General features: G+C 41.9%; 1 protein-coding gene and 1 pseudogene across 2 annotated transcripts; one reads left to right on the plus strand and one right to left on the minus strand.

Moving 5' to 3' along the window:
- Positions 1 to 33,030: 33,030 nt before the first annotated feature.
- Positions 33,031 to 56,615, plus strand: LOC144614354 (integrin beta-3-like). 2 transcript variants are annotated; one of them, XR_013552069.2, is made up of 9 exons: positions 33,031 to 33,117; positions 33,543 to 33,632; positions 34,336 to 34,470; positions 35,937 to 36,366; positions 42,299 to 42,521; positions 43,686 to 43,786; positions 46,206 to 46,325; positions 49,475 to 49,698; positions 52,003 to 52,065. XR_013552069.2 is itself a non-coding variant. In XM_078437616.2 (9 exons), exons 1-9 carry the CDS (start codon positions 33,043 to 33,045, stop codon positions 53,566 to 53,568), a joined length of 1,407 nt encoding a protein of 468 aa, XP_078293742.1. In that variant the 5' UTR covers positions 33,031 to 33,042; the 3' UTR covers positions 53,569 to 56,615. The 2 variants fall into 2 exon arrangements, 1 of the variants encoding a protein (XP_078293742.1); XM_078437616.2 differs by lacking the exon at positions 49,475 to 49,698 and adding an exon at positions 53,503 to 56,615 and having other exon boundaries at positions 52,003 to 52,169.
- On the minus strand, positions 45,255 to 45,409 carry LOC144614429 (U2 spliceosomal RNA; annotated as a pseudogene).
- Positions 56,616 to 72,089: the final 15,474 nt, after the last annotated feature.

The raw sequence follows: 72,089 nt of genomic DNA on the forward strand, positions 1-72,089 counted from the left end.
ATAGGGGCATCTGGTGGTTCAGTCAGTTGAGCGTCTGACTTTGGCTGAGCCTCGTCTTGGGCTCTATGCTGACAGCTCAGAGCCCGGAGCCTGCTTCAGATTCTGTGTCTTCCTCTCTCTCTGCCCCTCCCCCTCTCGTGCTCTGTCTTTCTCTCTCTCTCTCAAAAATAAATAAACATTAAAAGGGTTTTTTTTTTTTTGATTTGAGAAAACCTCAGCAATATAAAATACAGACAAACCAATAAGAAGATGGGGAAAATATATGAAACTATATGAATGAAAATACATTGCACCAAAGAGGATATACAGGTATCAGATAAACACATGAAGAGATGCTTGACGTCATTAGGTATTAAGGAAGTGCAATTTGAAACTGCAGTGAGATATCACTGCATACCTATCAGAATAGCTAAAATAAAAAATAATGACAACACCAAATGTTGATGAGGATGCTAGAGAAACCGGACCACTCATACTTGGTAGTGGGGATGTAGTGATACAATCACTATAGAAAAAGTACCAGTTTCTTACAAAACTAAGCATAGAGCTACCGTAGCAATTACACATTTGAAACTTATGTTCGCACAAAATCTGTACATGAACGTAAGAGCCAAAAACTGGAATCAGCCCAAGTCTCCTTCAACAGGTAAATGACTAAACAAACTTGTGGTACATACATATTATGGAATACTATTATTCATCAGTAAAAGTACACTATCTGATTCATGCAACATCTTGGACAAATTTCCAGATAATTATCCAGAGCTAAAAAAAGCCAACCTCAGAGCTTACATACTGTAAGATCTTTACATATCATTTTTGAAATAACAAAATTTTAGAAATGGAGGACAGATTAGAGCTTGCCTGGATTTAGAGATAGGGGATTGGTGGAGGCAGAAGGAGGTGGATGTGGTTATAATAGGGTCCTTGTGGGACTGGAACTGTTCAGTATCTTGACTGTGGCAGTGCATACATGAACCTACACAGGTAATAAAATTGTCTGGAATTTAATAATACAGAGACATACACATGAGTACAAGTAACACTAACGAAATCTAAATAACATCGGTGGATTGTCTCAATGCCAGTATTCTGTTTTTGGTATTATTCTATGGCTTTGTAAGTCTTATCATTAAGGGAAGCTGGGCAAAAATGTACAAGGCATCTCTCTCTATTTTTTTCTACTAACTTCATATGCATCTACAATTACCCAAATAAAATTTTCAAAAAAAATATTAAATTGGAAATAAAATCTGTTAGTCTATCAGTGTGATAACTGCCCCCCCCCCAATTGCTAATATAAAGGATTTGTCTTCAAAGTGCTTAATAATTTATCTTGTAATCCAAATGGAGGAAATAAATCTTTCTGGGTCTGTTAAAACATCAGGGAATATTGAATGAGAACACATTACCTGAGAAAATCACTGCTGAAACCCAAGTTTAAACATTTTTGAATAGCATGTACCAAACATAAACCCGTTGTCATGGCCTGATAGAAATAAGAAAGTTCTTCAAAGTCTTAGAGCTAAAAAGTAGACCCTGGACAGCAAATGGCTTTTGAATCTTATCCCTTGACTATTGTAGGTTTGATTTTTTATAGAAGGATTAAGTCATAGTTGTACTGTTGACGTTATATTTTTCATATTCAACTTCTTTACACTCATTCTCAAGAAGAGGGTAAAAGTAGAGAATATTGTTAGTACGGAAGTGTTGCTGGAATATTTTCCTCTCCTATTACTTGTGTGTTTCACTGTCTCTTCTTATTATTTGCATTTCTTCTTACAGTATATGGGAGAGCTACAATGAAAAAGTTGTGTAGTGGATTAAACGCTTTTACAGGTCAGTGGGAAGTTATATAAAACCAAGATCTGCAGACTTTATATAGTAGTATAGTTTTAAATCATATTTTTTACCATTCTATTGCTGGTTTGTAAATTGTAGCTTTCAACCTTTTCTAATGAAACATTTGCTCCTAATGTCCCCCAGTTTACCTTTATATATAGTAATTAAAAGCCTATAATTTACTAATAACTTCTGAACTTTCTGGAGTTTTTATACTAATAATACTCACTTCAACATTATTAATAGATTCCCAAGTCAGAGTATATCAAGCAACAGCAAAATAAAGCTTTTTTTTCCCATTCTTGGAACTGGAAAGAATTATGCTGAGTGAAATAAGTCAGAGGAGGACAGATATCATATGTTTTCACTCATATGTGGATCTTGAGAAATTGAACAGAAGATGATGGAGGGAGGGAAGGGAAGAAAATAGTTACAAACAGAGAGAGAGGGAGGCAAACCACAAGAGCCTCTTAAATACAGAGAGCAAACTAAGGGTGGATGGAGGGGTGGGGGAGAGGGGAAAATGGGTGATGGGCATTGAGGAGGGCACTTGTTGGGATGAGCACTGGGTGTTGTATGTAAGCCAATTTGACAATAGATTATATTCATTTAAAAAAGCTTATTTGTTGTCAGTATCAAGAGCAAATAACATATTTCAGAAAAAAAAATTTAAATATATAGTATTCTCTGGTAAGATGTATAAATGAATTGATGTTGATATTTCATTAATCAGACAGTTATTTAGGTAAAATCTATTCTCTTCGACTTTGACTTCTTGTCAGATTAAGAAATCATACTTTTCAGTATTTTTAAGCAAATTTGATATATGACCCTTCTCAATTCTGTATGGATGTATATATCTTATTATATCTTTGAACTTCCTCAAGTTAGGAAGAAACATGCTTAACAGTATTAAATTATTACTTGAAATAATTCTATAAAATTCTTGAATGATCACGTTTCATATTTTCAAAGGAAAAAACATTAATGTGCAACATCTATCAGATTTTGTGAGGAACATGGGTATTGAGCTAACAGATAAAGAACAAAAGAGGCTGCTAAAGAAGCTTCCAGTTGATGGTGAGCCATAAAGATACTTTAGTAGCTTTCTAGAATACTTAGCTTTATGATACCATGGGAGAAGTTTTAAAAGTTCTCTTTTAGGGGCGCCTGGGTGGCTCAGTCGGTTGAGCGTCCAACTCTCGATTTTGGCTCAGGTCATGATCTCACAGTTCGTGAGACTGAGCCCTGCTCCAGGCTCTGTGCTGGCAGCATGGAGCCTGCTTGAGATTCTTTCTCTCTTTCTCCCTAGCTCTCTCCGCCCATCTCCCACTCACTCTCTCTCTCTCTAAATATATAAACTTAATTTTTTTTATTTCTCTTTTAGCATTTAAAAATATATATATATATTTAAAGTAATTAGAAAAGGCAGATTTTAAGTTATATCTATCAATCTATATATCTCTATCTCTCTATATAACCCAGGCCACCAGGGGCAAAATAAATGCTGTCATGCCATGCCCTCTAGCCAATGACAAAACTATAAGAAAAAAAATGAAGGAATGTGATTAGGGGAGAGAATTTTAGAAGAATTGGACAAGAGAAATCAAAGGATAAAGAAACCAGCATAGGGAGACTGTCAAGTGTTCTGTCAGGGGTTTAGAATGGCATAATTGTCACTATTGTATCCCGTCTCATTTTTTTGTTGTTATTAGAGGATGAATAAGAACATATTTACTCAGTAAATGAAAACCCTCCCTGAAATTCTGAAGTATATGTATTATGTTTCTGAGCATCTATATAATGCTTTGTCTGACATAGAGTGTGATTTGCATTGTAGCTTCTGGGAAGATCTATCAAAATAGATTGTTGGATGGTCTGAAGTCTTTCAAAGGTGAGTTAATGAGCAGTTTGAGATTTAACATTTTAATTTATATCATTAGAGCTTTACCCAAGCCATCCTTTTATGAGCTGATTTTTAAATGTAGTTTCTTTATTTTAAAAGAGGTATTTTGTGATGAGTTTTTTTAAATCTTTGTAGGTCCCACATTTTCTTGTATTTTTCATAACTTAATCTTGAAAGTGTAAATTGAATTCTAGGTAGATAAAACAAAACATGAAGAGAATGGTAGGTAGTCTGAAAATTAGTTAAGCAAAGAAAATAAAAATAGTTTCTATTGTTAGAAATATTGGACATTGTTTCCTGATAGAATCCAAACCATAAATTAATGTTCATTATAATTCCCCTAAAAAGAATGTGTTTTTAGTGTGAGATTCAGTTAAGACAAAAAAAAAAAATGTAGGCAAAGGTACCAACTTGTGCCTAGGATTTGTTTTGGTTTTGCTTTCCCTCCTAGTGCTTAGTCCAAAAGAAGAGAAGAACATAAAGAGAATGAAGAAATGACTTAAAAGCTCTGCCACTTGGTACCTATTGAGAGGAGTCACCTGTCAAAAGAAGAGTGCCTCTTCGCACTCCTAGGCCCTCCAGAAGAGTGGGAGCAGGATTATTTTTTAATTTAATGTGGAAGTTGTCCACCATGCTGCCCATTTGATAGCATCTTGCTATGTGTCTTTATCAACTAAATCGTCACCTTAACAATGAGACAATGATAGCCAGATACTTGTCGGCCTCCCTGTAGTTCTCTTTCCCTACCTATCTAGTTTTTCCAGTCTCTAGGCCTCCTGTTTTACAATTTTAATAATAAATTTTCCTTTCCATGCACTCTGAGCCTCAGCTCCTGCTTCAGCTTCAGAACATTTTTAACTAAATTTTTAACATTTTAACTAAAGCCCTCTGTAAACTACCATGCTAGGTAGTTTACAAGATAATTATCTATTCTTTTTAACTAATACAAATAGTTTTCTATCTTAAAATATTCACCAAAAACTCGGTGTTCATAAACTGTTTCACAGTATGGATAAACCAGGCATAAAGTAATTGTCAGGTTCCAGTGGAAAGCAGTACAAGTTTTTTGGCAACTGAGAGTTTTTTTTCAAAATCCTTCTCTACTGCAAATTCAATTAGTTGTCTTTAGCTTAAGTTGCAAAATCCCTTCATAAATTATTTCTTGTCCATAGTTTCATCAAGGTAAAGCTTAAGGCTCTTTAACACAATGTTAAAATAGAGTTTGGTACTCATGTTTCAAAGCAATATTAATAGTACTGAAAAGGATTCTATTTTTCCTTATTCCTAGTTTTTTCATATTAATAGTAAAAACATTTTCAATATAATAGTAACAGAGCACTGATAGATTTCTAGTATTTAATGTTCTTTCATATTTTAATATTTTTTGTCATTCTTTGTGTCTCTTTCCTAAGGAGGGAAGGTTGAAAGAAGTAAGGTCAATACTGTTCTAGAAAACATGGGAATCGTGCTCACAGGAGAGGAGCTTCAAAGTCTAACAGATAACCTACCAGTTAACGGTAAGCACTGTGGTTATTACTCTGTGTTTCTGCAGAGCTTTGCCTGTGAATGTGCATATGAGAATTTTTGAAATTAGGATTATTTGATGCTGAAAGGAAATGTATCTTAGAGTAGAACCCATTCTAAAGTAAAAAGAAATCCTGCCTCATTTTTAAAATGTAAAGTTATCAACATGTTTTCATATAGAAACCAGAGAAGCCAGAATGTTTATCTGAGGAATAGTCAGAATGTAGAATAAAACTTCTACGGATTAAATTTAAGTGATCATACGCTTGCTAACGCTTCATTTCTTAGTTCTTCCGATCTGAACCATTTGCTTTTTTGCTTTATGTGTTCTCCCTGAGTGATTTTATGAACCCCTACTTTTAACCATCTGTTTGAACCATCAGTTATATTCTTTCCAGTCTTCTCCCCAGTCTTCAAACTATTTTATTCTAAATCTTCTGAGACATTTCTATTTAGTCCACCCCAAATAGCTGTTCAAGGATAAAATTCGTAATCTAATATATTCCATATCTTTTTAAACTGATCATCCTTTTTTCTCCTTCACTGACCCTGCCAGAAATCTCTGTCCACTTAATTACTTGCTGCTGCCTATTTAAACTCCTAAATATTTTTAAAATCCATTCCTACTCTTTAGCCCTGTATCACTACCCTTATTTCTATTTCTTTTTATCTCTTCTTAGACTGCTAGATAACTCTCTCTCTCTCTGCCTATAATTTTGTTACTTTTAAATCCACTCTACACACAGTGGGCAGAATGATCCATTTCTATGAAACTAGTTGGGGTTTTTTTCTCCCCATCTTATCTTCCCCTCTTCTACTTTTCTGTACCTTCTTTCAAAACGTTGAAATAACTCAAGGCTCTGATGGGTTCTCTAAGTGATCTTACCTACTTTTTGAGCTCTGAATTCTATCTGTATGGTAATGAATCACTGATAGATATTCCTAACCTAAAACACTCCTTGGATCTCTATTTGGCTTATTTACTACCTATTTGCAATCTCCACTTGGATAGCTCAAATAACTTGTAACTTAACTTGTCTTAGTCTGAGCTCTTGATTTTTCTACTAAAACTCATTCCTTCCCAGTATCATTACAAGGCATCACCACTGGAGTTTGTCTTGTGATGTCTTTGTCTAGCTTTCATATTAAGGTAGCACTAGCCTCATAGAATGAATTGGTGTTTTTTCCCACTTCTGTTTTCTGAAATAATTTATGTAGGACTGATATTATTTCTTTAATTATTTGTAATAATTTACCAAAGAAGCCATCTGGACATAGTCCCTTCTCTCTGAGAAAATTTCCAATGCTTAATTTTCTTGTGTGTTACAACACTACTCAGATTTTCTGTTTCTTTTTTATTCCATTTTGGCAGCTTGTGTCCATTTTGGAATCTATTTCATGTAAGTTGTTTAATTTCTGGCATAAAGTTGTTCACAGTATTCCCTCTTTAGCCTTTAAATTACTGTTAAGTTCAATAGGTTAATCCTTTCTTTCATTACTAATTTTAGTCATCTGTGTCCTCTCTCTTTTTTTCTTGGCTAGTCAATTTTGATGATGTTTTCGAAGACTAAATGTTTGGTTGCATTGAGTTTCTCTGTCATTGTTCTCATATCCACTCTAATCTTCATTATTTTCTTCCTTCTGCTTGTCTTTGGTTTGGCTTGCTCTTACTTCCCTAGATGAAGATAAAGACTTAATTATGGATTTGAGATCTCTCTTCTTCTCTAACATAGTTATTTAAGGCTATAAATTTTACTTTAAGCGCCACCTTCACTGTGTCTCATGTATTTAATTTTTATTCAGATAAAAATACATTCTAATTTCTCTTGTAATTTCTTCTTTGACTCATGGATTACTTTGAAATGTGTTGTTTGATTTCAAAATATTTGAATTTCTCGGATTTCCTTTGGTTGTTCATTTCTAATTTAACTCTGTTGTGGTCAGCGAGCATACTTTGCATGATTTCAGTCCTTTGAATTTTGTTAACACTTGTTTTACGATTTAGCATACAAGACAATCAGACGCTCTTTGGAGTCTCCAAAAACTTCTAACAGCATAAAGGGATTCTGTGACCAAAATATTTGTTTTAGAGCCCTTTTTTTTTTTTTTTTTTTTTGATAATTCTAACACTTGAGTCATCCAAGGATTGGCATGTGTTGATTGCCTTTTCACTTGATAATTGATCTCATTTTCCTAACTTTTTGTATGTTAAATAATTCTGAATTGTATCCTCAACTTTGTCAACTATTTTGTTGTGTAGACTCTGGGTCCTTTTAAAATTCATTGAACAATGCTGGTGGGTTTTGTTTTAGCAGGTAATCAACTCTGAGATTCAGAACACAAATTCCATCTCCCATTTCTCTGGATGGTTCCAGTCTCAGTTCATTCTACAAAGCTTTGTTTTACTGCTGTGGGTCTGTCTGCATGTGCCACTTGGGTTAGTCTGAGACTTGGGCCCTGGTTTAAATCTTAATTCAGTTCTCAAAGCCGTTGCAAGAATGCTTTCTTTGTATCTGTCTCATGCATGCACAACTCAAAAGTGAGCCCAAGACTTTTACAGATTCATACACAGAATTAGGGGATCCCTTTCTCCATTGTTCTCTCCTCTCTGGAATTACGCCATATTTTCCAACCTGAAGGGGCCTCTTTTCCAGGTTTCCCTGGTCAAAGAGATGGAGTTTTTATCAATCTTAGCTTCCTGCTCTGCCTCGCAGTTCTGTGATTGGGGCCCCACCCTCAGGACAAAGACATTAGGGAAAAGAGAAAACAAAAACAGAAGGCTCACTCCCCTTGCCAGTCACTTCTGCAAGTTTTGGTTCTCTTCTACAGTCTAGTGTTGTTGCTTTTTGTGTTTTCTTTAGACTTTTAGTCTAATCATCAGGAAAAATAGATTGTAGAGAGCTGATACGGCCATGGCAGAATCAGAATCAGCCTCATATTTCATTATTTAAAAAATATATATTCTTTAAAATTAAAAAAAAATTAAAAAATATATATATGTAAATAATACTTTCACATTTTAGCATGTGAATCAGGATGCATCTTATAATTGTTACCAATCACATAGTAGAGTTATTACATTCTTGTCATTGAGTCTGCATTTGTGAATTTGGTTTTAGCCTGTCACTGTGGCACGTTACCACTTTAAGTTGTGTATTGTTGGTACCCCATGTGTTGAGTTTAATTGCTGTTTAAAAACTTCTCCAAAAAAATTGCGCTGTCATTAAGAATTGAAGGGAAAGTTGTGTCTACAGGAAAAGCATGGAAACAGTGGCAAAGTATAAATTTATGATTAGTGAAGAAAACATCTCACCATTGGAGGAAAGACCACAATTCTGTTTTTCAAAATTTTATTGCAAAGCTACAACAAAATGCTTTTTGGACCTAAGAAAGAAAGAAACCCACAAGTAGAAAATCTATACTACCTGTTGTTAATGATGCATACACAAAAGAATTGCCTATGATACACCATACAGTGTAAGTGAAGGCAAAAGAAACTGCCAAATCCCTCACAAAGGTAAAATAAAGTTCAAAGCAATGAGGATGGACATCAGACATCAACTTGTCAAAATTTCTTGTTAACTTTAATTGCACCAAAAAGAATGAAATGGGAATAAACTTAACCAAAGAGGGAAAAAAATCTGTGCTCTGAAAACTATAACACATTGGTGAAAGAATTTGAAGATGACACAACAAACAAATAGAAAGATATTCCATGCTTAGGGATTGGAAGAACAAATATTGTTAAAATGTCCATACTATCCAAAGCAACCTACAATTCAGTGCAATTTACCAAAAGCGCGTTCTACAAAACTAGAAAAAATAATCCTAAAATTTGTTTGGAACTGCAAAAGACCCCAAATAGCCAAAGTAATCTTGAGAAAGAAAAACAAAGTTGGAGATATCACAATTCCATATTTCAAGATCTACTTCAAAGCCATACTAATCAAAACAGTATGATGCTGGCATAAAAATAGACACATGGATCAAAGGAACAGAATAGAGAGCCCAGAAATAAACCCGTGATGACATGGTCAATTAATCTATGACAAAAGAGGCAAGAATATACAATAGAGAATAGACAGTTTCTTCAACAAATGGTATTGTTGGACCATTTGTCCGGAAAACTAGACAGCTACATATAAAATAATGAAACTGGACCACTCTTTAATACCACACACAAAAATAAATTCAAAATGTATTAAAAACCTAAATGTGAGACCTGAAACCATAAAAGTCCTAGAAGAGAACACAAGCAGTAATTTCTTTGATATCAGCTGTAGCAACATTTTTCTAGATATGTCTTCTAACACAAGGGAAACAAAAGCAAAAGTAAACTATTGGGACTACCTCAAAATAAAAGCCTTTTTTGCACAGTGGTGGAAACTATCAACAAAACAAAAAGGCAACCTACTGAATGGCAGAAAATATTTGCAAATGATATATCCAATAAGGGGTTAATATCCAAAATATATGAAGAACTTATACAACTCAACACCAAAAAAAAAAATCTGATTTTTAAAATGAGCATAGGATCTGAATAGATACTTTTCCAAAGAAGTCATACAGATGGCCAAAAGACACATGAAAAGATGCTCAGTATCACTATCAGAGAAGTGCAAATAAAAACCACAATGAGATATCAACTCAGACCTGTCAGACTGGCTAAAGTCAAAACAATGAGAATAATAAGTGTTGGTGAGGATAACAATTGTTGGTGAGGATGTAGAGGAAAAGAACTCTTGTGCACTACTGATGGGAATGTAAATTGGTACAGCTACTATGGAAAACAGTATGGAGGTTCCTCAAGAAATTAAAACTAGAAATACCATATAATCCAATAATTCCACTACTGAGTATTTACCCAAAGTAAACAAAAATACTGATTCAAAAAGATAGATGCACTCTATGTTTATTGCAGCATTATTTATAATAGCCACAATATGGAAGCATCCTAAGTGCCTATCAATAGATGAATGGACAAAGAAGACACACACACTGGAATATTACTCAGCCATATTCATCAAGAAAGATGAAATCTTGCCATTTGGGACAACACGGATGGACCTAGAGGGTATTATGCTAAGTGAAGTAAGTCAGAGAAAGACAAATATATCAATTCACTCACACGTAGAATCTAAAAAAAAAGTCAATAAACGAACAAAAAAACAATCAGACCTGTAAATACAGAGAACAAACTGATTGCCGGAGGGGTGGGGATGTGAGTATTAGCAAAATGGATGCAGAGGAGTAGGAGATGCAGGCTTCCAGTAATGGAATGAATAAGTCATGCAATAAAAGACACTGTATAAGGAATATAGTCAATTGTATTGTAATAGTGTTGTATGGTGACAGATGGTAGCTAGACCTGTGGTGCTATGGCATCACGTGTAAAAACCTATCAGATGACTGCGTTGTACACCTAAAACCAATGTAGCCTTATGTGTCAACTACTCTCAAAAAACATTTTTAATTTCTTGTTAGCTTTAAATAAAAAACTCTAGTGGAGCCCTCATCTAAGAAATGCTGTGTCACCAGTGCTGTTGATAGCACACTGGACAATATTTTGGAGACAAAAGCAGACACCAGTGATTCTGAGTTGAAGAGCTGAATGGCAATTTAAAAGAATTAGATTCTAAATATGAAATTATAGTAATTGCAAGTTTATCTCGCATATTTTTATGTTTACATAAGCATGACATTTTAATTTTTTTTAATTTTTAATTTTTTTTAATGTTTCTTATTTATTTTTGAGAGAGAGAGAGAGACTACAAGGAGGGAAGGGGCAGAGAGAGAGGGAGACACAGAATCTGAAGCAGGCTCCAGGCTCTGAGCTGTCAGCATAGAGCCCGAGGTGGGGGGCTTGACCTCACAGACTGCGAGATCATGACCTGAGCCGAAGTCGGATGCTCAACCAACTGAGCCACCCAGGCGCCCCTGCATAAGAGTGATATTTTAAAAATCGGTTTAACTCTAAACATCATTCAATGATATAAAATAAATATTCTAAATTATAAGGAAAAAAAAGCAAGTTAGCCGATTTCCAGGCCTAGATGATTTTCATATTCTTCTTACAGTTTGTAATCTATCTTTTACAATAGGACATATGTATATTTAAAATACTTTGCTTAAAGGCAACAACCTCTTTGACCTCAGCCACAGCAATTTCTTGCTCGACACCTCTCCAAAGGCAAGGAAATTAAAAGCAAAAATGAACTATTGGGACCTCATCAAGTTAAAAAGCTTCTGCACTACAAAGGAAACAATCAACAAAACTAAAAGGCAACCGATGGAACGGAACGGGAGAAGATATTTGCAAATGACACATCGGATAAAGGGCTAGTATCCAAAATCTATAAAGAACTTGCAAACTCCACACCTGAAAAACAAATAATCCAGTGAAGAAATGGGCAGAAGACATGAATAGACACTTTTCCAAAGAAGACATCCAGATGGCCAATGGACACATGAAACGATGCTCAACATCACTCATCATCAGGGAAATACAAATCAAAGCCACACTCACGCTGAGATACCACGTCACACCAAGTGATCAGAGTGGTCAGAGTGGCTAAAATGAACAAATCAGGTGATTATAGATGCTGGCCAGGATGTGAAGAAATGGGAACCCTCTTGCACTGTTGGTGGGAATGCAAACTGGTAGAGCCGCTCTGGAAAACAGTGTGGAGGTTCCTCAGAAAACTAAAAATAGAACTATCCTCTGACCCAGCAATAGCACTGCTAGGAATTTACCCAAGGGATACAGGAGTGCTGATGCATAGGGGCTCATGTACCCCAATATTTATAGCAGCACTTTCAACAATAGCCAAATTATGGAAAGAGCCAAAATGTCCATCAACTGATGAATGGATAGAGCAAATATGGTTTATATATACAATGGAATACTACTTGGCAATGAGAAAGAATAAAATTATGCCATTTGCAGCAACGTGGATGGAACCAGAAGGTATTATGCTAAGTGAAATAAGTAAGTCAGAGAAAGACAGATACATGTTTTTACTCATGTGGATCTTGAGAAACTTAACAGAAGACCATGGGAGATGGGAAGGGGAAAAAAAAGAAATAGTTACAAACAGAGAGGGAGGGAGGCAAACCACAACAGATACTTAAATACAGAGAACAAACTGAGGGTTGATGGAGGGTGGGGGAGAGGGGAAAGAGGGTGATGGGCATTGAGGAGGGCACTTGTTGGGATGAGTATTGAGTGTTGTATGTAAGCCAATTTGATAGTAAATTCTATTAAAATATATATATAAATAAATAAAATACTTGACTCAACAATAATAGATAATAATCTCCTAATTTAACTTGTTATTTATGGAAAAGGAAAATTACTATGTGGTGTATATGGGAAAATTTCAGGCAATTTGATCAGAGTCTTCCATAAAAGTACACTATCTCTGAATTTTATTTACTCAGCATACCAGTTTTTCTAAACTCTGAAGTCCTTGAAAGTAGAAAGTGTACTTTAATTATCTTTGTACCCTTAAGACCTAGCATATTTCAAATATTAGATATGTAATTTGAGGGAAATGGTTCTTCTCTAACAACTTTGCACATCTCCACCTAGGCCACATAAATATATCTTGACCACAATCTTACCAAAGTCTTTCTTGAAAGCGTCACACTTCCTCCTGGAATAAGGAGAAGTAGACAGCCTTGTGAAGAGCTGCCACCAAGCAGTGTCTCCATCTGTTTCCCTATCTACAGGAGACAGTCACAGGTCATTTCTCATTCATCTCCCTAGTTTCAGTTGAACACAACTTTCCGCCTCTCTCCCTTAGGATACAGCTGCAGATTTCTGTATAAGTCTATAAAACTTGCTGCGTACCATTTGAGTGAGCTCCCCAGCAGCAGAACAACTCATCGTATGTCCCACCAGTCCACTGTCCAGCTGGTTCCGTGTTGTACTCTGGGACTAAAGTGTCAGAGATCCAACACCATGCTGATCTTACTTCTTGGGTATAAGTAATAAACTATCTTAATCCATTTGGGCTCATTGTCTCATTACCATCAAAATCTGTGGAAATGTGACGAGCCAACCTAGCAGTTTCAGTGGCAATCTTTGTGATCCTGTTAAATACCATACCTCTTCTTAGGAACTTCTTGACCACTTGTCAGTAACTAATGTATGATGACTAAGTAAATAAAAGTAGTGGAAAATAAGAAAAAAAAAAAAAAGGGAAATTTGCCTATAATGAGATGAATGAAGTTTTTTAACAATTGCTTCAAAAATACACCAGTCATATGTCACTAGCCATTCCATGATTATCATAGTAATTGAAAAGACTTTTTTAAAAAATTATATTGGGAATATATGAAAGATTACTTCATTTTTCCTTTTATTATACAATGATAGGTAGGATTTATGGATATACCATAATTGAGGAGGGTCATAGAACATGGCCAACATCAATAATAGTTTCTTCCAGGTTTATAAAGTAGGGTGAATCTAAACAATTCAGGAGTATAAATTGCCTCTGAGTGGACTCTATCTTCTAGGGCAGGGTCAGCAATGTTTCTATAAAGGGCAAATAATAAATACTTCAGGCTTTGTGGATGATGTCATACTTCTCCATTATGTTGGTGTAGTACAAAAGCAGCTGTAAACAATGTGTAAACAAATCAGTGTGGCTGTGTTCCAATAAAATTTTATTTATGGACACTAAAATTTTAAATTTGTGTAAGTTTTATGTGTCACAAATAATATCCTTTTGGGTTTTACAATCATTTGAAAATGTAAAAATGATTCTTAGCTCATGGGCCATATAAAAATAGGTGGTGAAAAAATAAAAAGATACGTGGCAGTGGGCTGGATTTGGCCAATGGACGATAGTTGGCTCATGTCTGACAGGGAATAGGGCACGTCTTCTATCACAGGATTTCTGAAGAACTGGATTTATAAGTTGAGGATTGACATAGAGCACAACGAAGAGAAGTGGACTTTCACAATATAAGGTTTTCATACTCTGTTTTTCTGAGTCTGCATCATTTTATTATTTTTATCTTTACCTTTTTTTTTATAGATAATGGGAAGGTTGATCTTGATAAATTGATGGATGGAGTGAAAACTCTTACAGGTGAGAAGTTAATATAAATCTAAGAATATACTCAAAATTATATTTCAAAGACTTTTATTTCTTTGCTTATTCTACCATTTTATCCTTCATTTAATAGATCGTTTTTTATCTAATTTCTTAGAGTTAGACTTTTAAATCTCTGCATGTTAGTAATAAAATTTAAATTCTGGGGTGCCTGGGTGGCTCAGTTGGTTAAGCAGACGACTTTTGATTTTGCCTCGGGTCATGGTCTGAGGTTCATGAGATCAAGCACCACATGGGGCTCTGCCCTGAAAACATGGAGCCTGCTTGGGATTTCTGTCCCTCTCTTTATCTCTGCCCCTCCCTCACTCATTCTCTCTCTCTGTCTCTGTCTCTCTTTCTCTTTCAAAATAATAAATAAGAATAAATAATTTCAATTCTGTGTCTTGGTAGCAAATTCTTTTTTTTTAAATTTGACATTAATATATGACACCTCTTCTATGTTGGGGAAAAATATTCTGTATTAAATCAGTGAATAATAGAGTTAGGACGGAGGGGAAGATGGCGGTGTAGGAGGATGCTGGGCTCACCGCGTCCTGCTGATCACTTAGATTCCACCTACACCTGCCTAAATAACCCAGAAAACTGCCAGAAGACTAGCAGAACGGAGTCTCCGAAGCCAAGCGCAGACGAGAGGCCCACAGAAGAGGGTAGGAAGGGCGGAGAGGCGGTGCGTGCTACGGACTGGCGGGAGGGAGTCGGGGCGGAGGGGCAGCCCGCCGGCCACGCGGAGCCCCCCGAGTCTGGCTGGCAGAAGCGGAAGGGCTGGACGGAGTGTGTTCCGACAGCAAGCGGGACTTGACATCTGGAAGGTTATAAGCTAACAGCTCTGCTCGGAGAATGGGAGGGCTGGAGGACAATGGGAGGGAGAGTTGCTGAGCCCCAGGACGACAGAGCTCAGTTTGGCGGGGAAGAAAGGCACTCGCCAGCGCCATCTCCCTCGCCCACCCCCCAGCCAAAATCCCAAAGGGAACCAGTTCCTGCCAGGGAACTTGCTTGCACCACGCAAACACCCAACGCTGTGCTTCTGCGGACCCACACCTCCGGCGGCGCACCTGACTCCCTCCAGCTGCCGCAGGGCCCCTCCCAAAGCGGATCACAGAAGGAGAAGCGAGCTAAGCCTGCCCCTCCCGCCCCCATGCACCTTGCCTATCTACCCCAGCTAATACGCCAGATCCCCAGCACCACAAGCCAGGCAGTGTGCAAGTAGCCCAGACGGGCCACGCCACCCCACAGTGAATCCTGCCCCTAGGAGAGCGAAAGAGAAGGCACACACCAGTCTGACTGTGGCCCCAGCGGTGGGCTGGGGGCAGACATCAGGTCTGACTGCGGCCCGCCTGCCAACGCGAGTTATTCAAGACAGCACAGGGGAAGTGCCCTGCAGTTCCGCACCACTCTAGGAACTATCCAAAATGACCAAATGGAAGAATTCCCCTCAAAAGTATCCCCAGGAAATAACAACAGCTAACGAACTGATCAAAAAGGATTTAAACAATATAACAGAAAGTGAATTTACAATAATAGTCATAAAATTAATCGCTGGGCTTGAAAACACTATAGAGGACAGCAGAGAATCTATTGCTACAGAGATCAAGGGACTAAGGAATAGTCAGGAGGAGCTAAAAAATGCGATAAATGAGCTGCAAAATAAAATGGAAATGACCACGCTTCAGACTGAAGAGGCAGAGGAGAGAATAGGTGAACTAGAAGATAAAATTATGGAAAAAGAAGAAACTGAGAAAAAGATAAAAAAAAATCCAGGAATATGAGGGGAAAATTAGAGAACTAAGTGATGCACTAAAGAGAAATAATCTACACATAATTGGTATTCCAGAGGAGGAAGAGAGAGGGAAAGGTGCTGAAGGTGTACTTGAAGAAATCATAGCTGAGAACTTCCCTGATCTGGGGAAGGAAAAAGGCATAGAAATCCAAGAGGCACAGAGAACTCCCTTCAGACGTAACTTGAATCGATCTTCTGCACGACATATCATAGTGAAACTGGCAAAATACAAGGATAAAGAGAAAATTCTGAAAGCAGCGAGGGATAAACATGCTCTAACATATAGAGGGAGACCTATAAGACTCATGATCGATCTCTCTTCTGAAACTTGGCAGGCCAGAAAGGAATGGCAGGAGATCTTCAATGTGATGAACAGGAAAAAATATGCAGCCGAGAATCCTTTATCCAGCAAGTCTGTCATTTAGAATAGAAGGAGAGATAAAGGTCTTCCCAAACAAACAAAAACTGAAGGAATTTGTCACCACTAAACCAGCCCTACAAGAGATCCTAAGGGGGATCCTGTGAGACAAAGTACCAGAGACATCGCTACAAGCATGAAACCTACAGACATCACAATGACTCTAAACCCGTATCTTTCTATAATAACACTGAATGTAAATGGACTAAATGTGCCAACCAAAAGACATAGGGTATCAGAATGGATAAAAAAACAAGACCCATCTATTTGCTGTCTACAAGAGACTCATTTTAGACCTGAGGACACCTTCAGATTGAGAGTGAGGGGATGGAGAACTATTTATCATGCTACTGGAAGCCAAAAGAAAGCTGGAGTAGCCATACTTATATCAGACAAACTAGACTGTAAATTAAAGGCTGTAACAAGAGATGAAGAAGGGCATGATATAATAATTACAGGGTCTATCCATCAGGAAGAGCTAACAATTATAAATGTCTATGCGCCGCATACAGGAGCCCCCAAATATATAAAACAATTACTCACAAACATAAGCAACCTTATTGATAAGAATGTGGTCATTGCAGGGGACTTTAACACTCCACTCACAGAAATGGATAGATCTTCTAGACACACAGTCAATAAAGAAACAAGGGTCCTGAATGACACATTGGATCAGATGGACTTGACAGATATATTTAGAACTCTGCATCCCAAAGCAACAGAATATACTTTCTTCTCGAGTGCACATGGAACATTCTCCAAGATAGATCACATACTGGGTCACAAAACAGCCCTTCATAAGTATACAAGAATTGAAATCATACCATGCATACTTTCAGACCACAATGCTATGAAGCTTGAAATCAGCCACAGGAAAAAGTCTGGAAAACCTCCAAAAGCATGCAGGTTAAAGAACACCCTACTAAAGATTGCATGGGTCAACCAGGCAATTAGAGAAGAAATTAAAAAATATATGGAAACAAACGAAAATGAAAATACAACAATCCAAACGCTTTGGGATGCAGCGAAGGCAGTCCTGAGAGGAAAATACATTGCAATCCAGGCCTATCTCAAGAAACAAGAAAAATCCCAAATACAAAATCTAACAGCACACCTAAAGGAAATAGAAGCAGAACAGCAAAGACAGCCTAAACCCAGCAGAAGAAGAGAAATAATTAAGATCAGAGCAGACAGTCGGTTAAGCGTCCGACTTCGGCTCAGGTCACGATCTTGCGGTCCGTGAGTTCGAGCCCCGCGTCAGGCTCTGGGCAGATGGCTCAGAGCCTGGAGCCTGTTTCCAATTCTGTGTCTCCCTCTCTCTCTGCCCCTCCCCCGTTCATGCTCTGTCTCTCTCTGTCTCAAAAATAAATAAACGTTAAAAAAAATTAAAAAAAAAAAAGAAAAGAGCAGAAATAAACAATATAGAATCTAAAAAAACTGTAGAGCAGATCAACGAAACCAAGAGTTGGTTTTTTGAAAAAATAAACAAAATTGATAAACCTCTAGCCAGGCTTCTCAAAAAGAAAAGGGAGAGGACCCAAATAGATAAAATCATGAATGAAAATGGAATTATTACAACCAATCCCTCAGAGATACAAGCAATTATCAGGGAATACTATGAAAAATTATATGCCAGCAAACTGGACAACCTGGAAGAAATGGACAAATTCCTAAACACCCACACGCTTCCAAAACTCATTCCCATTGTATACATACCCCATATATACCCTCATATCCCATTGTATATATACCCCACATTTTCTTTATGTATTCCTCCATCAATGGATGCTTAGGTTTTTTCCATGTCTTTGCTATTATAAATTATGCTATAATGGATGTGAAGATGCAGTTATCTCTTCAAGACATAGATTTTGTTTACTTTGGATATATACCCAAGTCATAATTTCTGGATCATATGTAGTTCCATTTTTAATTTTTTGAGGAACCTTCATACTCTTCACGTTGGCTGCACCAATTTACACCTTCACCAGCAGTGCACGAGGCTTCCCTTTCCCCCACATCCTTACCAGTACTTTCTATCTCTTGTCTTTTTGATGATAGCCATTCTAACAGGTGTGGGGTGATACCTCATTGTGGTTTTGATTTACATTTCCCTGATGATTAGTGAGGATGAGCCACCTTTTAATGGACCTGTTGGCCATTTGAATATCTTCTTTGGAAAAATGTCTTTTCAGATATTTCACCCATTTTTAAATTGTGTTATTTGGTTTCTTTGTTATTGAGGTATATGAGTTCCTTATATAGTTTGGATATGAACCTCTTATAAGATATATGGTTTGTAAATATTTTCTTCCATTACATAGGCTGTCTTTTCATTTTGTTGATTCTTTTTTTATTATTATTATTCTCAAGTTAGTTAACATACAGTGTAGTCTTAGCTTCAAGAGTAGAACCCAGAGATTCATCTCTTACATATGACACCTAGTGCTCATCCTGAAAAGTGCCCTCCTCAGTGCCTGTCACCCATTTACCTCCCTTCCAAACCTCATCAACCTCAGTTTGTTCTCTGTATTTAAGGGTCTCTTATGGTTATTTTGCCATGCAGAGAAGCTTTTCAGTTTGATGTAGCCCTACTTATTTGTTTATTTTTTATGTTGTTGCTTGTGCTTTATAGGAGTCACATCCAAAAAATCATTCCCAAGAGCAACATCAAAGAGCTTTTTTCTCCGTTTCCCTTGGGAATTTTATGTATGATTTCAGGCCTTACATTTAATTCTTTAATTCATTTTGAGTTGATTTTTGTGAACAGTTTAAGACAGTGGTCTAATCTCACTCTTTGTCATATAAATATCCAATTTTCCTAACACCATTTAATGAAGACACTCTTTTCTCCATTGAGTATTCTAGGCTTGCTTGAATATTGTTGGCTTCTGTGTCAAATAGAAGTTGGCCATATATGTATGAGTTTGTATCTAAGCCCTTGATTCTCTTTCATTGGTCCAAGTGTGTGGTTTTATGCCAGTGCCATACTGTTTTGATTACTATAGCTTTATAATATGGTTTGAGGTAAAAAATTGTGATCCTCCAGCTTTACCCTTCTTTTGAGGATTGGTTTAGCTTTTGTGGTTCCAAATGAATTTTAGGATTATGTTTTATGTATGTGTAAAAAATGCCATTGGAATCTTAAGAATTACATTGAATCTATAGATGGCATTGCCTTAGTGTGGACATTTTAATGTTAATAATTCTTCTAATCTATAAACACAGGATATCTTTCTATTTGTGTCTCTTCCAAATTTACTCCTAAGTACTTTATAGTTTGTGATGCTGTTGTAAGTGAGATTATTTTCTTCATTTCTTTTTCTGATAATTCATTGTTAGTATATAGAAACACCATTGATGTTTGTATGTTGATTTTGTATCCTGCATCTTTACTGAATTCATTCATTAAATTTAACAAGTTGTTATTTTTTTTTTTTTTGGTTGAGTCTTTAGGATTTTCTATACTTAAAATAATGTCATCTGCAAATAGACACACTTTTACTTCTTTCTTTCTTTCTTTCTTTCTTTCTTTCTTTCTTTCTTTCTTTCTTTCTGATTCTGGTGACTTTTATTTCTTTTCTTGCCTAATTGTTCTAGCTAACACTTCTAGTACTATACTGAATAGGAGTGGTAAGAGTGAGCACTTGTCTTATTTCTGATTATAGAGGAAAAGCTTTCAACCTTTCACTGTTAGAGTATGATGTTAAGTATTGAGTATTGTCATACATGGCCTTTATTATGTTGAGATTCTTTCCTTCTATACCTAAATTAGTGACAGCTTTTATCACGAATGGATGTTGAATTTTGTCATATGCTTTTTCTGCATCAATTGAGATGATCATGTGATTTTTATCTTTCATTCTATTAATGCAGTATGTCACATTTATTGATTTGCACATGTTGAAATACCTTTGCATCCTAGGGATGAATCCCACTTAATCATGCTATATTATCCTTTTAATGTGCTATTGAATTTGTTTGCTAGAATTTTGTTGAGAATTTTTGCATTTATATTCGTCAGGGACATTGGCCTATAGTTTTAATTTTTTTGTAGTATCTTTGTCTGGCTTTGGTATCAGGGTAAATGCTACCTTGTAAATGAGTTTGGCAGTGTTCCCTTCTCTTAAATTTTTTGGGAAGAATTTGAGAAGGATTGGTATTAATTCTTCATTAAATGGTAAAAATTCAGCAATAAAACCATTTGTCCTGGACTTTTGGGGAAGAAGATTTTGATTATTGACTCAATATCCTTACTTGTTTTTGGTCTCTTCAGATTTTCTGTTTCTTCATGATTCAATCTCAGTAGGTTGTATGTTTCTAGGAATAATTTATCCATTTCTTCTAGGTTGTCAGTTTTGGGGTCTCTGCTCAGGCACCATTATAACCAGATCTGTAGGATGGACTATGCAACTTCCCAGGTGTTCTGGTTAGGCTTCTTGGTCAGATAAGGCTGGAAGCTATATTCATCCCTGGTCAGGGCTTTGAATTTCCTTCCCAGCCCAGTCTCTGTATCATAGGCTCCTTTGCTGATAAGGCTTATTGGCTGGGTACCTGAGTCAGGCAGGAGTATCCATCAATATCCCTGGCCAGATAGTGCCACTAGCTCAGTTCTGCAGAGAGGCAGAGCCAATGAGTGGGCTCTTCACTCAGGCACTGCTGTAAGAGGGGCTGTAGGGTAATCTACACAGTCTCTGGGATGCTCTCAATAGGTTTTCTGGTCAGGCAGGACAGAGGACTATCTATACTCAGCAATAGGCAGGAGCCATGAATTTGCTTCCTCATCTGGATGGGGTGATAGAAGAGGCTCCAAGGCCAGAAAGGCTTATTGGCTGGGGACCCAACTCAAGCAGAATGGTTCCCTGGCCAGAGGGACCACCATCTTGGCTCTGCAGATGGGCAAAACCACTGTGTCAGATATCTACTCAGGCACTGCTGCTAGGAGAAACAATCTGCCAAGATCCAAGTGCTGGTTAATGTTTCCCTTCTCCATCTCATTCTGATCTCAAATGGTTAAGACCCACGGATACCTCCCCCCCCAATACCTATGGGACAGGACCCAAGTGGGCCTTCCAGGAAGCAACCCCCAACTCTGGAGGAGCTGGATGTCTACCTTGGGCTCTCTTTTTCCCACCAGAGAAACCATAGCTCTGGGAAGCCCTCTCAGTGCAGCACTATACTAGCCTGGGAGAGGGGCAGTGCAGCCAGAGCATAGCTGATTGTCTTACCCTTCTAATGTGGTCCTTCTCAGTCTCTGTGGTTCAGGGAGATTCATCAGCCTCACAACCATATCCTGGGATTTTCACAATGGTGTCTTGTCTGTGGATACTTGCAAGATGGTCTTTTTGTGAGGGGGACTGAAGTCAGGAAAAACTTATGTCACCGTCTTGATGACATCACTCTCTATATATTTCAATATAAATGTAATTTTGTAATAATAAAATTAATTATAATTTAAAGTTAAAGAAAATTAAAATAAAATGCAAATTGGTCCATATCATTCCTGAACTTATAACCACTCAATGATTCTATATAACCTAGTAGATAAAGGCTAAGCTTCTTAAAATTACTTACAAATCCCTTAATAATCTGAGTCCAACCTACCTCTCTTGTATGAACTTTCCTTTCCCAAATCCATACTTTATTCTTCTGCAGTGCTGAACCGACTATAGTTCTCCATGCACTGCATATGTATATGTTGTATATGTTGTACCCAGGTGTGGTTTTACTTTATATTTCTCAGCCCCTCTTCCATGTAGAAGACTCTTTCTATGCATTCCCCTTTCCTTTAGTTAAAATCTGATATTTTAACTTGTCCAGGCACTACATACTCTATGATGTATACATTTAACAGTCTAGTTTGAATTAGTGGTTCCTATATGAGCTATGGCACTCATGGCTCACAGCAGTACCTGAAGTGCTACCAGAGAGCTGATAAATACCAATGATCCAGAAACACTGGAAAAATAGATCAGCTTAAATCCTTGAAATTCACAGATTTAATATAAGTATGTATAAAATTATGATATTAATGGAATTTATGTGGAATTTTCCATCAACATATATCCTTTGTATATGTTTTTTGGAGCTCATGACATTGATTACATGTCTCAATTGTCCCTTCTCTTCATAGCTAATGGAAAAGTTGATCTGAATAAAGTGATGGATGGCGTGAAAGCTGTCACAGGTGATTGAGAAGTTAATGTAAACATAGGATCCTAATTTTTACAGTACTGTTTTTCTTCATGCCTTAATTGCTAGGCTAATTCTATCATTTTTACCTCCTATTTGTTTAAGGTTTTCATAGCCAGTAGCCCAGAAATTGGAGAATTTTCTGATGTATTCTTCACGAATACGCTTCATTTTCCTTATTTTAAGACAGCCAAAACGTACAATAAAGGGTGAAATGAATCTTTGGAAAAGACCCTGGTAATTACTTAAAGGAGAGGTGATACATTCTTCATGTCAATAGAATTATGAAGATAAGCCATCTGCAGCTTGAAAATTGGCAAAAGAGATCTATAATACCCACTTTGTGTCATTGTCATTTTGAGTATGTTAGTCCAAGCCTCCCAAGAAGCAAAAGCCGGGGCAGGGTTAAACATGCCAGGACATTATTAGGGGAAATGCCTGCGTAAGAGAAAATAAGGAGGATGCCTGAAAGGCTGGGAGGCTGTCAGACTGCAGGGCAAATCTGGCACCAGGTGAAGGAAAGAGGAAGAAATGTTTGGGCGGAAGCATCCTAGATTGTCATGCAGTCTGAGGAGGGCCTGGCAAAAGTGCTTTCAAGAATCCTCTGGTTAGAATCACCATTCTGTATCTTCCAGGAACAGGGCTCCCCTAGTATCTTGGCTGCACTTGTGATTGGCCAGTGCCAATGATACATATGGCATTAGTGCAAAAAAACACAGGTTAATTTCAAAGCAGAAGGTGGGGCCCTTGGTTAATTATGTTCTCCATAGTTGGAACTCCTGTGGATACATTCTCATGACCGCCGTTGAGAGTGCCATCTCTCTCTCTCTTGTTTTTTTATTAAGTATAATTTATTGTCAAATTGGTTTCCATACAACACCCAGTGCTCATCCCAACAGGTGCCCTCCTTGATGCCCATCACCCACTTTCCCCTCTCCCCTACCCCCGATCACCCCTCAGTATTGTTCTCAGTATTTAAGAGTGAGAGTGCCATCTCTTATTAGCCTTTAGAAAGCTGGGGCACCTGGGTGGCTCAATCGGTTAAGCGTCTGACTTCAGCTCAGGTCACGATCTCATGGTCCGTGAGTTCGAGCCCTGCGTCGGGCTCTGGGCTGATGGCTCAGAGCCTGGAGCCTGCTTCTGATTCTGTGTCTCCCTCTCTCTCTGCCCCTCCCCCATTTATGCTCTGTCTCTCTCTGTCTCAAAAATAAATAAACTTATTTTAAAAAAAGGCAATTATGTTTCCATAAATGACATTATCTCCATGTATTTGGGCAGAGCTCAGTGATCATTACTTTCCCCAGCTCATAATCCTATTGTTTTAGCATCATAATTTAGTTTAATTATTTGCAATAATTTGATTGTACTTAAATTCCATGTATGTCATTGTTTTGATCTTTTTGTTAAGGAGAAAATGTTGATGTCAGTAGCGTTAAAGCTGTTCTGGGAAACATGGGGATCGAGCTCAAAGGTAAAGAATGCTTGGAGCTGGTGAAAACTCTTCCTTTTAAGGGTAAGCATTTTAAATATTGATGTATTCAAAGAGTGGTTTTTTTTAAGTTTATTTATTCATATTGAGAAGGTGAGAGCATGTGTGAGTTGGGGAGGAGCAGAGAGAGAGGGAGAGCGAGAGAATCCCAAGCAGGCTCCGCACTGTCAGCACGGAGCTGGACTCGGAGCTTGATCTCACAACCCGTGAGATATGACCTGAGCCAAAACCAAGAGTTGGATGCTTAATTAACTGCGCCACCCAGCTGTCCCCAAAAAGAAGTTTTAGATTTCTGCGTCTGCGAGAAGCTCTAAAATTACCTCCATTTCCTAAGTTCTAGGATATAGAAAATCCATTTCAAAAAAAAAAAAAAATGTTTTTTTAGAAAGTCCACTTATACCTGAAATGAATCCCTAGGTGGTTTTACTTTTAGATTAGGAAGCAGCATTTCCATTATGATGAGTCTTTTTATCAATAGGGAAAAACAAAAAAGGAAAAAACAAAGGTTAAACTGGGATTTGTGAAAGAAGAAAGGATTAATAATTGGAAGTGAATAAAGGCAGGATTGGGAAGAAGAACAGAGGTGTGCATGATGTGCTAAATTTCACCCAATTTTCTCTCAAATTTTATTAAAATAAGAGAAAACTCTCGAAAAGTCATTTTTCCTAATTTCTCTGTGATTTTCCACATTTCTCTGTGACTTAAATTCTGCCTTTTCTTACAGATGATGACAAGATCTTTCAAAACAGGTTGCTAGAAGTTGTGATGTCTCTAAAAGGTACGTGAGCGGCATAATGAGAGTGTAGACCAATATGGGATCCTTGCTTTTATACTGTTTCCAAGGTATTAGTGGTTGCTGCTATACTGATCGTATATACTGATTGCAAATTTATGCTCCCACTGAAGATCAAGCTTCACGGTAGCTGCTGATCTTTTACTTTATATCTAGGAAGAAAGCCTTCTACTTTCTCAAGATTCTTCCAAACTTTTCAAGAGAAAAAATACCAGATTTCAAGTTTGCATAGCAAAATGTGACAGACAAGAATTAGTACTGATTCAGGGAATTTAATCAGCTGCAGATAAATACTAAACTGGGAATTCAGTCATCAAAACCTATTGTTTAGAAGTAAAAAATGTTTGCCTCCAGAACTAGAATTCACTTAGCATTTATTCAATGATATTTAAAACTTTGTATTTTGTAGTCTGATCCCCAAGACAAATCTCACGAGAAGTGACCTTCGTTCTAATGTCATAGTTGACTTTCTCTATAGGCATAATAAGGTCCTTAGTCTCTTGTTCTAAAATTGCTGTGGTTTTTTTTTCTCCACATTTTAGAACAAGGATTATTAACCTTACTACTAAGGGGGGTCTGTGAATAGGCTTTAGAGAATATATGACCCCCCCTGAAATGATATGTAATCTTTGTGAACACTAGCATATAGCTCATGAAATTCACAACAGGGCATGTGTCTCTAAAAGGTTTATGAACCTCTTTTTTGAAGTTACATAATTTTCTTCATGGACTCTCTTTCCTTAGATGGGAAAGTCAATGTCAACGACTTGAACGCAATACTGGATAATATGGGAATCAAGCTCTCAGATAAGGAACTTGAGGCTCTGACTCAAAATCTCCCTGGTGATGGTGAGCAAGTTTCCAGATACCATAGTTCCATGTTGGGAGAGCTTGGACAATATAGGTTGCGGGGAAAGGGCCCTTAGGAATGGTAATCTACACTGATAGTAAGAAGCTATAAATATGGGCAAAGCATGTAAAGAGCATATAAGCAGCCAGCTACCAAGTCACCGTGAAAACATTGCCCTTTGTATGAATGTCTTTTATGTTCTTTACCCATATTATGGTCACTAGAAGACAGTCTTCCACATTTTAAAAAGAAAAATGCAGGCCACTTAGATGACAGTACTTCTGAATTTCTTCCCATTACTAATGCATATAGCTTTGAAATAGTATAGAACTATAAGTAAAATTAATATTTTTGAAATGGCATGTTGTTATGTTTAGGCTTTTCTTTCTAGTATTAATGAAGCCAATGAAAACTGAATAAATTAATAGCCTAGAAAGATATTCTTCAGTAAATAGTTCTTAAGTAAGCATATATAAAGTACTTAAGATAATGCCTGGCACATAGTAAGTTAGGATTTATTATATTTACTCCGACATTGTCTTTCACAATATTTCATGAGTCTTTTATATCTCATTATGACTTTAATTTTCTTCTACAGTTGATAGGAGGACTTCTCCTAAAACACCGATGAAGGAACTGCAAACTTTTACAGGTAAATGAGAAGTTGATGTAAATCTAGGGTTTCAGTCCTTTATAATAGTTTTTTTCAGTGGTATTTCTGGTATCTTATAAATTCTGATGTTTTATTTTTAAATATATGAATCATGGATTGACATTAGGAAAGTTTCTACACTAGGATACAAGACTATATGTCAATTTTAAATCCTAAGTTTTCTGTTACTTGTGCAAGTAATATGCTTCGGGTCACAAATGTTTAAATGAAAAATATCTAGAAATGTATAGAAAATGGCATGGTGAAGCTTAGAAATGATCAAGATAATGTATTCCTGATATCATCAATAATTCTTACCAAAGCAAATGTTTTTGAAGAATAATTTATATAAGAATCTGCGTTATCTTAATTCACTCATCAGATTTTATTCTGAAAGTTGTTTTTTTCCAGCTTTAGGAAAAATGGTCTTCAATTTATAATAAATGTGGTATTTTATTACCATAAGATACCATAAGATACGCTCATAAAGATATGCTTTATTACCATAAGATATGCTCAAGGGTTCTGCAATTGAGAATATCTTCGCCTAACACCTCATCTTGAAATTAGGATATCATTAAACTTCATAGTACATATTTTACAACTTGATATAATACCAGAGTTCCGAAAGCTTATATGTCTATTGTTCCCTCTCTTAAAAGATGAGAAGGTTGATTCTAATAACCTGAAAATTTTCCTGGGAAGCCTGGGGATTGAGCTCACAGATCAGGAAAAAGAGAAGCTACTGAAAACACTGCCAATTGATGGTGAGATTGATAGAGGTGTCATGGAGGTCTTTTGTTGGTCTTTAGGTCTGTGCAAATATTTTCAACTTTGTTTCTATTTATTTTTCCCCAAAAGTATAAAAGAAAAAATATTAAATTGAGTTATAAGTATATAGCAACCTGTCACTGTCGCTTAGAATTTATACTGGAAGTTAAATAACCCTTTAGACAAGAGTTGACATTAACAGATAAACATATTGTTACCTATCAAGCTACTAATTTGTTCATATCATGAGAAGAGAAAAAAAAAGAAAGATTGGAGATCCATGAAAAAAAAATAAAGATGGGAAGCAGAAATTTAAAAGCAAAGGGAAGCTATACTCATGTTTGAGCAAGGAGACTTCCTCAGGTACTGGAATAAAGAGGTTTGTCACAAGGAGAGAGGTTTCTGTTTCCAAACTTCATTATATTAGATGAAATAAACTAAAAATTAGAGACAACTCTTCTTAAAATGTTATTTTTGAAATTGTTTATTTAAATTATTATTTATTTCACACCATTTTTGCGATTTCATGTTAATTTCCCCATTGCATGAATTATGGCTTTTCTTACAGCTGCTGGAAAGGTATATCACAACAGGTTGCTAAAGGGTGTGAAATCTCTCAATGGTGCGTAAGACCTAATTAAAAGTCATACTGTCTGACATTCCCCAACTTGACAATTTTATTCCAATTATGAATCCTGGCTCCTCACTTTGGTATCATTCCTTATTTATGATTCTTGCAGTCTACCCACATTTTAACTGATAACAGCGTATATTTTATCTTGTAGGAAGTTCCATATGGAACTTGCATTTTTTTTCAACTCTGTACACCCCTTCTCTATGCACGAAAAAATCACTTCACCTTAAACAAACAAACATAATAAATAAATAAATAGAAAGTTGATATGCATGCAGAATTTTGGCATAATACACCTTTTTTTCATGTTCCTACCTTCTATCTTTCCTAAGGGGGAAAGGTTCATGTAAATAACCTGGACAACACCCTTAAAAAATTGGGACTTGAGCTCACGGAAGAGGAACTTGCAAAGCTGTCAAAAAATCTACAAGTTGATGGTGAACACTACAGATGACCTCAGGCCGTTTTTTAATTTTTCCTTTATATCTGATATGTTTGAAAATAGATTTAATTGACAGATACATGTTAGAAAGCTTGGAGGAGAGCCCAATTTTATTTTTTTTACTGAAGTCTTTAATTTTAATTCCAATATAGTTAACATAGAAAATTATATTATTTCAGGTATATAATATATTAACAATTCTATATATATGTGATAAGTATACTCTTTAGTCCCCATCACCTGTTTCACCCATTCCCGCACCCACCTCCCCTCTGGTAACTACCAGTTTGTTCTCTATAGTTAAGAGTCTACTTCTTGGTTTGTCTCTCTCTTCTTTTTTTTTTCTTTGTTTACTCATTTTGTTTCTTAAATTTCACATATGAGTGAAATCATATAGTATTTGTCTTTAACATTTCTCTTAGCATTATACTCTTTAGCTCCATCCATGTTGTTGCAAATGGCAAGATTCCATTCTTTTTTAAGGCTGAATAATACTCCATCATACACACACACACACACACACACACACACACACACACACACACATATGTTCTACGTCTTTATCCATTCATCTATTGATGGACACTTGGAGGAGAGCCCAATTTTAAAGTCAGAATAAATCTTGGATCTTCATTACAATTAACCTAAAACAGCATCACCTCTCCGTAAATATACCAAAAACTGCAGAGGGTGCTGTCAGGACTCTAATAGTCTAAACAATAAGAAAGCAAAATAATAGGGATCTGAAAATCTATTTATAGAGAAGTCAACAAGCCATTCTTCTATCTATCCTCCTGTCTAATGAAATCTTCATTCGAAAACGTGTTCAAAGATTTTTATCATAGTGCATGAGACCTTCAAGCTCCATCTGCCTGTGTGGACATATCTTCTCTCATTTTTCTACTGTTCCAGCCATGTTGAGCTGCTTGTAGTTTTACCCACATAGCATGATGTCCCTGGACATTTTTCTCAACTTCTCCTCCATGTGAAGGCTCTTCCATCCTTCCATATTTCGTATCAACTGCTCTGATACATTAATGTAGTTCACACACATCTCCTGCAGGAAGCAATCTTAGAACATACCAAGCTGGATTAGTGGTCCCTTCCTCAGCTGTTTGTGGGTACATGAAGTAAAGTTACCAGAATACCTGGCCAACTCCAATAGTATCTTCAGCTATGGCTTATAATGGCATCCAAAATACTAGGAAGAGCACACTTTTCCTGACCCAGTTTCTAGTATACAAGAGACCTTTGTATTGATGGAGATCATCTTAACTCCCTGAGATCCAGGCATTTTCTAAATGGTCTCAGGTAAAATGAAGATGTAAGGAATTTTTAATGGAATTGTTTCCTTAAAATATATGTCTTAAATTTGTCTTCTGGGCTTCTGACATTATTTTCATTGTGCCTTTTCTTGTAGCTAATGGAATGGTTGGTCTGAAAGAGGTGATGGATGGAGTAAAAGCTACTACAGGTAAGAGAGAAATTATGAATCTAAAACATTTAGTATTTATAATAATTACATTTCATCATTATTCCTCAATTGCCATATTAGTTATGGCATTTATTTCTTGGTTCATTAAATTACTAGCAACTCATTTGTTTTCTGGTATATTTTTTATTTGTATATTTTGTTCTTCTCTTTTTTAGAATGGCCAAACTCTGTACTAGTGAAATAATATATGAAGTAAAATTTTGATAAAGACTACAGATAACTGACAAAAAATGAGACTAACAGATCTTACCTTATTTTATACATTTATTTGAATAAGTAATTTATAATATTCCAATTGAATAGCAGATACATAATGTAAATCTCACAGGGTTCAGAGTTGCCTTGCCATTGTCATTGTGACTGTGACTTCTTTTATTAGCACTTAGAGATCAAATTCTTTTTCTGTGAAAGTCATCGTCAGTATATTTGGAGAGGTCTCATTGGCCTATGCTCTTTATTCTGTACCGATTCAATCTATATAGCCATAGATTAATTTTCCCTGTTTGGAGTCATTAGATGATCCTTTAAATTCGTATATGTAATGATGTCTATTTTTTTAAGGAGGGGAGGTTGATGTCAAAGATGTGAAAGCTATTCTGAAAAACATGGGAATAGAGTTCACAGATAAGGAACGTTTGAAGCTGCTGAAAAATCTGCCTTTCAATGGTAGGCATTTATATACTGATGTGACCTTAAAGTGTTCTTTGAAGCTTTTAAAGATTTTTTAATTTAAATTCCAGTTAGTTAACATACAGTGTAATACTAGTTTCAGGTGTACAATTTGGTGATTCAACACATCCACACATCACCCTGTGCTCATCTCAAGTGCCCTCCTTCATCCCCATCACCCGTGTCACCCTTCCCTCACCATCTTCCCCTCTGGTGACCATCAGTTTGTTCCCTATAGTTAGGAGTCTGTTTCTTGGTTTGCCTTTCTTTTTTACCCCGTGTTTGTTTTGTCCCCTCTTAAGCTTTTTTTTTTTTTTTTTAGAAACTCAAACTATCCCCATTTGCTAAGATGCAACAGTAAATAAACAAGCAAATGCCAAACAAAATAATTTAAATGTTCACTTATTGTAGAGGGAAATTTCCATCTATGCAGTTTAACTCTCTGTTTTGGAATAATCATCCCCATGATGCTGACTCATGCCATCAAGGGGACTACATTTCTGAGGCTACCCTTACCTTTTTAGATACCTATAGGCAGTTGTGGGAAGCAACCAAGGGAAAGAAGTGGTGTTAGACCGGAAGGGGATAAAAGGTCAGAGGTGATATTTTCCAAAAAAGCTGTGCATGTTATAGAGTGCCTTGTATGCTAAATTTTAGATAGACTTACCATATTATAAACTTTCCCTAATTTTCTCTCAAACTTTATTTTAATGAGGGAAGTTTCTAGGGCAAATCATGAAAATCTCAGTTTTACTAGAGTTTTAGTGAATAGCCACATCATTTCTCTATGACCTTAATTGTGTTCTTTTTTATAGATGATAACAAGGTCTTTAAAAACAGGTTGCTAGATGGTGTGAAGTCCCTTAAAGGTGAGTGAGAAACATAATAAGAATACAAATGAATATGAGATCTTCATTTTATACTGTTTCCAAGATATGAATTTGAATGCTGCCATCTGTCATATGTACTGATTGCAAATGTATGCTTTTTTGGACCTCAATCTTTATTTTAGCAGTTGAATCTGATGTTCTATCTTGGAAGTAAAGCACCACACTTTCTTGTCATATTCGAAATTTTCAGGAAGAGAAATATCAAATTTCATGTTTACATGGGAAAAAATATAAATGATTAGCAGTGATTCAGAGAACTTAATAAATAGAAAAAACTAAATTGGAAGTTCATTCATCAAAAGTCAACCTACTATTGTTTAGAACTACATAATGTTTGCCTCCAGTACCAGAATTCCCTAAGCATTCATTGAACATCATTTTTTTCAACCAGATTTTTTTTAATTCATTAAGAAAATTGAGGCTGGCAAGAGTGATAGCCCTCAGCTTTACATCTTCAATTCCTTTTTTTTAATTTTTTTTTTTCAACGTTTTTTTTTATTTATTTTTGGGACAGAGAGAGACAGAGCATGAACGGGGGAGGGACAGAGAGAGAGGGAGACACAGAATCGGAAACAGGCTCCAGGCTCCGAGCCATCAGCCCAGAGCCTGACGCGGGGCTCGAACTCACGGACCGCGAGATCGTGACCTGGCTGAAGTCGGACGCTTAACCGACTGCGCCACCCAGGCGCCCCAAAAAAAAATTTTTTTTAATGTTTATTTATTTTTGAAGGAGAGAGAGACAGTGTGAGCGGGGGAGGAGCAGAGAGAGAGAGAGAGACAGAATCGGAAGCAGGCTCCAGGCTCTGAGCCGTCAGCACAGAGCCCGATGCGGGGCTCGAACTCACGGACCGTGAGATCATGACCTGAGCCGAAGTCGGATGCTCAACCGACTGAGCCACCCAGGCACCCCTATGCTTATTTATTTTAAACGTTTTATTTATTTTTGAGAGAGAGAGGGAGAGAGAGTGCGCACGTGCGCATGCATGGGTGGGGTAGGGGCAGAAAGACGGAGACAGAGGATCAGAAGTGGGCTCTGTGCAGACAGCAGCAAGCCTGATGAGGGCCTTCAACTCACAAACCGTGAGATCATGACCCCGTCAACCAACTGAGCTGCCTGGGTTCTCTTTAATGTTTATTTATTTATTTTGAGAGAAAGAGAGAGCACACGCAGTGTGCAGGGAGGGGCAGAGAGGGAGGGAGGGAGCGAGAATCCCAAGTAGGCTCCACGCTGTCAGTGCAGAGCCTGATGCGGGGATCAGTCTCATGAACTGTGAGATCATGACCTAAGCCAAAATCAAGAGTCAGACACTCAACCAACTGAGCCAGCCAGGTGCCCTGAGATGCTTGGCTTTGACCAGCCTTTGCCTCTTCATCTGTCCCTGGAGTTCACAACTGGGTTTGCGTTGCCACTTAGTCCATTGCCTCACACTGATCATGGCGTGAAAAGGTTTCAGCACCACCACCGTCTGGGCCACAGCCCAAATCAGCCAAGTTCTAAGGTGTAGAATTCAGGTGAATTCTTAACTGACTTCCACATCCTCCCATTTTACAGGAGTATCCCTCTCTGGGGCTGATGACCGAGAAGCTATCCCAGAAAAACATCAATTTGATCTTTGCTGTAACGGAAAATGTAGTCAGTCTCTACCAGGTGACTGTGCCTTCAGGGATTTCGGGAGTGGGGTCTGTATTGGGTGGAGCCGTCTCTGGGAACCCAGGCACACTAGCACGGGCCATGCTTCCCAACCAGGAAAGCCCCTCCTCCAGCCTATTCCCAGGGGCAAATGGCTCCTTTTTATGGTCTCTCTCCTCCAACCTTGAACCTCACGGGATGGGTGTGTTGGTGTTTGTGGTGCTGGAGGGGAGTAATTTATTGGGGGAGAGGGGTGTGAGAAGTTCTTTATAATTTTTCTCAGGGCTGCAAAACTGCTAGGTTTGTTCCTGGAAGTGACAAGTAAAATATCCCATCCTTCCCTCAATCTTCGTTTCAAGACCCTCATTCTGATTTGGGGAGGGCTTTTGAGATCACCCTCTTCATTTAGTCAGCCTTGCACATCTCTCTGTCTTACCTTCTAGAACTATAGCGAGCTCATCCCAGGGACGACAGTGGGGGTTCTGTCTGCCAATTCCAGCAACGTCCTTCAGCTCATTGTTGATGCTTATGGGGTAAGTGTCTCGCACTGGGGTTGGGTCTGCTAAGAACCCACCTCACTCGGCATTCCCCAGGAGGGAACGCAGATTTTGGAGTCCTGGATGTGAGTCCACGATGCAGCCTTCACTGCCTTCCTCTTATTCTTCTAGAGGCTGGCTGATGGCCAGCACTGGGAGGAATGCAGCCTTCTGAGAGGGAAATGGCTCAGAAAGAATTGCCAGGGAGTGTCAGGAGCAGTGGGTGGAAGAGCTTAGAGAAGGTGGAAAGGAAAGAGAGGTTGGGGGTGGTGATGAGGAAGGACAGGGTGAGGGATAGGGCTCCAACAATAGAGAGAAGAGGGAGCTGAGCCAAGGGGAAGATGAGGTTGGTTAAAAATTAGGTAAAAAAAGCTACTATCCAAGGTGACCAGTGCTAGCCCTCCCTTTTTGCATGTCTCTGAGGCTTGCAGGAGGGTGTGGCTGGTTTAGATTTTACCCAGATTCAACTAGACACCAGGGGGCACAGAGAGAGAGAGAGGAGCAGACCTTGGGCAGGAAATATTGTAAGAAATAGGCTCCTAAGGATGCTCTCCTCTGGCAGCTTCTAAGCAAACCCCAGCACCCAGCACTGCCGCGGTGAGTCCATGGCCACCTGGTATTTTACTTGGGGTGGAATTGGTTCCTGTCTACTTCCTCTCGGCTCATCTCCTTAACCTTCTTTTGCCCCCTTTCTGCTCAGAAAATCCGCTCTAAAGTAGAGCTGGAAGTGCGGGACCTCCCCGAGGAGCTGTCTCTATCCTTCAACGCCACCTGTCTCAACAACGAGGTCATCCCTGGGCTCAAGTCTTGTGTCGGACTCAAGATTGGAGACACGGTGAGGTGGGCTGGGCTGGGCAGGGGCTGAAGCTTCAGCTCTGGCCCTGGCCTTTGCCCCTGAGCGTCTGTGGGCACCCTTCCATTCCTCCCCTGCACCTTCTTCCCGAAGGTCATTACAAGTTGGATATAACGGAGCTGCCAACCTTTTCCTCTGACTCCTGTTGTCTAAACTTCTCCGCTACGTGGAGATCTTTAAAAAACTTGCGTTTAGCTTACCTCTGTTTGTTTATGCACAGCTGATTGCAAATGAAAATATTTCTTACCTTTGGCCCAGTCTCCAGCCTCCCCTAAGGTAATACCTGTCTTTCCTCTACAATGTGAAATGGCAGTCACATCTACCGATAGTTGCTGAGCGCCAACTTTGTGCCAGGCATCATTCGCTGCTGGAGATTCAACAGCAAATGGAACAGGCAAAAATACCAAATACCCACTGTCATAGACTTCCAGAACGCAAATGTTCATTTTGCCTCTCAGGTCCCTCTGTGGCCTCTATGGCTTTCTTTCCTTACTGGTTCTCTTCTGCTTCTGCCGATGGGGGGAGGGGTTGGTGAAGAGGGAGGGAAGCAGAAAGGGGGATAGCTATATCTCTATCACCGGTATCACCTGTATCTCTATCATTTCTGTATCTAGGTCCATCCATCTGTCCGTACACCTATCTATATTCTAGAACATGTGCACATATCCTGTCTAAGAAATATTGGCCGGAAAGGTGTTTGACTGCACAAGTGATGATGTACTATATGGAAATTAAACAGTAGATCCTGAGCCTTTGGTCACTGTGTGGCATCGTGTGGTGCCATATAGTGCTTTGTGTGTCTGGCTGACTGACCTTGTGTATAATCAGTCCAGCTGGCTTCATTGGCCAGAGAAGAATTTTTATAAGATCACAGGTTCTGTTCTGCTTGAGCTGGCTTATTTCACAGGTGGAATTAAAACACACACACACACACACACACACACACACACACACACACACACACACACATATCCAGGGGCACCTGGGTGGCTCAGTTGGTTGAGCATCCAACTTCAGCTCAGGTCATAATCTTGTAGTTCGTGAGTTCGAGCCCCACCTCAGGCTCACTGCTGTCAGTCTGTCAGCGCAGAGCCTGCTTCAGATCCTCTGTCCTTCTCTCTGCCCTTCCCCCACTTGCAGTCTCCCAAAAAATAGATATATATATAAAAAAAACCAAAACCAACCTCTCTCCTGACTGTAAATTATGTCTGTGCACCCAACCAGATACAACTGGACAACTGTCCCCAGGCTTTTCTTTTTGCTTTGCAGACCTTGGTCATTTGGAGGCTGAGGAACTCCAGGTTGCTGGGGGATGAGACACCCAGTTTGGATATTCCCGGGCAGGGCAGGGCGGGGCAGGGCGGGGCAGGGCGGGGCTTCTTTCCCTCCAGGGCTGGAGTGATAACAGGGTGCGCCTGTGTTTGAATGCGGTCTTCCTTTCCACCCAGGTGAGCTTCAGCATTGAGGCCAAGGTGCGAGGCTGCCCGCAGGAGAGGGAGAAGTCCTTCACCATCAAGCCTGTAGGCTTCAAAGACAGCCTCACCGTTCAGGTCACCTTCGACTGTGACTGTGCGTGCCAGGCCCATGCTGAGCCTTACAGCCGCCGCTGCAACAATGGCAACGGGACCTTTGAGTGTGGGGTGTGCCGCTGCGGGCCCGGGTGGCTGGGGTCCCAGTGCGAGTGCTCCGAAGAGGACTACCGCCCCTCGCAGCAGGAAGAGTGCAGCCCCCGGGAGGGCCAGCCCGCCTGCAGCCAGCGGGGCGAGTGCCTGTGTGGCCAGTGCGTCTGCCACAGCAGTGACTTTGGCAAGATCACGGGCAAGTACTGCGAGTGTGATGACTTCTCCTGCGTCCGCTATAAGGGGGAGATGTGCTCAGGTGAGTGAAACTGCACACCCTCCCGCCCCTGTACCCGCGCACGCTCGCTCGCACATCCACAGCCTCTGGAAACTTAGGCCAGGGCTTAGGTGGGCACAGGAAGGCCCAGCAGGCAGAGCCGAGTGGATGGTCCTTCCACTCCAACGGCAGAAGACAGGAAGGAGGTTCTCTGTAATTCCGCTCTGCTCCCCGCGTCCTTGCTCCTGGGGTACACAGCGGAAGGGAGCCTCTGCTCTCCTGGAGCATGGGAACGAGTGGGGGAGCCTGAAGGTGAAGACCGTTATTTTCTTTTCTTCCACCTGCCATCCTGCTAATACTTTAAATCACTGGCTCTTGATCATTTCAAGGATGCGGAACAACTCCCTTTTTAGGTTAAAAAAAAAAATCTCTGGCTGCTGGTAATTAGATTTTTAGTAGTTACAGATTCGGAAACTGCATGGTATCAGAATGCGTAGTAAAGTTGGTAGTAATTATTTTACATGAATTTGTCTTTTCATGACAAGACTTGGAAAATAGTAAAAAAGCAAGGCAATGGAGCACGTTTAACAGCCAATACACTCGGAACAATGAGTGGAAAATCATAAGCTCTTTTTACATGCTGGCACTATTTTGTTATCGCTATTGGCACTATAACGTTTTGGATTCTAGATCTGTGCTGTCAGATATAGTAGCCCCGTGTGGCTATTTATTTGTAAATTAGTCACATTGAATTATAACTTAAATAAAATTTAAATAAATTTAAGTTAAATGAAAAATGAGGGGCGCTTGGGTGGCTCAGTAGGTTAAAGCTCTGACTGCACTGCCAGGGTGTTGACTGCATAGAGCCCGCTTGGGATTCTCTCTCTCTCTCTGCCCCTCCCCCATTGGAGGTTTTTTTTTTTTTTCCTCTCTCTCAAATGAACTTAAAAAAATTTAAAAAATAAATGAAAAATGAAAAATTCATTTCCTCTGTTGCTCAGGAGCTCCACGTGGCTCGTGGCATGCTGGACAGCACAGACATGGGAAAGGATTGCCATTGAGAGGCCCAGCCTGCAAACTGGGGGTTACGATTTTGGCTCCTTCTACCTGCAGGATACTTTTTGTCCTTCTCATTACAAAATTCAGTAAAGTCTTGAGGCCCACGGAAAATCTCAACCTGGTCTTTCCTTGCCCTAAAGACTGCTCCTAGGCTACTTCCCCAGCTAGACCAAGTGGAACTAATGTGAATGTCGTCTGTATGTGCTGACAATACTTGCAGAGGCAACTAGGCAGCCTGAGTAGTTCCTGGGGCACTGGGGATAGGTTTTCGCTGGATTATGGTCTCTGAGCACATGTCTCCTCTTGTGACAGAGAGATCAAAGACATTTGCAAGTTGTTTAGGATTGGTTTATGGGTGTATTGTGTGGTTAATTAACACAGATTATAATTGGCTTCTTTGGTGATCAAATCTATGGCGGAGATTGGCTTCCTTTGCAATGGGGCTTAAAGGAGCCGAACTAATCCAACCAGATGTTCACTTTAACATCTGCCTTTAAGAAAGCTTGATTAGAAAGGGCTGCCAGTGTGGTTCAGATGGTTAACTGACTCTTGATTTCGGCTCAGGTCACAATCTCAGGGTTTGTGAGTTTAAGCCCCACGATGGGCTCCTCCCTGACACTGTGGAGCTTGCTTAGGATTCTCTCTCCCTTTCTCTCTGCCCCTCTCCTGCTTGAGCTCGCTCTCTCTCTCAAATAAATAAACTTTAAAATTTATATATATATATATATATATATGTATATATATGTATATGAAAACTTGATTAGAAAGGTAAATCTATGTCATTCTTTTAAAAAAAAATTAAAAAGGGGGCACCTGGTGGCTCAGTTGGTTAAGCATCCTACTTCAGCTCGGGTCATGATCTTGCAGTTTGTGAGTTTCAGCCCTGCGTCAGGCTCTGTGCTGACTGCTCAGAGCCTGGAGCCTGCTTCAGATTCTGTGTCTCCCTCTCTCTTTGCTCCTCCTGTGCCCATGCTCTGTCTCTGTCTCTCAATAAGAAATGTTAAAAAAACAATTTGATTCTAAAAAAACTTAAAAAATTTTTTTTAATGTTTATTTATTCTTGAGAGAGAGAGAGAGAGAGAGAGAGAGAGACAGAGACAGAGCATGAGTGAGGGAGGGGCAGAGAGAGAGAGAGAGAGGGAGACACAGAATCCGAAGTGGGCTCCAGGTTCTAAGCTGTCAGCACAGAGCCCGACATGGGGCTCGAACTCACAAACCTTAAGATCATGACCTGAGCTGAAGTCGGAGGCTTAACTGACTGAGCCACCCAGGTGCCCCATAAATCTATGTCATTCTAAAACATGCCCAAGTCACATAAAAAAGACTTCTTTTTATTATCTACAACATTGTTTCCTTTATTCATGTCAGCAAAATTTGACAGAGATTGGAAAAAAATGGTAGCAGGGAGATTAGGGGAGAAAGAGATCAGGCACGGACCCCCCAACAGCAGTTTGAATTAGAGGGCGAGGGAGGCATTTCAGCTCATTTTACTAGTGAATAGTACTTACATCATATTCAGAGTACCAAAAGGAATGGTAAGTTTGATGTGGGAGACCACGGGGAGTAGGGTGGGGCTGAGGGGAAGAGGGTTGTCCTACGTGAGGCCTACAGATAGCCCCTTGGGGGCACCAGGGACAGAGGGAGGGCCACTTGTCCTCCAAGCCTCCTGGTTCCTGGTCTGGTATGAGGCAGGGTGGGAGGGACCGCGGGCAGAGTGTGTTTCCTTCAGCTGCTGGCCCCACCGATGCTGCGAAACAAAGCCATCGGGTTCAGCAGCCTGCTTCCTGCCTCTCACTGGTGCAAGCACAGCTCGTCAGCAATGCGCTCCACCCAATTCAGGAGGGAACCCCAGGCAGCAGCTCAGAGGCCTCCCTCCCCCACTGCCAGCCCGGGTGTTGTGTGCCTACTGGCTGCAGGTCTGGATCCTGTGGTGCTGCCGTCACACTCCCCAGTGACGGATGCTCAGGGACACACACTTATTGAGCACCTGTTCTGTGCCAGGCGCTCAGTCCACACGGGTGAACAGGGGGCATGCGTGATTCCTGACCACTCAGTTTGTAGACCAGTTCACCATTGTCTCTTCCCTGGGCTGCTGGCCTGGTCTGTTCTTTGCTGCAAGCAGTGGCTCACGAGGGGGGCATGCTATGACTTAGCCATTTCCCCAGCCTCTGGCCTTCCCCCTCCCCGCTGGAGGCATGGTCTTTTGTGGTCATCTGTTATCAGCACTTCCTTCGGAAACATCAGGGAGTGCATCCTTCTCCCCGAGGGACTCCCCGAGGGACTCATCCTTCTCCCCGAGGGACATCCATGAGCATAGATTGATCAGACACCCCTGAGCCAGGTTCTGTGCTGTAGTGTTGTGGGATAGGGAGGCATGAATAAGACAGTTTTGCCCTTAATTAACTTACCTGAGGATAATTCACAACATGAGGCAGAACGTGCCAGATCTTAGAAGTGAGGCGTCCTTGGGGCGCCTCGGTGGCTCAGTTGGTTAAGCGTCCAACTTCGGCTCAGGTCATGATCTCATGGTTTGTGAGTTTGAGCCCCGCGTTGGGCTCTGTGTTGACAGCTCAGAGCCTGGAGCCTGCTTCCGATTCTGTGTCTTCCCCTCTCTCTGCCCCTCCACCCACTCTCACTCTGTCTCTCAAAAATAAATAAAACATTTTTAAAAAATTAAAGAAAAGAAGTGAGTTGTCCCTGGGGAATGTTATAGGAGTCTCCTGGAGAGAGACCCAGTGTGAACAGAGGAGGCCTGGGTGGCTTCATGGAGGAAGTAGGATGTCAGACAAAGGGTCGGCTCATAAGGCAGGGAGGAGTGGGGCTGACATCGGCCTGGGAGTCACGCTCTATAGGGAGAGGTCATTCCCTCTGACCTAAAATACTTGCTCCTCCCTTACCCCTCCCCCTCCCTCATCTCCACCCCTCCCCTGCTGCCTTCTTTTCTATTTCCCTCCTCTTTCTTACACTCTCTCTTCATTTCTCACCCTCCTCCTCTGACTTTGCTGTGAACCCAGGCTCAGCCACCCTTTTGCTGGAGGGATGCCAGTCCTGTGACATTACCGCACTGTAGCTTCCTTCTGAGGGCTGACCCTGCCAGGGCTCGGGCTCGGCCTGCCGGCTCCGGCCCGCCACTCTACTTCCAGCCTCGCTCCGTGGCTGGCCTGGCAGACCATCTTCTCAAAGGTTACTTTGTTTGGCCTCACAAAGGAAACACTATGGGACAAGGGTTTCTGAGGAGGCGGAGGCCTCCGGGTGCTGCCAGACCTCTGTGGCGTCTGCCTTTCCCTGTTCGGGAGCCATCACTGAAAGCTGCTTGTAGTAGACACTGTGGGGCCCCTCCAGCTGCTGTTAGGGCTGCTGATAATGGCTCACAGCTGCCCCTTCCTTGGAATTATCTTCAGCTGACAGGAGCTGTCTTGCCCTCAGACCTGGGCCAATGACTGGTGGACAAAGGTTACACAAGACCATTCCCTTTGCCTCCGGGTGGAGCGGGCTCTACTCTCCAGATATTTGGAGCTGGGGCAGCTGACCTTATGTTTGCCATCCAGAAAGAAGCAGACATCTCTTTCCAAGGCAGCAAAGGTGTGTCTGAGTCTTGAATAGAGGATGGTGCTAGGATCACTGGCAGAGAGACTCATTGACCAAGGGCCTCTAGTCAGACCCACTGGGGTCCCTGGGGAGCAGAAGATGCCAGCTAGTGTCTGTTTGAGCCTATGCACCTCGCTCTCCTCCACCATCTTGGGGCCCATCCGCTCACACAGTGACATGATTTTGAGACCCGTTGAGGTTACTTCCCCTTGGCTCCCTGCCTTTCCTCTGATTAACAGTCAGATTTTTATTATTCATCCACTTCTTCCTGATTCGGAATCCTTGAGAATGAGTCACCCTTTCTTCTGAGTTTGGGAGAGCCAAGTTTTCAAGCCTTGTTAAGTGATTAGGGGGATGTAGCACTGAGAGTTAACACCTGCATTTAACCAATCTACCCCCTACCCCAATCTCTCTTTCCCATTCCTACATTCATGCAGTAAAGTGAGTAGGTCTTTCCTACTAGGGCTGATGGCTCTCTGCAGTACTGTGATGATACAACACAGGGCACATGCTGGTGAATGTGTGTGTGGTTCCCAGGATTTTTTTTTCTTTTTTAATGTTTATTTACTTATTTTGTGTGTGAGAGAGAGAGAGAGGGAGAGAGAGAATCCCAAGCAGGCTCCAGGCTGTCAGCCCAGAGCCTGATGCAGGGCTTGACCTCACTAACCAAACCGTGAGATCATGACCTGAGCTGAAATCAAGAGTCAGATGCTTAACCAACTGAGCCACCAGGCACCCTACCCAGGAACTTAACTAGGACACAAGCTCCACGGTAATAGGGACCTTTCCTGTCTCATTTACTGCCGAATCTCCAGTGCCCAGTGTGAGCTCAATAAATATTTGTTGCATAAATGGATAAAGAAACATTAATTGCATGCCTACTGTATTTCAGACGTTACGCTAATCCCTGCCGACGGACAAATTGATATGTCCTCTCTCACTGTGGAGCTCAAAATCTAGAAAGAGAAACAGATAGGCAAGCAAATGGGCTGGTCATGAGGGTTAAAATAGAGGCATATGTAAGTGCTGGGAGAACACGTAGTAGACAATTTGCTCCGGGGAGGTCAGAAAAAGTTATGGAGGGGAAGGAACTTTTGAGTTGAGCTTCGAAAGGTAAGTGGGAGTTTGGTAGCGATCACAGGACGAAAGGGCGTCAAGGCAGAGCTAGCAGCATGAGGCTAGAAGGATAGAAGGTGGTGACGCTTCCGTGGGGTGTTAATGAGTGGCCGTGGGAGGAGGGTGGATGAGGGTAAAGCTGGAGAGCAGGCTGAGCCACGGGTTGGGGCCCCTCACCTGCTGCCCGCCCCCTCGGGCTGTGTGCTTTCAGGTCACGGCCAGTGCAGCTGTGGGGACTGTCTGTGTGACTCCGACTGGACCGGCTTCTACTGCAACTGTACCACGCGCACCGACACCTGCATGTCCAGCAACGGGCTGCTGTGCAGCGGCCGGGGCGAGTGTAAGTGCGGCAGCTGCAAGTGCATCCAGCCCGGCTCCTACGGGGACACCTGTGAGAAGTGCCCCACCTGCCCTGACGCCTGCACCTTTAAGAAGTGAGTGGGCAGAGAAGTGAGTTGGAGCCAGTCGGGTGCTAGAAGGAGGGAGGGGGTCCCCCAGGCTAGAATCCCCAACCCTCCAGGTTCTTACTCACCAAAGCTTCAGGAGGAGGCGTCCGCTGCAGCTAAGAGGCTAGTTTTCCTCTTCCCACGGAAAAGTTTGGGCAAAGAGGGAGGGAGAGCCAACCATGCAGGGGCCAAAGTAGCACCCGCTGGACTCCAGTTGGAGAAACCCCTCTCCTGGGATGGCATCCTGAATCCCTGAGTTGGGAGGAAGGCTAAACCAGGGAACTTCTGGGGAACGTTCTCATGTTCCGATCGTGTGGGAGAGTTGGGCTGGAGTTATGAAGGATTCTGTGAAACAGGAGATGTTCGCTAGTACAAACTCCACTCATCTGGGGTCAGGGGAAGCTCCTGCCATTTCTCTTGCCACTTTCAGCAGGGCTGGGCTCATAGGCATGCAACCTGTGCATTTGTACAGAGCCCTGTGCTTAGAAGGGCCCCATGCTTGGTTTACCGCTCTGCTGGCACTGTCTTGTAATGCTTAGGGATTTTTGAACAAGGGGCCTGACATCTTCTTTTGTGCTGGGTCCCCAGATTACATGACCGGTTCTGCCTTTAAGGCTCCTCGAAGTGGCACACGCCTTACCTCCTGTCACACTCTCGGATGGGACATGAAGAAGTTTAATGAGGGGACTGGGGCCTTCTGCCTGCCAGGCTCTGCCTCTGGGTGAGGAGGAACTCCCACCCCTGAACTCCAGACCCGACCCTCTGGGTCCCCCAGAATTGTCTTACAGGGGTTTTTGTTTCGGTGTTTGTTTTCCAAGGTGGGGCAGCTTTCTGGTGTGTGGATGTCAGAGCTGGACTGACACACACGTAGGTTTGCTCCTCTCTCGTCTTTTTTGTTTCTTTATTTTTGAGAGAGAGAGAGAGAGACAGAGTGCAATTGGGGAGGGGCAGAGAGAGGGACACATAGAATCTCAAACAGACTCCAGACTCTGAGCTGTCAGCGCAGAGCCTGACGCAGGGCTCAAACTCACAGGGCTCGAACTCGAAGACGGCGAGATCATGACCTGAGCCGAAGTCGGATGCTTAACTGACTGAGCCACCCAGGCGTCCCTCTCCTCCCTTGTCTTAATCTCTGTGTCGTCTCTCTTTTAGGAAGTGTGTGGAGTGTAAGAAATTTGACCGAGGAGACCTACATAAAGAAAATACCTGCAGCCGTTACTGTCGTGATGAGATTGAGCCTGTGAAGGAGCTCAGTAAGCTCAGCATGTCTTAGAATTGTGCACATATGCGGCTGCTGAAGTTTTCAGTTGATCCCAAAACGTGTCTATGTCTCATCAGTAAAATGGAAGAGTAATCCCTGCCTCAAAGGCATGTTGTACAGACCTGATGCACACTAGGCACTTAATAAAGGCCAGCTTCCCTGAGTCCTCTTGTGCCCTCTGCTAATTTGTTCCACAGTCCCTCCCCATTCTGCTGCTTCCCGGCACCCACAGACTCAGCAAGACCCTACAGATAACTTTTAAAGTATGTAGAAATCAACCCTAACTTGACCTCCCCAGGGAGAGGAAGACAATGCATCCCATTTTACGGATGAAGAAACCTAGGCTAGGTGATGTCAGTTTAGGAGGCTAGTAACCATTTACTGAGTTTACTTAACTGAGAGTGTTCAGCAATGCCCAGGCATACTGCTCTGCTGGTTTGGAGGGAAACCTTCACCCTTATGGATTTTAGCTAAAATCATAATGCTGTAGCCTTTTTTGGCTCTCTGGAGCCCTTCCTAGAATAAGACAGATAAAAATACAGTGGTGAGCAAAACTCTTGCCTGCAGTCATTGTAGTTTGAATTTCTTTTTTTTTTTTTTTTTTTTTTTTTAATTTTTTTTTTTTTTTCAACGTTTATTTATTTTTGGGACAGAGAGAGACAGAGCATGAACGGGGGAGGGACAGAGAGAGAGGGAGACACAGAATCGGAAACAGGCTCCAGGCTCTGAGCCATCAGCCCAGAGCCTGACGCAGGGCTCGAACTCACGGACCGTGAGATCGTGACCTGGCTGAAGTCGGACGCTTAACCGACTGCGCCACCCAGGCGCCCCTGTAGTTTGAATTTCACCTTGACCAAAAAGGGGATAATCTTTGTTGCTGTCAGCACATCTGATGTTATCTGGGTCAGCTAGGCATTGGTTGGTCTAGGGAGATGGCAATCTCTCCTGAGATAGCTGTCTCTCACGAAGGCAGGAAACATGTTTTCAGTGAGAGCCACAGTGAGACACAGCCAGTCAGTCGGCTTCTGGCTTGGGGTGTTACAGAAAAGGGTCAGCTCTCTGGATCCTTTGGCTAATATCAGAAGTGGGGCTGGTGGGGGGGGGGGGGTGAGGGGCATGATTTGGGGATTGAGTTTGAAGAGACGGCTTTTCCTCCTGAGGAGAATCGGTATGCTGTGATTAGCTCAGGCGGGCAAGACTGCTGAGAGAGATGTGAGATGTTTTTATTACCTAGACCAGAGGGGAATCTCAGGTTAGTTGAAAGTATTTCTCTTACCCCCACCCCCGTGCCATGATAATCATAAAGATAAATGCTTGTTTGTATGGAATTGTGTAACTTATAAAAGTTAGGCAAGTATCTTTTCATACACATGATCTTGTCTTTTTCTCAGCCACCTAGTAGAGTAGAACTGTGGTACTGTTGTTATCTTCATTTTGCAGATGAGGAAACTGAATCTCAGGAAAGCTACATAACTTGCCCGAACAAGTTAAGCTTAGAATGAATCTGGAAATCCTTACTCTTTCCACTGTACTCTTATACCACTAGTTTTCGGGCGGCTCATTGAGTTCAAGTCTGATACTACACTTGATCTTAGCCAAAAGGCCGAGAAACAATCATTGAGTTCAAGTCTGGTGTGCTCTGAGACTCCTGTTTTAGTTCTGTTCCATCACGTACTTGTGTTGTGATCTTGGTGCATTTGCTTAACATCATCGTGTGTCAGTTTTACCTGTCTGGTTGCATCACTATAGGACGTGGTGCAAATGATAGAGGGGCACCTATAGTTTCCCTGTCAGAATAAGAGGCTTCAGAATTAGAAGGGGTGAAGCCTACAAAAAAGTGATGGGAGTCAGAGAAGAGAGGCTGGCTCTGGAGAGGAACACTGGATCAGACGCAGAAACGGAAGAAATGTAAGGGCTTTGCCAACAAACTATTGAGAATAGTTGAGCCAGGAGGGAAAGGAAAGAGAGGGAAGGGAACACCCTTCTCTATTAGGTACTGTTCACTTGACATCATTTAGTTCTCTACCAGTGTTGTGAGGTGGGTTATCCTTTTCCTTTCATAGATGAAGAAAGAGCCAATGAGGTCAAGTAACTTCCCCAATATTACGCAGCTGACAGGTGGTAGAGCCAGGCTTTGAATCACACTGTGTCATGTGTTCTGTCATGTCCCTTCCAAGGGAAGGAATACGAACCAAAAAGGGTCTGGGAGGGACAAAATTCAGCAGCGAGGGTCATCTAGAGGCAATTGCCAGGCACAACAGCCATCTCAAGTCTAGGCATCTTGCCTAATGTCAGGCATAGGGTTTCCTGTTGCATACTTTCTCAGAAGTCCCATGACTGGGGTTTGGGGATGGCCCCGTCTTCCAGGAATTGCCTTGTTTTTCACTCTCCCATATTTTCCCCTTCCTCAGAGGATACTGGCAAGGATGCAGTGAACTGCACGTACAAGAATGAAGATGACTGTGTTGTCAGATTCCAGTACTATGAAGACTCCAGTGGAAAGTCCATTCTCTATGTGGTAGAGGAGCCAGGTACGTGAACCGCCAGGGCCCCTGACACTGCACCTATAGGGAGAGGGAGAGCCACGTTAGGCAGCAATTTCCACCCATTACGCCTCTTACACAGAACAGCCAAGTTAAGACTACCTTACAAGTGGTAAGTTAGGGCCTGTCATCTGGGGGTGGGAGATATTTAAATACCAATCTTTGTGAGAAAGTGACTTGCTAATTGAGGAGGCAGAAAAAGAAGGTGAGTAAGGAAAGGAAGAAGGTAGATATGGATCCCACGAAGGGACAAAATACATCCTGGCATTTTTTTGAGGTGACAGTATTAAGAAGTGAGGAATTTAAAGTCTGGGACTCTTCAGCATCCGCTCCACTTAAGGTCAGGTGGTTGCCAAGGGCAACCTGTTCGCTGCTTCAGAGGAAGGCCTGATGCTTTGAGGTGTTGACCTTACCAGGGTCACCATGAGACACAGTACTGGCTTTGAGGCACCAAGCCAAGGTGTTCTGAGCACTGAAAAGATAGTGCTTGCTCTCACAGCCTTCTGGAAGCAGGAGGAGCTCATCCGTCATACACAGACCAACCACAGGTTTGTCGCCATCCAGTGTAGTAGATTAGCTCTCTTCCCCTTACCACCCCCGTCTCCTTCCTTTCTCTTACACAACAGACGAAGCGATGAATCACTAGAAAATATTTTCGAGTACTTATTGTATATCAGCCAGTAGACTAGGTGCTGGGAATATAACAATAAATCAAGCAGATGTGGCACTCACAGGCCAGGGGGAGAGGGACATGTAAATTGATAGTGATACTGCTGAGGGACAAGGGCTGTGCCAAGGCGGGGGGTAGACAGGAGCTTCTATGAGTGAAGGAACAATGTCTGAAGGCAGAGACTAAGTCAGTTGGTTGCTCGTCAGTTGATTCCTACAGCTGTAGAAATTTCTTCAAATCCTCCTTCAGACCAGGGTCCAGCAAACACTTTCTGTTCAGGGCCAGGGGTTAAATATTTTAGGCTTTGGCGGCACCTGGGCGGCTCAGTTGGTTAGGTGTGTGACTCCTGATTTCAGCTCAGGTCATGATCTCATGGTTCATCGGTTTGAGCCCCACATTGTGCTCCGCACTGACAGTGTGGAGCCTGCTTGGGATTCTCTCTCTCTCTCTCTCTCTCTCTCTCTCTCTCTCTCTCTCTGCCCCTCACCCACTCGTGCTTTCTCTGTCTCAAAATAAATATTTTAGGCTTTGTGGGCCTTGTGGTCTCTGCCATGACTACTCTGCCATTGTAACAGGAAGGCAGCCATAGTCTATATTTAATGCACAAGCCTAAGTATATTTAGAAAGACAGGTGGCAAGCCACATTTGGCTCCCAGACAATAGCTTGCTGGCCCCTGCTTTAGGAAAGTGGGTCTCCAACTTTTCTATGTTCCCCTTGCTAAAAAATCGAGAGTCCTGAGCCCCATGCTGCTTCCATGAGCCTCTATGTTCTTTTTATTTGATTTTTTATTACATTTTTAAATGTTCATTCATTTTTTGAGAGAAAGATGGAGCACGAGTCGAGAGAAAGATGGGAGGGGCAGAGGGAGAGGGAGACACAGAATCCGAAGCAGGCTCCAGGCTCTGAGCCCAACGCAGGGCTCGAACCCATGAACTGTGAGATCATGACCTGAGCCAAAGTCAGACACTTAACCGACTGAGCCACCCAGGTGTCCCCAGCCTCTGTGTTCTTGAATAGTGCTCCTGGCAGTTGTGAGACGCCCCAATATTTGAGTGCCTCTGCTTTGGACACATCACTTCCCCTAGTGAGCCTTCTCAGACCTCCTCCATCATCCTTTCTTCTGATTCGGTTGGGTGCTCCTGTTTGAGTCCCAGAGCAGCTGTGTTTCCCTTAGATGGGCCTTCATTCCACCATTAACTTGCTTCTTTAATCACCCATCTCCCTCAGTAGATCACGTGCCCCACGAACACACGAACCATCTGTCTTATCTATCGTTATATCTCCATACTTGGCTCAGTCATCTACAGAGAAGATACTTAGTAAACGGGTTTTGAATGAGTTACTAGGACTGATTATTCGAGTTGACAGGCAGGCTTGCATACATGTTGATAACCTGCTCGGAGAACTTTGGCTGCTTGGAGAAGGAAGCGGGTGACAGTGGAAAGAAGCTCTACTACATCCGGGTCAGCCAGGGTGTTGCTGGCTGCATGGGTACCGGAGAGCATGGCGCCCCCTACCGTGATATTGTTCACCTGCCTTTCCCAGGGCTCTCACCCTTCAGAAGGGAGAAGGAAGGTAAAGGAAAGGGTATGACCTTAATTTTATTTAGCGACTCAAGGGAAAGCTGACATGGGAAGGGGAGAGGGCAGAGTCTGGGTATGTATCTGTGGGGGAGCACATGTGGATTATTTGGCCATGACCCCTCACACTTTCCCGCCCACCTGTGTTAACACGTTTCATGGATTTTTCCACACCCGCCCTATTTGCACCTTTGTGCTTTCTCATTTTTGAAGGGCAGTACGTTCTTGCTTTGGGGTTTAACGTTACTTCATCTCTGCTATAACAATCCTTGCAGGTGCTTCTGCTGTAACACCAAAATCTTTTGGCTTGATATTCTTAGATGGAATCCACTACTTGGAATTATGGGGCAGAAAGATGGTGATAACCTGAGCTGGTACAAATAACCCCCCAGGGTGGGGGGTGGAGTAGCTTTTCTGATGTAGATTCCATCCTCCACATGAGGAGATGGGACCCCAGACCCATATTCCCTATCTTGTTGCCCTGGAATTCTGAATTTGACCTCTCTTCTCACCTACCGCCCCCAACTATTTTCAGGGGTTCTGGCTTTGTGCAGAATGTGTCATCTGAGGTCCCAGAGCATAGGAGGGGATTATTCTCATTCTCTTCCCCAACTCATGCCTTTGCGGATGGTCTCCCTGAAGGGCTGGGCCACTGCAAGGCAGTAGAGACAGCACTGCCAAAGGGCTTGGCCTTGACTGGGTGGTGTTCAGCCTACTATGTGGAGTGGGCTCCGCTGAGCTGGGTCCTTATCACTCCCAGATAGAGTTGCCTCGTCGAATACAATATGTCCCATTCAACATTTAGTACCTACTTAGGCTGAAAAATTATTGTTTATCTGAAATTCAAGTTTAACTGGATTTCCTGTGCTTTTGTCAAACCTGCCAGCCCTGCCCAGTCTTTCCTGACCTTGGGTCTCCACGATGGGTCCTCATCACCGTGGCTGAGAGAGCTCTCTAGAGACTAGCTGATCTCATCATCTTCTTCCGGGAATCCTGCCATCTACTCCTTTCAGGACAAATGCTTAATAGATGTTTTTGCCTGAAGACCTCTTGACATTCTACTTGTCCTGCCCATACTGACATGCAGAATTGAAGAGATTTCACTCTGAGGTTTGAGGGTCAGCCCTCTCTTCCCAAGAATTCATAATTGTTGTTCCCGGAAGAGCTGGTGCCCTTCACTCCTGGGAACTCAGACACTGGAACCTCACAGCCTCTCTCCAGATGCTCCTTTAATTATAGACAGGTTATAATTTGGTAGCTTGGGAAATAGCCAGCTTGGGTCTGCATCGGTGGTTGTTTTTGGGTCATGTGTGGTGAGCATAGGGTGTATGTTTAGAGAAGAAGGTGGGAGACAGTGTGGAAAGTAGGCATGACCACCTCTCCAGACCCATCAATACCCGTATATTCAAACACCTAATTACATAACACCTGAGAAGTTACTGGAGTGAGGTCACCCATCAGACACCTGTGGTTTATGGGAAGCAGAGCTCTGCAGAGCACAGTCAGCTTGGTCTTCAGAGGGGTGATGCACCTCTGTCTGTGTTGGTTGTTGACTAGGGTTGAACAGGAAGTCGGCTTTCAATAGGGTTAGGATTAAAGATGACGAAATATTTTGGGAAGGAACCCAAAATATTGTCTGGGTTGGCAGGCTTCCTGGTCTCTGTGCTAACAAGGACATTAGGTTCCCAGCCCTCAGAGATGTACATATCCAAACCAGAGAAACAAATACAAATGCCTAAGGAGCTAGGTAAATAAATTAGTGAAAACAGGTGTAACAAGAACACGAGTAATAATGGTAGCTGATAGTTATTGAGCACTGAGTCTGTGCTAGGCAGTGTTCTGAGTTCTTTAAATATATTTAACTTATTTGTTTATTTTTACAGGTTTCTTTTTTTTTAAATATTTATTTTGTGGGAGGGAGAGAGAGAGAGAGAGAGAGAGAGAGAGAGAGCATGCACGAGTTGGGGAGAGGGGCAGAGAGAGAGGGAGAGAGAGTCCCAAGCAGGCTTCATGATCAGCATGGAGCCCGATGCCTGGGTGGCTCAGTTGGTTAGGCGTCCTACTTCAGCTCAGCTCACGACCTTGCAGTTCGTGGGTTCAAGCCCCTATTGGGCTCTGTGCTGACAGCTCAGAGCCTGGATCCTGCTTCAAATTCTGTGTCTCCCTCTCTCTCTGCTCCTCCCCCACTCATGCGCACTCTCTCTCTCTCTCTCTCTAAAAAAGAAATAATCCTTAAAAAAATAAATAAGTTGGGGTGCCTGGGTGGCGCAGTGGGTGTTCGACTTCAGCTCAGGTCATGATCTCACAGTTCGTGAGATCGAGCCCCGCGTTGGGCTCTGTGCTGGCAGCTCGGAGTCCGGAGCCTGCTTCGGATTCTGTGTCTCCCTGTCTCTCTGCCCCTCCCCCATACATGCTCTGTCTCTCTCAAAAATAAATAAACGTTAAAAACAATTTTTAAAAGTATATATTTAACTTAACTATGCTTCATAAGTTTTGGAATTCAGTGCTATTACTTTCTGCATTTTAAACATGGAGAGATAGGAAACAGACACCCAGAAAGGTTAAATAGTTTATCAAAGGTCACATAGCAAAGTAAGTTGTCAGCCAGGATTCGAACCCTGGCGGTCTAGCTCCAGAACCCACAGTAGCACAGCCTCCATGACAAGTTAACATGTTGCCTCTGTTTAGTGGAGAAAAGAGGGTGGTGACAAGTCTGGCAAACTAGAAAATGTGTCCCATCTAAAGGGGACAGCAGCTACTCACATCTAACCAGAGCTGCCCTGTGGGTGCAGTGTTTCCAGACCTTTTTATTTATGTTTAAAAAATTTTTTTTTACTTTTATTTATTTTTGAGAAACAGAGTGAGACAAAGCGTGAGCAGGGGAGGGGCAGAGAGAGAAGGAGACACAGAATCTGAAGCAGGCTCCAGGCTCTGAGCAAGCAGTCAGCACAGAGCCTGATGCGGGGCTCGAACCCACAAAGTGTGAGATCATGACCTGAGCCGAAGTCAGACGCTCAACCGACTGAGCCACCCAGGCGCCTCTATTTATTCATGTTTTTAAAGGGAAGAAGAAGAATCTGAAGTTTTAGGGGGATAATCTCCTGCTTATTCCATGCTGCCAACAAAATAAAAATTTAATCAAGCTTTTGTTTTAAATCCAGTAGAGTTAACATAAAATCAACTTTTTAATAAACACTTGAGTAGGTTAGATTCTACCGGGGGTGACCTGCTTATGACCTCTAATTTAAACTACTCAGGACAGATTATTGCTGTCTTAAATATTGGTGCTCCCCCCCCCCTTTAAAAATTTTGATTTATTTTGTAAGCCCTGTTTCCCTCAGAGAGATTTCTAGTAATTTCTTACTTGGTCAGGTTGCCTTTACAACGTCCCTGCTCTGTGCTCTCTCCTGACAGAGTGTCCCAAGGGTCCTGACATCCTGGTGGTCCTACTCTCAGTGATGGGGGCCATTTTGCTCATCGGCCTTGCTACTCTGCTCATCTGGAAGCTCCTCATCACCATCCATGACCGGAAGGAGTTTGCTAAATTTGAGGAAGAGCGAGCCAGAGCAAAATGGGACACAGTAAGAGTCGGGGCTGGGCATTTTCTTAAGTCATTGGTTTGAGAGCCTCAACTGGAAATAGTAGGTACTTAGGGGAGCCAGGTTCAGCCAGCACCATAATTTCCCAGTTAGTCTCTGTTGTGGAAATTGGGAGATGGTCCTGTTGTCTTTATTATTCCTGAAAACCACCTGAGTCTCTCACTGCCACACAGTGACCATAGGTCCCATAGGTGAGAACTGACTGAGTACAGGTAGGGCCCAGCTCTGCTCTGGACACTGACATAATCAAAAGGAAACATATTCTCTAATTGAGGAAGACAGGACAAATGATGGGGGGTGGGGAACGTTATTATTGCCAGTTTGTAGATAAGAAAACTGAGCACAGAGACGTTCAACAGCTTGCCCAATTGTGGGAGAGAATCAAGTTATGATAGAAATGACTCTTTGGGCCAGCCTCTTAAAACATATCCTCTCTGCAATTTATTCTGATTGCATTCAATCAAGCATCTATTGAGAACTTTCTATATACTTAATTTTGCTCTGTTCTCCTTTGGCTCATCTTCCACATTCTGACTTTTTTTTCTGGACCTTCCAAAATGGCTGTTTGAGTCCATGAATGTCTAGCGGGAGGCTGAAAGTTTGTTCTCATTTGATGGTCACCTCAGGCCTTGGTACTCAAGGGTCCCAAGAAACTTGAGATGTTTCTGTTCGTACAGTGTAGAAATCTGGAATCTCAGCGGCACATGAGAATGTGTTGTATTTCTTGAAATGGGACTCCTAAAGACGGCCAGATCTTATGGGATTTATCACTTTTTGTTAGAAAATAATTTGGGCAACCCAGTGAGGGTCTTATTTTTTCCTGCTAACATGACAGTGGGTAGCGCTTGGAAGGATGAGATGAGAACAAATTAAAATTATTTTGAGTGAAAGCTATCCTCTCTGTTTCAGCTACCACCTGCTACATTTCTCGTCTCTGCCCGCATCCGCCAGCATAGTCACAACAAAAGAAAAAAAAAATTGGAGAAGGGCAAAAGAGAGAGTTCAGGAGAGAAGCAGGAAATAGATACTGGCTACAAGTGGTACTGAGGTGTTTGGGGATCACCAAAAAGTAATGGGTTGAATTCAACCCCTTCGAAACAGCAGCACAATGGCATTCCACTTTCTCTCTCCTCTTATTTCCTACCCACTCCCATCTCAGGAGCGAATATGGGGTTACAATGAGCACTAAGCGATTCATGGATGGTGTAGCCCGGAGAAAGGTGTCTTGGGTAAACTCTTCAGGCGAAATGTAATCATTGAGGGCAGGGAAGAATTGAGGAATTCACTGTAAGACACATTTCTGTTCTCTCCGCAGGCCAACAACCCACTGTATAAAGAGGCCACATCCACCTTCACCAACATCACCTACCGGGGCACTTAATGACAAGCAGTCATCCTCAGTTCACTGTCAGGCTGTCCCAGAATTGTGGACACATCTGCTGTCATGTTTACAGGGAACGAAATCCGTGGGGCAGGATCGGGGGCTGGGAGTGGGGTGGGTTACAAGAATGTCAGTATGTGGAGGTGTGGGTCTCTGTGCGTGTGTGCGCGTGAGTGTGCTGCATGTGGGGGAGTGTGTAATTTAAAACTTGAGGTGTGTCCAGACACGTGGAGCTCCTCAGCCTTTGTCCGCAGAATGCCTCCTTCAGGGATCCTTCCTGCTTAACCTTAGGGTGACCCACGTAGCTGAGCAGGTACTGTTCATTACCTCACTGAGAAGCCAGCTTTCCTTTTCCGGCCATTTCTCCCGAAGAGAAGGGCAGGGCTGAGCCTCTCGTTCCAGAGGAAGGGGCCTTGACTCTGCCTTGAGTTGACGGTTCTTGGGTCCGACGCTCAGCAGCTCTGATAGCAAATGCTGGGCTCCGCAGCCTTGTCGTGTCATCTGGACTTTGATCTCCTTTGCCTTCCCTCAGGCTGACGGAGAAATCAGAAGCAAGAGCAGCCATCGGAGTTGCCTATGTCTTTTGCTGTCCCCTCAATCCAGTATGGTTCTCTCACAAGGGGAGCCCTTGCCAGCAATTCTGTTGGGAGTGAGGATGGGAAGGCCACTCAGGGGTCATGCATGGCCTGGATGAATGTGCCAGAGTCCCCCAGTTCATAATCATCACCCTTCACATTTGTCTCCTTGGCACCCCACCCTAGAAGTTCGATTGGAGGACGCGTGTTACCCTTAGACCAGCATCACCTCTTTACCTGCTACGTCTACACTCTCACTGCTGTAGACATTTGCTACATACTGGGAATTTCTTTCATGACCGGACGCTTTTCCTCCCAGGGAGAGTGCTGTGATGAGAGCCAGAGATCTGGCCCCACCCTTCAGGCCCTCTGCCCCTTGTCCAAGGCACCCCCCCGCCCCTACACCCAATCTGGTGCTTCTGTGTGCTACATCCATCCATGGGGCTGATTGCACTTATCTACCTCTTGGCTGTCTTGTGAAGGAATCATTCCCATGGGTCTCTGAGTCTGCTGGGCATATGTGCCACATTTAGAATGATGGGCCAGTTGTATCAGCGTGTGTGGCCTATTCTCCTACGGGCTGGGCAACCTCATTTTAACTCAGTCTTTAATCTGAGAGGCCACAAGTGCAATTTTATTTTATTTTTCTCATTGGGTCACCTGAAACCATGATGAGGCTTGCTTAATCTAAAGGAACATGTACAGAAACACATTTGCATTATATTTTGTAGTTTTATTTGAGGAGGAAGGAGCATATTTAAAAACAAACAAACAACCCCACATAGACTTGGGATGGATACAGACCCTCCCACTTGGCATCATTCATAGGGAGTTGCTGCCCATTTGCTGGATCTGTAGGGGCTCTCTCATCCTGGGAGCCTGTGGGGATGGCCCCACGGGCATGCTGGGCCATTCTGAGCAGGAGGGGTACAAGTGGTTCTTTTCTCCTAGCAGTTGCTTCCTTGGTGTTCACATTGGTCTAAACATTAACAACCACCCTCACCCCCCATTCATCAAGAAAAAGGAAAGAGCTATAGACAGTGGTCTGACGATCAGAAAATGTAAGTCCTGGCCTCATTGTTGCAGCTGAGGAAGTTTTACCCTTAATTAAGGCAAGCCTCTCTTCCTTCCCTTCGGGGCTCAGTTTTCTAGTTTGAAAAATGATAGTTTGGACCAGCCAGTCTGGAAGGTGTCTTTCAATATTGATAATCTGAGATGCTGGGATTTACTGTGGCATCAGACATACAGTCAAGATTCCATGAGATGTTGATACTACTTTTTTTGTTAAGTTGGGAGATCTGAGAGACCAGCTTTTGCAAGAGCAGATGTCATTCCACATCACCTTTCTCAATGAAAAAGCCTCATTCTGTCCTCTCTTAGAGCCCCTTCTCCAATGTTTGTTAGCAGTCACATTTCCTAATGTAGCACTTAAGCTCCACTTAGTTTATTATTCCTTAGCTCACTTTGCACACGTTTGCATCCACATATAAGGGAGAGGAATCCATTAAGAAGTAGCTGAAATGTGTATTCTGTATTCGTGTGTTAACACTGAGAATAAGCCTTGGAATTAGGAGTAGGGCAAATGACTGAGCCTTGTCTCACCCATGGATTACTCTTTACTGAAAGGGATGGTAGTACAGTAGAGGGGTAAATGGGGGAGGGGAGGGTCGATAATGAATCCCAGAAGTTTAGAACCTAACTATACCCTTTGGCTACTGAGACAAGAGTCCATTAAAGCAGTAGTTGGACCTTTTCTTTAGATAAGATGGTTTATATGAAGACACTATATCAAAGGAGGAAGAACATATATTTAAAGGATGAAAAAATCAGTAGGACTCTTTGAGCTTCTGGAAAGAGACTCCTAGGCTTTAAAAAGGCGCCGGGTGGTTCAGTTAGGTGTTTGACTTTGGCTGAGGTCATGAACTCACATTTCGTGAGTTCCAGCCCCACATCAGTCTCTGTGCTGACAGCTCAGAGCCTGGAGCCTGCTTCGGATTCTGTGTCTCCCTCTCTCTCTGTTCCTTCTCTGTTCACGCTCTCTCAAAAATAAATAAAGATTAAAAAAAAAAAAAGACCAATACTCTTTGTATGCGGGGAGAACCTGTAGCTGCGTTCGCAAGACAGCAAATGGCAGTCAGTTTGGGCATCACGTAGGGTGAACATCTAAATAGTATTTTGGTATCAGCACAGCCCAAAGAAGTTATTTATTTGTGCTCAGCTCATCTGGAGAGAATGTATGTTCAGTCTCAGGGTGTGTGGATAGTAATGGGAAGCTTGGGATGCTCCTGACAAGTTGTCACATAACGAATCCCTTCTTTCTCTCTCAGATATTCCTAGACCATCCATGATTTCAAGATCCCTCTCTTTGTTAGGTATTCCTGGTTGAAATGACTTAAGTGCCTTCCTGACTTCCTAACCACCCCCTCTGTTTGAATTGTGCAACAGTAAATTAAATGTGCTTTCCAAAAAGAATTGACCTAAGGCTGCCCAGTTCTTCCTGTGTTGTTATTTCTGTTTTCTTTGGGTGAAAAGAGTAAATGTCATCGCCTCAAAAATGATTATTTTAGAACAAGCCTGTTTCCAAATGTAACCAAATGATGACCACCACGGGGACTGAAGTTTACTCCAGAACCCAGAGCGTTTCTTTAGACTTTCATAATGTTTTCAAACTGAGTAGGTTATTGCTGTTCTAAGAGTTGGAGTTTTTTGTCTTTTAATTGGGGATTTTTTAGGAACTTGTGCAATCTCAATAGAACAGACTGTCAGTTTGGCCTAGGTTTTGTTTGCAGGAGGCATAAATCAGTACAATAAAGGCTTGATGGCAGATTATTGACAGGATCATTTAAATGCCCAGCTTTAGGGGGAAAAATGCCCAACTTTTATTTAAGGAATTGGGTCTCAAAATGTGGTTTGAGGACCAGCAGCCTCCATATCACCTGGGAAGTTGTTAGGAATAAAAATGCACAGGCCACGCCCCAGGGCTACTAACTCAGAAAATCTGAGATGGGGCCGGGCCCGGTGTTCTGTTTCAGCAAAGCCCTCCCTGTGATTCTGCTGCTTACTCAAGTTTGAGAACCACTGACTTAAGAAGTCACTTACCTGTCCTTCTGGCTTACTAAGTTTGCAGTTAAATCATCTCAGTTACTAAAAGATTATGAATACAGCTTGGCGGGTATATTAAGAGAACCAAATATCTACCCACACAAAATGAAAATGCACTTTTGATCCATTTTCCAAATTAAGTGATCAGAGGCTTCTGGTTCCCTCACAGCCACAAATTCCCATGAAAAACTAAAAGAAGTACTAGATCAAAATCACAGGGAAAGAAACCCAACTAACAGGATACTTGGCAGGCATCTAAGAAAACCTTTAATTCACAGGAGATGGGATGAATATCGAAATTATTAGCATTATCACTTTATAGGGTAAGACTCTAGAATTTGCAACTTCACTTTTTGCTATTTAAAATGTATTGAGCATTGACAGTGTGGGGTTGAAGTACTTTATGGCACACTCATCATCTTTGCCTTTGGGTCTTCCATTCCTTAAATAACGTGCATTTTTAAAAAACATGACGGTGCATGACGTCATAAAAGGATTATGTGAACACACACTGAGACCTTTTATGGTGAAATTTTGTAGGTACACTGTGTTTTATTTACTTCATGGTAACTGATGACTACATATCTGGGTAAAATGGAGGACTTTATGTGAAAATGAAATGAAAAGCTATATATCAAATCATATTTGTAATCCCCTAACTCTTGGCCTGTGTAGTCTGAACTCTATAGTGACAGCCATGTAATGACCACCGGGATCAATTACAAGCAAGTTGCCTTGGAATTATAGTGCAACTATAATTTTCATTTTTCACACTGATGTAAGGAAACAGTAACATATGCTGTGCAAGAAAACCATTTAATGCTTGTTGAAAAATAATTTCTATTTGGTTTTGTAACATATTTCTTGAAATATCTATTTCTGATAGTTTGTAGTTTGACTAAAGCACACAGGCAGTTTTAAATGCTTGTGATTGGGGTTATCTATATTGTTAAATTTTAAGGGGTGCCTGGATGGCCCAGTCGGTTAAGTGTCCGACTCGGTTTTGGCTTAGGTCATGATCTCACAGTTTGTGAGTTTGAGCCCCACATTGGGCTCTGTGCTGATGGTGCAGAGCCTGCTTGGGATTCTCTCTCTCTCCCTCTCTCTGCCCCTCCCCCACTTGCTCTGTCTCTTTCACAAAAATAAACTTAAAAAATTTTTTTAAAAATCCACTTAATGAGACTATCCAAGAATAGTTAGCATGTGAAAAGAAAATTATAGGTCAGTTAACATGATTGTGTTCCTTGCGATTGCTGCCATAGTGCTGTCTCTCTAAACTTTTGCACAGAGAAGACATTTTCCATCAGCTGTGTATTTTCTGACAATACACGGGAGAATGCTCACAGAATAGAAGCATTTAGAAAGCAACATTTAGGAGATTTAACAGCCTTCAGGCAAAATCTCCACAGTAAATTCTTTATCAGTGTCCCTGAAAAGAGCTTTGTAAGAAAAAAAAAATTTCGCAATTCATTGTGGGTTTTTTTTTTTTTTTCTATTAGTTGGGTTTTCCTGTGACTCATACAATTGGCATGATTTCTTTGGAGAGATCACAGTGCTGGGTGTGTAAATATCATTCGGTGGCCAATGAAGAGATTGGTTAGGAAAAATGTTAATGGATCTATGCTCAACTTTGCTTCTCCTGACCCTTATAATCCCCCATTGTGACAGAGGTTGCTAATTGTGCCCCCATATGTGTTTTCCTCTTCTCACATAGTCAGAACTCCTAATTTCCCGTTGGACACATGGCTGCCTGGAATAGATACTATGTCTCCAAGCTTCTCCTAGGCTGCCCTGTCCATCTTGTAGACAGATGTGAATGGAAGAGGTTCATACCACTTCCATCGCGTGCCATTTAAGAAGGGAGCATGCCTCCCCTCTCCCCTTCCTTCTTCAGGTAGGCCGACTGTAGAGACAATAGCTAGAACTTAAGCAGACCTCACGGAACAGGATGGGACCTGAGGGATTGTGGTAGTTATCTATTGCTGCATAATAAATTACCCCACGATTTAGCAGCTTAAAACCACAAACGCGATCTTGCAGTTTTTGCGGCATGTTAGCTGGCTTCTCCCAAAGTGCGGAAGCCAAGAGAGAGCCAGGAGGAAGCTGCAATATCTCTTGTGACGTAGTTTTGTACGTGTCACGTCAGCATTTCCACCATACTCTATTCGTTGTTAAGCAGCCCGCTACAACTAGTCCACATGCAAGAAGCGTGGACCAGATGCCACTTTTTTTTTTTTAATTGTTTTAAATGTTTACGCTTTGAGAGAGAGAGAGACAGAGACAGAGTATGAGTGGGGAAGGGGCAGAAAGAGAGAGAGGGAGACACAGAATCTGAAGCAGGCTCCAGGCTCTGAGCTGTCCGCACAGAGCCTGACGCGGGGCTAGAACTCATGAACCTAGATGCCACTTCTTGAAGGTATGAGCGCCCTGGTAGATAAAATTGTTGCCCCTGCCCATCCCCCTCTCCCAAAGGCACCCATGTTCTAATCCCCAGAACCAGCGGATATGTTACCTGGCATGGAATGAAGAATTTTGCTGATGTAATTAAGGGCAGAAACAGGGAAATTTCATGGATTATGTGGATAGCCTTAATACAATCATAAGGGGGTCAGAGTGAGAATAGGAAATGTAATGATGGAAACAGGTCAGTGTGAGGTTGCCACGAGTCAAGGGATGCAGAAGCCTCTAGAAGCGGGAAAAGGGAAGGAGTAGATTTTCCTTTAGAGCCTCCAGAAATGCAGCCTTTGTAAGGCCAATTTTGGACTTCTGACCTCCAGAAATGTAATACATTGTTGTTGAAGTTTGTGGTAAGTTGTTACAGTAACAAGAAACTAATACACCAAAGAACTTGTGGACATAGTTCAAAACTGCCACAGTCCACCCTCTGGTCACTCCTTATTCCTAGTTCCCTCACTTGCAACAAGTGCTCCCCCTTCCCAAGGACCCCGGGTCTTATCTCATTATAGCATTCACTCAAAGTCCAGAGTCTTGTCCTCTAAATAGGTCCTGGGGCAGAGGAGTCTTCTTGGATATAGTTCCTTACATTTGGCTACTTGAGTATAGTGCCTCTTAATCTGAAGTCCTGTGAACTAAAGGAAAAAGCTATAATGCTCTCTTCCTGCAACAACCAATTAAAATGGCAGGACAGATAGGGTAACTGTTATAGACATTCCAGTTTCAAGGGGCAGAAAACAGGTTTGCAGAAGCCCCCAGTCCATAGCAGTTCTGAAAGTCACTTGGGTATAGGCTGGCAGTTCCATATGAAAGGCCTGGGAATAATTCTCCATGGATTTTCATTCTATCTTCTAGGCTTTTGGTTTTACCCTTTAAGCCATCTTTATTCCATTAAAGGTAGCATATATTTACATGGAAATAGTTTTCTCAGCCTGCTTCCTGCTTATAGAGCTTGAGGGTCCAAAGACCTCTTTCCTTTTCATGCTCTGACTCCTTCAGCCCAAGCTGGCAGTGTTTCTGACAATTACAATACTCTTTTAAAAAAATTATGAATCTCCTGCAAATCTTAATTGGGTTTCAGTCCCATAAAATAAAAGCCCTACCCATAAATATCTTTGAGCTAAATCTTTTGCTACCTCGGGCTTCTGCAGAAGGACAAAAGCCTTAAGCTTCTTAGAAGCCATATTATTTGAATGAGAGGATCCAAGAAGCATAACCTTAAAATCTTTTGAGAGTCTTTTGCCTGTGATATCTCCCTTAAGCCACCACTGGAAAAAATGCCACCGGAGCAGTAAAATAGAAGACTGTGTCCTTGCAACTATGGTTAGCAATATTCACCCTTGAGTGACCATCTCTGAACCTCTTGAATGTGAGAAATAAAATTCTATCTTGCTTAGGCCACTGTTATTTAGGGATTTTCTGTTAGGTGAAAGAATCTAATCCTAACTACTATACTCTTGGTGCTATTTGGTGAGCGTCTCTGAAACTGACTAATACAGTAACTAACTCATCAATAGACTCAGTACTAACAAACTACAAGTGCTCAAGATTGTGAAGCGTCCACAATCTGGTGATCAGACAGACTGAAACCATTATAATCCTTACACGTTAGAAGTTGATGTCTTATGAATAGATGGAAAATGGGCTCAGCTCATTAATAGAGGTGGACTGTAAACAGTGTGTGTGGGTAGGTGGGGAAGTAGGGAATGGAGGGTGGGGTGTTTACAAAAATAAAAGACATGGTCTCAGCACTCATTACTTACAGACTGTTTAGGGAGATAAAACACATACATGTTAAAATACTAAAGAATACTAAAAATACTAAAGAATACTAAAGAATGCCTACACAACAGGATTTGAGATATAAATGGGCACAAGTATCTCTGAAGTAATTAAATGTTTTAACATTTTTTGAGCACTGCATAAACATTTTTGAATTATCACAATTCTGAACGAATGAGAAAACTGAGGCTTAGAGAGCTTAGTTTGCCCCACTGCATACAGTAAATAATTAGGATAATTGACTCAATAATTGAATTTGCATAGATCCAGCTCTAAAGCCCACGCTGCTCACCACAATGTTAACAACGGAGAGCTCAGGTTGGCTCAATCAATGTGAATTTTACCTTTTTGAAAATTTACCTTTACACCTCAAATCATGAGCTTTAGAGGGAAAATATTTGCAAAACGCTCTCCGCTTGACAGAACATTACGACTCTAGTGTAGCAAAAACCTTAAAAATGATTAATTTCACTGTCTTGGATTCGTACAACGTTTTAGCGACATAATATTTGGGGCAAGCCGTGAAAAATCGCTTTGTTGTCTTTTACCAGTAACATTTCATCTGCAGCACGCACACACACAAGAAATTGATCTTCGAAGAAACACAAAGCATCTCTTCCCAAAGAGAGCGTTAGTCCTCTGAAGGGCAGCCTGGAACAGATTTCAGCAAAGTGTCGGGACAAAGAGCTCTGCGCTGTTGTCCGGTACAGAGCGGTAGAAACCAAGAAGGATGGAATGTTTTCGAAGGCAGGGCGGGAAGTATTCAAAGGATGGATACAGGATAATCCTGAAAAGATGTCAGACTGGGGCGGGACACTGCACCAGGGAACGAAGACAGCTGCAGGAAGGGTAGGGAGTGCGGGATGGACGGCGAAATCCAGGTGCCGGGAGGACAGCGCGCGGGGAGGAGCTCGCGTCTGGGCCGCCGAGCGGGGCCGGGTGAGGTCACAGGCCCTTGTGAGGTGGGGTGGAGCCGCGGGGCCGCAGCGCCGTCCAGTCGGCGCGGAGGCGGCGGCGAGCTCAGCCGCTCCCGGCTGCCCCGGAGCCCCTGCGCGGTGGCGGAGGCGGTGGCGGTGGCCGTGCCCTGGGTCCCGCGCTCTTCCAGCGCGGGCCTCTCAGTGGGCGGAGCGTCGGCCTCGGTCAGGTGACCTGGGGGCGGGGCTTCGTCGCGTGGGAGCCCGGGAAGGCGGCGCAGCGAGAGCGCCGGGCCACGCGGGGGGGCTGAGCGGCCTGCAGCTAGGACCTTCGGATCCCGTTGGGCTAGGGCCTCGGCCCGTGAGGCGGGAGGACGGGGACACCCTTGGGAGCCCGAGGGGGTTCACGGTGGGACACCCCCCCCCGCCCCCCCCGGGGGGACACAGGTGGAGAGGCAAGACTTGCCGAGGAGCGTGCCACCCGGTGCGAGGGACAAAGTAGAACAATTACGGAGATGGACGAAGGTTCCAGAAGGGGCAGCGATGTGACTGGGCGGGCCGGGCACTAAAGGGGCAGACGCGGCTGGATCCCGTGGTGCCTCGGAAATGGTGGTGGTTCTAGAAGGGTGGAGGTCATGGTGGCTGGGACGCTTCCCTGCTTCTTGAGCAAACCCTCAGACCTCTAGTAGAGCACTTGTTTTCATCTGGTGAGTGGTTTAACGTGTTCACAGGTCTACTCACTTTCTTCGCCAGAAGGCTAAACGAGCAGGGCCTGTTGGAATGTTCCACAGCACAGGTTCTTCCATGAAGTGGAAGTTCAGTCAGTATTGTTAAAGGTGGTAGTTGGGGGTGGTGCCGGTCATGTGTGAACGTTAAGGGCAACAGGTGCGGTGAAGAGGTGTCTGCAGTTGCTGTTAATGGACGTTTGCGGTCATCGCTGCAAGGGAAGTGAGGGAGGAAGTGAGGGGCGGTTTGGAAGGGAACCCAAATGGAAAGAGTAGAAAGTACTTTGCAGAAGTGGTGGGTGATGGGAGGGAAGCAGATGTGGAGGTGGTGGTAACTCAGCAAGTGAGAAAGTGCAGTTGTGAAAGCGCAGTGCAAACATCAGAGCGCTAAAAACAAAATAAAGTTAGATTCTCCATATTTCTGCCTAGCTGTGCCTCTGGGTTTACTAAGCAGCAGTGTAAATTTAGTGAAAGTATCCCTGGATTTGGGAGTCAGGGACCTGAATTTTGCTACTATTTTGTGTACGTTGTGTGAGCAAATCACAATCTTTCTGTGTATCAGCTTCCTTATATATAACTAAGGTATTGGACCAGAAAGATTTCTTTTTTTTTAAATGTTTATTTTTGAGAGAGAGAGTACAAGTGCGGCAGGGGCAGAGAGAGAGGAAGACACAGAATCTGCAGCAGCCCCCAGACTCTGAATTGTCAGCACAGAGCCCGATGTGGGGCTCGAAACCCCCCGCCCCGTAAGATCATGAGCTGAGCTGAAGTCAGAAGCTTAACCCACTGAGCCACTCAGGCACCCCTGACCAGAAAGATTTCTGAAATCATCCTAGCTCTGTTGTGGATTCTATGATTTCATGTAACAATAAGCACTCCTCCCCGACTTCATTTACGGCTTTTAAAGTTTGTTTATTTAAATTTCAATATAGTTAACATAAAGTGTTAGTTTTAGGTGTACAATATTCAGCAATTGTATACATTACTTAGTGCTCATCATAAGTGTACTCTTAATCCCTTCAGCTATTTGACCCATTCTCCACCCACCTCCCCTCTTGTAACCATTAGTTTATTTTCTATAGTTAAGAGTGTTTCTTGGTTTGTCCCTTTTTTTCCCTTTGTTTCATAACATATGAGTGAAATCTTGTGGTATTTGTCTTTTCTGACACATTTCACTTAGCATTATACTGTCTAGCTCCATCCGTGCTGTTGCAAATGGCAAGATTATTCATTCTTTTTTATGGCTGAGTAATATTCCAGTGTGTGTGCTTGTGTGTGTGTGTATATGTATACCACCTCTTTATCCATTCATCTATCAATGGATAGATGGGCTGCTAACACTTGAGCTGCTTCCAAAATTCGGCTATTGTAGATAATGCTGCAGTAAACATAGGGGTGCATATAGTTTTTTGTTTTTTTTTTTTTTTTTTTTTTTTTTTAATATATGAAATTTACAGTCAAATTGGTTTCCATACAACACCCAGTGCTCATCCCAAAAGGTGCCCTCCTCAATACCCATCACCCACCCTGCCCTCCCTCCCACCCCCCATCAACCCTCAGTTTGTTCTCAGTTTTTAACAGTCTCTTATGCTTTGGCTCTCTCCCACTCTAACCTCTTTTTTTTTTTTTTTTTTCCTTCCCCTCCCCCATGGGTTTCTGTTACCTTTCTCAGGATCCACAGAAGAGTGAAACCATATGGTATCTGTCTTTCTCTGTATGGCTTATTTCACTTAGCATCACACTCTCCAGTTCCATCCATGTTGCTACAAAAGGCCATATTTCATTTTTTCTCATTGCCACGTAGTATTCCATTGTGTATATAAACCACAATTTCTTTCTCCATTCATCAGTTGATGGACATTTAGGCTCTTTCCATAATTTGGCTATTGTTGAGAGTGCCGCTATAAACATTGGGGTACAGGTGCCCCTATGCATCAGTACTCCTGTATCCCTTGGATAAATGCCTAGCAGTGCTATTGCTGGGTCATAGGGTAGGTCTATTTTTAATTTTCTGAGGAACCTCCACACTGCTTTCCAGAGCGGCTGCACCAATTTGCATTCCCACCAACAGTGCAAGAGGGTTCCTGTTTCTCCACATCCTCTCCAGCATCTATAGTCTCCTGATTTCTTCATTTTGGCCACTCTGACTGGCGTGAGGTGATATCTGAGTGTGGTTTTGATTTGTATTTCCCTGATAAGGAGCGACGTTGAACATCTTTTCATGTGCCTGTTGGCCATCCGGATGTCTTCTTTAGAGAAGTGTCTATTCATGTTTTCTGCCCATTTCTTCACTGGGTTATTTGTTTTTCGGGTGTGGAGTTTGATGAGCTCTTTATAGATTTTGGATACTAGCCCTTTGTCCGATGTGTCATTTGCAAATATCTTTTCCCATTCCGTTGGTTGCCTTTTAGTTTTGTTGGTTGTTTCCTTTGCTGTGCAGAAGCTTTTTATCTTCATAAGGTCCCAGTAATTCACTTTTGCTTTTAATTCCCTTGCCTTTGGGGATGTGCCGAGTAAGAGATTGCTACGGCTGAGGTCAGAGAGGTCTTTTCCTGCTTTCTCCTCTAAGGTTTTGATGGTTTCCTGTCTCACATTCAGGTCCTTTATCCATTTTGAGTTTATTTTTGTGAATGGTGTGAGAAAGTGGTCTAGTTTCAACCTTCTGCATGTTGCTGTCCAGTTCTCCCAGCACCATTTGTTAAAGAGACTGTCTTTTTTCCATTGGATGTTCTTTCCTGCTTTGTCAAAGATGAGTTGGCCATACGTTTGTGGGTCTAGTTCTGGGGTTTCTATTCTATTCCATTGGTCTATGTGTCTGTTTTTATGCCAATACCATGCTGACTTGATGATGACAGCTTTGTAGTAGAGGCTAAAGTCTGGGATTGTGATGCCTCCTGCTTTGGTCTTCTTCTTCAAAATTACTTTGGCTATTCGGGGCCTTTTGTGGTTCCATATGAATGTTAGGATTGCTTGTTCTAGTTTCCAGAAGAATGCTGGTGCAATTTTGATTGGGATTGCATTGAATGTGTAGATAGCTTTGGGTAGTATTGACATTTTGACAATATTTATTCTTCCAATCCATGAGCAGGGAATGTCTTTCCATTTCTTTATATCTTCTTCAATTACCTGCATAAGCTTTCTATAGTTTTCAGCATACAGATCTTTTACATCTTTGGTTAGATTTATTCCTAGGTATTTTATGCTTCTTGGTGCAATTGTGAATGGGATCAGTTTCTTCATTTGTCTTTCTGTTGCTTCATTGTTAGTGTATAAGAATGCAACTGATTTCTGCACATTGATTTTGTATCCTGCAACTTTGCTGAATTCATGTATCAGTTCTAGCAGACTTTTGGTGGAGTCTGTCGGATTTTCCATGTATAATATCATGTCATCTGCAAAAAGCGAAAGCTTGACTTCATCTTTGCCAATTTTGATGCCTTTGATTTCCTTTTGTTGTCTGATTGCTGATGCTAGAACTTCCAGCACTATGTTAAACAAGAGCGGTGACAGTGGGCATCCCTGTCGTGTTCCTGATCTCAGGGAAAAAGCTCTCAGTTTTTCCCCGTTGAGGATGATGTTAGCTGTGGGCTTTTCATAAATGGCCTTTATGATCTTTAAGTATGTTCCTTCTATCCCGATTTTCTCAAGGGTTTTTATTAAGAAAGGGTGCTGGATTTTGTCAAAGGCCTTTTCTGCATCGATTGACAGGATCATATGGTTCTTCTCTTTTTTTTGTTAATGTGATGTATCACGTTGATCGATTTGCGAATGTTGAACCAGCCCTGCATCCCAGGAATGAATCCCACTTGATCATGGTGAATAATTCTTTTTATATGCTGTTGAATTCGATTTGCTAGTATCTTATTAAGAATTTTTGCATCCATATTCATCAGGGATATTGGCCTGTAGTTCTCTTTTTTTACTGGGTCTCTGTCTGGTTTAGGAATCAAAGTAATACTGGCTTCATAGAATGAGTCTGGAAGTTTTCCTTCCCTTTCTATTTCTTGGAATAGCTTGAGAAGGATAGGTATTATCTCTGCTTTAAACGTCTGGTAGAACTCCCCTGGGAAGCCATCTGGTCCTGGACTCTTATTTGTTGGGAGATTTTTGATAACCGATTCAATTTCTTCGCTGGTTATGGGTCTGTTCAAGCTTTCTATTTCCTCCTGATTGAGTTTTGGAAGAGTGTGGGTGTTTAGAAATTTGTCCATTTCTTCCAGGTTGTCCAATTTGCTGGCATATAATTTTTCATAGTATTCCCTGATAATTGTTTGTATCTCTGAGGGATTGGTTGTAATCATTCCATTTTCATTCATGATTTTATCTATTTGGGTCACCTCCCTTTTCTTTTTGAGAAGCCTGGCTAGAGGTTTATCAATTTTGTTTATTTTTTCAAAAAACCAACTCTTGGTTTCGTTGATCTGCTCTACAGTTTTTTTAGATTCTATATTGTTTATTTCTGCTCTGATCTTTATGATTTCTCTTCTTCTGCTGGGTTTAGGCTGCCTTTGCTGTTCTGCTTCTATTTCCTTTAGGTGTGCTGTTAGATTTTGTATTTGGGATTTTTCTTGTTTCTTGAGATAGGTCTGGATTGCAATGTATTTTCCTCTCAGGACTGCCTTCGCTGCGTCCCAAAGCGTTTGGATTGTTGTATTTTCATTTTTGTTTGTTTCCATATATTTTTTAATTTCTTCTCTAATTGCCTGGTTGACCCACTCATTCGTTAGTAGGGTGTTCTTTAACCTCCATGCTTTTGGAGGTTTTCCAGACTTTTTCCTGTGGTTGATTTCAAGCTTCATAGCATTGTGGTCTGAAAGTATGCATGGTATGATTTCAATTCTTGTATACTTATGAAGGGCTGTTTTGTGACTCAGTGTGTGATCTATCTTGGAGAATGTTCCATGTGCACTCGAGAAGAAAGTATATTCTGTTGCTTTGGGATGCAGAGTTCTAAATAGATCTGTCAAGTCCATCGGATCCAATGTATCATTCAGGGCCCTTGTTTCTTTATTGACCGTGTGTCTAGATGATCTATCCATTTCTGTAAGTGGGGTGTTAAAGTCCCCTGCAATGACCACATTCTTATCAATAAGGTTGCTTATGTTTATGAGTCATTGTTTTATATATCTGGGGGCTCCGGTATTTGGCGCATAGACATTTATAATAGTTAGCTCTTCCTGATGGATAGACCCTGTGATTATTATATAATGCCCTTCTTCATCTCTTGTTACAGCCTTTAATTTAAAGTCTAGTTTTTCTGATATAAGTATGGCTACTCCAGCTTTCTTTTGGCTTCCAGTAGCATGATAAATAGTTCTCCATCCCCTCACTCTCAATCTAAAGGTGTCCTCAGATCTAAAATGAGTCTCTTGTAGACAGCAAATAGATGGGTCTTGTTTTTTTATCCATTCTGATACCCTATGTCTTTTAGTTGGCGCATTTAATCCATTTACATTCAGTGTTATTATAGAAAGATACGGGTTTAGAGTCATTGTGATGTCTGTATGTTTTATGCTTGTAGCGATGTCTCTGGTACTTTGTCTCACAGGATCCCCCTTAGGATCTCTTGTAGGGCTGGTTTCGTGGTGACAAATTCCTTCAGTTTTTGTTTGTTTGGGAGACCTTTATCTCTCCTTCTATTCTAAATGACAGACTTGCTGGATAAAGGATTCTCGGCTGCATATTTTTTCTGTTTAGCACACTGTAGATATCATGCCAAGCCTTTCTGGCCTGCCAAGTTTCAAAGGAGAGATCAGTCACAAGTCTTATAGGTCTCCCTTTATATGTGAGGGCACGTTTATCCCTTGCTGCTTTCAGAATTTTCTCTTTATCCTTGTATTTTGCCAGTTTCACTATGATATGTCGTGCAGAAGATCGATTCAAGTTACGTCTGAAGGGAGTTCTCTGTGCCTCTTGGATTTCAATGCCTTTTTCCTTCCCCAGTTCAGGGAAGTTCTCAGCTATAATTTGTTCAAGTACCCCTTCAGCACCTTTCCCTCTCTCTTCTTCCTCTGGGATACCAATTATGCGTATATTATTTCTTTTTAGTGTATCACTTAGTTCTCTAATTTTCCCCTCATACTCCTGGATTTTTTTATCTCTCTTTCTTTCAGCTTCCTCTTTCTCCATAACTTTATCTTCTAGTTCACCTATTCTCTCCTCTGCCTCTTCAAGCCGAGCCGTCGTGGTTTCCATTTTGTTTTGCATTTCGTTTAAAGCGTTTTTCAGCTCCTCGTGACTGTTCCTTAGTCCCTTGATCTCTGTGGCAAGAGATTCTCTGCTGTCCTGTATACTGTTTTCAAGCCCAGCGATTAATTTTATGACTGTTATTCTAAATTCACTTTCTGTTATATTATTTAAATCCTTTTTGATCAGTTCATTAGCTGTTGTTATTTCTGGAGATTCTTCTGAGGGGAATTCTTCCGTTTGGTCATTTTGGAGAGTCCCTGGCGTGGTGAGGACCTGCAGGGCACTTCCCCTGTGCTGTGGTGTATAACTGGAGTTGGTGGGCGGGGCCACAGTCCACCCTGATGTCTGCCCCCAGCCCACCGCTGGGGCCACAGTCAGACTGGTGTGTGCCTTCTCTTCCCCTCTCCTAGGGGCGTGATTCACTGTGGGGTGGCGTGGCCCATCTGGGCTACTTGCACACTGCCAGGCTTGTGTTGCTGGGGATCTGGCATATTAGCTGGGGTGGGTAGGCAAGGTGCACGGGGGCTGGAGGGGCAGGCTTAGCTCGCTTCTCCTTAGGTGATCCACTTCAGGAGGGGCCCTGTGGCAGCGGAAGGGAGTCAGATCCGCTGCCGGAGGTTTGGCTCCGCAGAAGCACAGAGTTGGGTGTTTGCGCTGCGCGAGCAAGTTCCCTGGCAGGAACTGGTTCCCTTTGGGATTTTGGCTGGGGGATGGGCGGGGGAGATGGCGCTGGCGAGCGCCTTTGTTCCCCGCCAAGCTGAGCTCTGCCGTCCGGGGGCTCAGCAGCTCTCCCTCCCTTTGTCCTCCAGCCTTCCCGCTTTCTGAGCAGAGCTGTTAACTTCTGACCTCCCAGACGCTAAGTCGCGCTTGCTGTCGGAACACAGTCCGTCCGGCCCCTCCGCTTTTGCCAGCCAGACTCGGGGGCTCTGCTTGGCTGGCGAGCCGCCCCTCCACCCCAGCTCCCTCCCGCCAGTCCGTGGAGCGCGCCCCGCCTTGCCGCCCTTCCTACCCTCTTCCGTGGGCCTCTCGTCTGCGCTTGGCTCCGGAGACTCCGTTCTGCTAATCCTCTGGCGGTTTTCTGGATTCTTTAGGCAGGTGTAGGTGGAATCTAAGTGATCAGCAGGACGCGCGGTGAGCCCAGCATCCTCCTACGCCGCCATCTTCCGGAACCTTCTATTTCTGGGTTTTCTATTCTGTTACATTGATCTATGTGTCTTTTTGTGCCAGTACCATACTGTTTTGATTACTACGGCTTTGTAATATAACCTGAAGTCCAGAATTGTGATACCTCCAGCTTTGCTTTTCTTTTTCAAAATTGCTTTGGCTATTTGGGGTCTCTTGTGGTTCCATATAAATTTTAGGGTTTTTTTCTAGTTAAAAAATGCGTTGGTATTTTGATAAGGATTACAATAATGTACAGGTTGCTTTGGGTAGTATAAACATTTTAAGAATATTTGTTCTCTCAATCCATGAGCATGGAATGTCTTTTCATTCATTTGTGTTTTCTTCAATTTCTTTCATCAGTGTTTTACAGTTTTCAGAGTAGAGGTCTTTCACCTCTTTGATTAGGTTTATTCCTAGGTATTTTGTTATTTTTGGTGTAGTTGTAAATGGGATTGTTTTCTTCATTTTTCTTTCTACTACTTAATCATTAGTGTATAGAAATACAACAGATTTCTGAATATTGATTTGTATCCTGTGACTTTACTGAATTCATTTATCAGTTGTAGTAGTTTTTGGTGAAGTCTTTAGGGTTTTCTTTTTTATTAGTATGTTTTATTTAAACTTTAACAGTTCCCCCTCCCTTTTTTCTTGCCATTCATTTATTAAAGAAACTGGGTCATCTGTTCTAATATTTCTTACATTCTAGATTTCATTGATTATATCTCCAGGGTGTTCCTCAAATTTTTTTAAGTGTTTTATTTATTGTTGAGAGAGAGAGAGAGAGAGAGAGAGAGAGACAGCACAAGTGGGGCAGGAGCAGAGAGAGTGGGAGACACAGGCTCCGAAGCAGGCTCCAGGCTCCAGGCTCCAAGCTGTGAGCACAGAGCCTGATGTGGGGCTTGAACCCATGAACTGTGAGATCATGACCTGATCCAAAGTCAGACACTCAATCAACTGAGCCACACAGGCAGCCCTCCAGGGAGTTCTTTAAATGTTCCTCTACCACCTACACATTCTGTACACTAGGCAGACCTAAACACTTGATTAGATTTCAGGTTTGCTTTTTTTCCCCAGAAAGAATATTTACACCTAGTATCATGTGCTTCATATTGCATCACATGAGGAAGTGCATTAGCTTATATCTCTTTCTTTTTTTTTTGTTTTTTGTTTTTGTTTGTTTTTTTGTTTTTTTTTTTTTTTTTTTTTTTGTATCTCTTTCTATATGATGTGAAAATCTACATCTGGACTCTGATGATGTCATTCTGATCCCATCCATCATAATATTCTCTGTCAGCCTTTTACCTAATTAATAGTTTTTAGCAGCTATTGATAATCACTACTTAAACCCATTATTTCACTTGGAGTTGCAAAATGGTAAAAATTCTTCATTCTTCCTGCATTTATTAACTAAAATACTTCTGAAAGAATTCTCTCACTAGTTATTTGGATTTTTACTTTTTAAAAATCTGAAATCTGAATCACTTACATCTTCAACTTAAGAACAATGACTTAATTATTAGATTTATACAAAAAGAAATCAATGTTCAGTCTACAAATTTAGAAAAATATACAACTGTTTGGGTAACAACAAACATCCATATACTGGTATTGCAAAG

The sequence above is a fragment of the Panthera onca genome (assembly GCF_046562875.1).
Source record: "Panthera onca isolate mPanOnc1 chromosome E1 unlocalized genomic scaffold, mPanOnc1 haplotype 2 h2.Chr16_ul_15, whole genome shotgun sequence".
Lineage (NCBI taxonomy): Eukaryota > Metazoa > Chordata > Mammalia > Carnivora > Felidae > Panthera > Panthera onca.

Bases quoted from the DNA above. Each gene is read 5' to 3' on its own strand.
- LOC144614354 (XM_078437616.2), top strand. From the start codon at position 33,043: ATGACCGAGAAGCTATCCCAGAAAAACATCAATTTGATCTTTGCTGTA. The intron at 33,118-33,542 runs GTGACTGTGCCT...CTTACCTTCTAG, and splicing joins ATGTAGTCAGTCTCTACCAG to AACTATAGCGAGCTCATCCC. The intron at 46,326-52,002 runs GTACGTGAACCG...CTCTCCTGACAG, and splicing joins CTATGTGGTAGAGGAGCCAG to AGTGTCCCAAGGGTCCTGAC.